Below are 72,089 nucleotides of genomic sequence, written 5' to 3'. Positions count from 1 at the left end.
TTTGTGCCATCCCGGACATTTTTTGTATACGTCAGGAACAATTTTCTAATGTACACGATTAACAGTTTTTAAAATGCATGATTTTGATATATATATATTCATACACATTCTACCGGTATACAACTAAAACATTTTTTTCAAACACATGTTTTTGGCAATTTTTCAGATAGATATTGAATATTTTTCAAATACATGTTGAAACATTTTTTATGATAAAAACATATTTTAAAACTATGCCACCATTTTTGTGGATTGTATATACGTTTTAAAAAATATCATGAACTTATTTGTGAAATGCATGAACATTTGGTAAATGTAATATACATTTTTTTGAATGGAACAAAGCATTTTTTAATTATAAAAATATTTTTTCCACTGTTTAATTTCTTTTAAATTTCACATTCTTTTTGAAACATTTAACATTTGGCAATGTCACAAGCTTTTTTTAATTGCTATCAACATTGTTTTGAACTTAACTACTAACAATTGTTTTACACTACCTTTTGATTTTATATTTTGGAATATGTGTATTTACAATATTTTTAAAAATAAGAACGATAGGGGAAAAATATAAAATTAGGGAAAACACAAAGTCTTAAAGGTACCTAGGTCGGCTCATTTATAGCAATGTCTGATGCGAGCGCACAATTGGGTCTCGCACGAAGTAAGGCTACAGCCGCCTTCGTCGGAAGTGAATTTTTGGTCCCCTCACCTCCGACTGCCATGAGAAGTGGGGGAGCTTGCATCTTGAAGAGTTCTACCTTCTTCGTCATCATCTAGTAATCATCGTATTTTGTTTGAATAAATTTACTCTTGTTCTTTTAGCGGTGCAATGAGGTTAGAGAGTTTTTTGTCCTCGCATATCTGATTATTCAGATTTGATGAGTGTATGTTAATGTGTCAAACCTTTTTTGTTGGTTTGATTCTTTGTGAAGTTGAAATCTTTCATTGACATCATGCTGATGATATTGTGATATGACGTCCTGCATCATTCCCAGCCTAAGTATGTTCATCGATTAAGACTTCCCATCTTTTTGGATAGGTGACTCAAGGCGCTATAAAAAAATCATTGTTGGTAATGTTCGTTCGGGTGAAAGCGTGACAACATCGTTGCCGTAGTCCAACTGCAGCTTCTTTAGCTTGGTCTTTGCGGTATTTCTTTTAGCAGAGATTGATACAGTGAACAAAGTGTTTTCAAGATATTTTATTGTAATTCTTAATAAAAGGATGTACTTTGTATTTTCTGGATCCTAGATCCAAATCAGTATACTTTTAATTTTTATGAGTACGAATAAAATTATATGTGTTTCTTTAAAAAAAATAGGAGCCCCGATTTAGCGACCTACGCGCTGGCCCGGCCCATGTGCGGGCCGTGACGCCCTCTGTTTTTTATTTCCTTTTTTAATGTTTTCTTATTTCTCTTCTTTCAATTTATTTAAGGTTTCAAAAAAATTCCAAATTCCAAATGTCGTGAATTTGAAAAATGTTTGCGAACTCAATAAATTTCATGATTTATAAACTGTTCAGAAAATCATAAAATGTTTGTGGATTCAAAAGTGTTCCTCATTTAAAAAACTGTACGCATATTCAAAAAAATGTTCGCAATTTCAAAAGTGAATGGTGAATTAAAAAATGTTCATTATTTTGGAAAAATGTAAGCGAATTATAATTAAATCATTTCGTTCCAAAATATATTCACCAATATTCGAAAAATATTTGCGATTTTAAAATTTTGCTCCCAATATTTTTAAAGCATCGCCGAGTCAGAAAATGTTCACGAATTTGAAAAAAACTCCATGCATTTCAGAAAATGTCCGTCAACATATATTTTTTAATAAATTTAATTTTCTTCTCAAATTCCTAAAAATGTACGTCTATTCAGTAAAAAATGTTCGCCGATTGAAAAACAAATCACAAGTTTCCAAAAATGTTCATAATGTATAAAATGCTTCTGAATTCAAAAAATATTCACGATTTCTAAAAATCTTGACATATTTTTCAATGATGTTGGTGAATTTGTCGGATGATTATGATTTCACAAAATGTTATGGTGGGAGGCGCGCGGGGTCGGTGACTCCATTTTGGTGTGTAGGTCGCCACCTAGCGCATACCTCACACCCTTCGCTCCTCCATTGTATGGGATATCACATTTCTTTTTTAACCCACTGGCCTAGATTTTTATTTTACATTTTCCTTTTTTCTGTTTTTATTTTTCCTTTTCTTCTATTTGTATTTCTTTTCATGTTTGTTTTTGTTTTTGTTTTCTTTTCCTTTTTTTTCTTTTTTCGTTTTCTTTTCCCACTGCTTTTTTCCTTTTCCTTTTTGCGAACATCTTTCAAATCCGTGAACATGTTTTGAAATGTTAAACATTTTTTTAAAATCAAGAACATTGTTTGAAATTGTTAATATTTTTCATATTAACAAACAGCGTTCACAAATCCTCTGAGCGTTCTTGAATTGTGGATATTTTTATAATTCAGTAATATTTCTGAAATTGCGAAAACAATTTGAATTGTTGAACAGTTTAATTTTAATCACTAACATTTACTGAAATTTGGGATCAAATTCTGGAATTCTTGAACTTCCTTTGAGGACTATATTTTTAAATGCATGAACATGTTTTCAATTTCATGAACATTTTCTGTCTCAGCGAACTTTCTTTTAAATTAGGCAAGAAATTCATTTTCTTCATTTTTTTGAATGTTTTTGAACATTTTTAAAAACTTTACGAGTACTTTTTGAATTGGCAAATAATTTTTCAAAATCATGAATATTTTTTGAACACGTGAACATTTTTTTATTTGGCCAAATATTGTCTGATGAAATCATGAACCTTTTGAATATGCGAACATTTGTTTTCAAAATTACGAACATTTTTTTGCATCCACGAAACATTATGGTTTCCCGATTATTTTTCAAAATCATGACTATTTAATTCAGGAACACTTTATTATTCCTCGAACATTTAGTTTTCAAAATTTGTAAGTTTTGAAAGCTTGAATATTTTTTAAATTCCATATTAATTTAAAGAAGAATAAACCAAAATAGAAAAGTGAAAAGAAAAAGAAAAACGGAATGGAAAAAACGGGGGGCCTCACGCCCTGCAGATGGCCGACTTATGGGGGTGGGGGTTGAGGTGGGCACTTACTCCCTATTCAGCGCGTAGGACGTTGACGCTGAATAAGGTCTCCCCTCTGACCTTATACGATGAATGACATGCAAGCCACGTGGCAGTGTATGCGATAGTGTACCACCATACTTCCTCCGTCGTGGTTTAGTAGCTCCCTTATATTCTGAGTCATTTTTTGACCATGAGTTTGACAAATAAAATAGGAATTATACATCTAAAAAATAATATCAATATAAACTATATTCAAATACATATCGAACATTTTTTTTTACATGCATTAGGACTTTGCTAGCCAAATATATGATCAAACTTTGACTGAAACCATCATAGAGACTAATAGACAAGAACGGAGGTAGGAGTACTCATATCTTACGGCTCCGGTATTTACTTCCTACAATAAACTATTCACTCACGTAGCTCGTGAATTCAATACACATCGACAGTAAAACAGAGTGCTCAAAGGCCAAGCACAGGATAAGATCGATTAGGGTGACACATGCCTCACTTTGCTTTCCTGACTCTGCAAATAACGTATCTTGATTGCCAATCTCCAGCTTAAACAAAGGGCGACTTGTATCTCCCATTCTTCATCTCTCCTCTTCCTCGTTCTCAGAGCTAAGACAGCTGGTGCGTATATTAAAAAACACGGCAATACTCTATTTTTCAATTAGAAAGCTACAGGTAGCTTGAGCACATCGAACGCAACGCATGAAGGAGCGTTGATTATTTCTTCTTTTTTTGTTTTGATTGAAGATGCATGAGTGGACAGCCTTGCTACATGTGGCCACTTACACCGTTGAGCACCAAATTATCAGTCCTGAACAACTGAATCATGTGAGCTTTTTATCTTGATCTCTCCAATCACGGATCGACAACCATCGGTAGTTCATTATCTATGCTTCTAATTACATCTAAGTCACTAGCTAATTAACTAGCTTACGCATTTGTCAAGTTCCTCGAATCTGTCTATTAAGATACTAAAGTCCCCAGATTCGGAGCCTCCTTGTGCGTCGAGGAATGTGGGGGTGGCTATGGGGCATGCCGGGAAAGGTGCGTGTCGCTAATGAGAGTAACACACATCTATATAGCCTTAATGGGTCGGTTAGTTTTCCAAGATATGCGAAGGTTCTAGATGGTTTTGCCTAGTTTTTTTTTAATGTTTTATCAACCGTTTTAATAGTTTTTCTTTCTTTTTTTCATGTTTGTTTTTTATTATTTATTATTTTTACTTTTTTGCTCACATTTTTAGTTTTCCTTTTTGCCGTATTTTAATTCATGAACATTTAAAATACAGTGAATATTTTTATAAATTCATGAAGATTTTTTTAATTCATGCATATTTTTAAGTTCAAATACATTTTAAATTTGCAAACCTTTTTCACATTTGTGAACATTGTTTGAAATACACAAATATTTTAAAAAATTCATGAATATTCTATTAAAATGTCACGGGTATTTTAACAACATTCTTGAAATCCAAGAGTTTTTTTCAAAAATCTATGAACATTTTATATTAACGATCTTTTTAAAATAAAGCATAATCTAAGATTTTTCTGAGCGAGCAAAGAAAAAAAGCTAAGCGAGCTACGGGAGTAGGAACCCGAGCTAACTCAACGATGACTTCATGGGTCGGTCCATGTGAGTGTTATAGCAACAACTCCATGTTTCAACATGGAATAAGAGCTCCCAAAAGGCTCACACAACGGTTGTGTGTTGTTACTGGGGTTGAAACGTGTAAGGACACCACAACAACACAACGAATAACTTCACTCAACTCTCAAAAAATACTATCTTCAATAGAAGCCCAACACGATATAAAAAAATGAAAAATACATCACCATAACACACTTAAAATCTAAGCCAACGCGGATAAAACAAAATCAAAACATACGACCACAATAACCCGCTAGAGAAAATAGAGTAACCCTGCGAGTGAAGAACGGTGCGGCAAAGCGGATGTTAGCCTTTAGTATAACAATGATGTCCCATCAACTTCTCCTCTCACATTCTGCCAATATCCTATTTGAGGTACATGGCAAAAGAAGACGTTTTCCAATAAGAGAGGAATGCCCTCGGCTTCCACATCGAATGATGCACACAACCTTTTATTGATTATTGTAAAGTTCAAAATCTGACCCTATAAGGATTCAATAAATAAATAGCCACATATGGCTGCCCAGGGCCAAAGAAAAAGATGTAGGAAAAAAAGCCCTGTGGATCACTAATTCTACTAATAGGCCACCAACCAAATTGTTTGAATAAATCCCAAAAGACCATCTCCCATCAGTTACAACCAAAGATTGTGGCGCCCTGTCCTCCTCCTTGAGAGGTAATGACCATATATGGATCCAACTAATGGCCTTTAAGACAACCTGCAATTTTGTTTGGAACTTTTGTTCTGCTAAACACAGAATCACTACGGGTCTTCCAAAGTAAAGCAAAAATTCCCACGCTGACCTAAGCCTTCAACTTGGGACGTCCTCGCCCCCAACCATATTTCAAACATATTTGTACTATTTATGGATAGAGGTAGATTAAAAGATATACCGATCACCATAATATCTTGAAACTGGGCAATGTAGGAATAGATGTTGAATCGACTCCTCGTTACCACTGAAGCAACACTTAGTGCATCCATGCTTGTTTCTTTTTTAAGGTTATCTTTTTGTTAGGATGACCTTCTCGTCTAAGCACGTGATTTCTTTACTTTGAATGGATCTTTAATTTTCCAAACGTACTTGTGGTGAAAATGTTATCCATCATTGGTGAGGTACAAAAACATGGATTTGACTGCAAAGACGTTGGAATGAGTCAACTTCCAATGGAATGTGTCTGGTTCATGCGAGAGGTTGACCACAGTAAGCATTTCAACAAGATTTAGCCGGTATGTCCATTTGTCCTGAACCGACTGTCTTCGGAATAGGGGGTTTTTAGATTTCTGCCCTTAACTGAAACCCACTACTCAGAATTACTCCTAATTTTGAAGTATGCTCAAATGTGCCCCTTAGCCATTAGTACCCCATATAGAAATGCATCTCGTTTTTGTCTCGTCAAAGGGCTTTGACCATTGATACATACCCAATGTATCTATAATTTTTTTATTGTTCCATGCTATTATATTATCAACCTTGGATGTTTTATATGCATTATTATGTTGTTTTATATCATTTTTTGCACTAACTTATAAACCTAGTGCCCAGTGCCAGTTGCTGCTTTTTTTTCTTGTTTTTGTCTTTACAGAAAATCAATACCAAACGGAGTCCAAATGGAACGAAACTTTTTGACAATTTTTCTTGGGCCCCAAGACACCCTGGAAGCTTCGGGAGGAGGCTAGAGCCACGAGGTGGCCGCAAGCTCGGAGGGTGCGCCCTATGGGGGGGGCCCAAGCTTGTGGGACCCCCCGTGGCACTTCCAACCCAATTTTTCTTCTATAAATACCCAAATGTTCCCCGTAGACCAGAGGCACACCAAAAATACTTTTCCGCCACCGAAAGCTTCTGTCCTCGTGAGATCCCATCTGCGGACCTCTTTCGGTATTTCGCCGGAGGGGGATTCGATCACGGAGGGCTTCTACATCAACCTTATTGCCCTTCCGATGATGTGTGAGTAGTTTAACACAGACCTGCGGGTCCATAGCTAGTAGCTAGATGGCTTCTCTCTCTTTGATCTTCAATACAATGTTCTCCTCGATGTTCATGGAGATCTATTTGATGTAATCTTCATTTGTTGAGATCCGATGAATTGTGGGTTTATGATCATATTATCTATGAATATTATTTGAGTCTTCTCTGAACTCTTTTATGCACGATTTATATTGCTTTGTATTTCTCGACGATCTATTGATTTGGTTTGGCCAACTAGATTGATTTTTCTTGCAATGGGAGAGGTGCTTTGTAATGGGTTCAATCTTGTGATGCTCAATCCCAGTGACAGAAAGGGACATGGCACGTATTTCTGTTGTTGCCATTAAGGATAAAAACACGGGTTTGTTCATATTGATTGGATATGTCCCTCTACATCATGTCATCTTGCTTAAGGCATTACTCCGTTCTTGTTAACTTAATACACTGGATGCATGATGGATAGCGGTTGATGTGTGGAGTAATAGTAGTAGATGTAGCCAGGAGTCAGTCTACTTGTCTCAGATGTGATGCCTATATATATGATCATTGCCTTATATCGTCATAACTATACGCTTTTTTGTCAATTGCTCAACAGTAATTTGTTTACCCACCGTATGCTTACTTTCAAGAGAGAAGCCTCTAGTGAAAACTATGGCCCCCGGATCTATCTTTTATCATATTATTTTCAGATCTACAAAATCAAAAATACAAAAATACCTTGCCGCAATTTATTTACTTTTATTTTATTTTGCACTTTTACTTATCTTTTATATCTATCACTATCAGATCTCATCCTTGCAAGTAACCGTGAAGGGATTGACAACCCCTTTATCGTGTTGGGTGCAAGTATTTGTTTGTTTGTGTAGGTGCAATTATTGGAGACTTATGTGCCTCCTACTAGATTGATACATTGGTTCTCAACTGAGGGAAATACTTATCTCTACTTTGCTGCATCACCCTTTCCTCTTCAAGGGAAAAACGAACGTAAGCTCAAGATGTAGCAGGAAGAATCTATGGCGCCATTGCCGGGAGGATCTACATCAAGCCTACCAAGTACCCATCATAAACTCTCATATCTTGCATTTACTTTATTTTCCATTTGCCTCTCATTTTCATCTCCCCCATTTATAAAATGTTTTCAGAAAAATACAAAAATATTTGCCTTTTATTTGCCTTCTTTCCATTCACAAATAGATCTACTCGTAAGCAATCTAGTACCGTTCTTCTTCGAAAAATTTATGTGGGTATTACTACTTGGTATGGATTTGTGCTAGACACTATTACTGGGGTTAATTTCTTGGGTAGTCACCCTATGGATGATTTTAATGCTATGGATAATTTGGTGGGTTCACAACCAATCATGATTAATGAAACAGTATTACCTTGGAACATGTGATGCAAAGGCTAGTTATTATTGATAATAAAATTTCTACCATAGAGCATAGTGAAGATTTGGATAAAAAGATTCATAATCATATTACTCAAATTGGATCAAAAGTAGAAATTACTTTAAAAACACTAAAAGGGAAGGAGCCTATAATTAATGAGAGGTTAGAACGGAGTCCTGCTAGAATTGATAAGTTGGAGGAGATTATTACCAATTTGGGTTCCGCTTTTGCTTCTGCCAAAACTACCCCAAAATTTTCTCTTAATAAAACTACCAAGTTTATTTATGTTCCTAAAAATAAGGGTGGATCATCTAGTAAAGGAAACAAGGATCTTAAGATGATAAGTGTTTGCTCTAGTTTTACCAATATGATTAAGGAACCTACTCTTACAAACGAATTCTTTGATTTACTGTCTAGGAGTGTGATCATTAATAAAACAAATGAAATCCCTAGGCATGGGTATGTTATTGATGGATTGAATACCAAAGATTACAAAACCTAGATCTATGCAATATGCCTAGCTAGGGGTGTAAAATGATAGCGCTTGTTGGGAGGCAACCCAATGAAAAACATTCTTGCTTTTTCTGTTGTTCTTGAATAATATACTATTATGCTTCTGTTATTATGGAGTTTTAGTGTTTTAATTAGTATTTGCACCAAAAAAGACCTTTGGGATGATTTGGAAGATTATTGATTTGATTCTATGAAAAAACCAAAACTTTTGTGTCGAGTAACAGAATTCTTAAAATTTTCTAGAGCGTGATAAAATTCTAAATTTGTTACACAAGATTGGCATACAAATTGCCTATGTTGTCCTAGTATTTCAGAATTTTTGGAGTTACAAAAGTTTGGCTAATGTCCAGATTACTACAGACCGTTCTGTTTTTAACAAATTCTGTTTTCATTGTGTTGTTCACTTATTTTGATGTATTTATGGGTTGTATCGGGGGGTGTGAACCATGGTGAAGTTAGAATACAGTAGATATAATGCAAATATAAAATTGGAATGAGTTTACAACAGTACCTAAAAGTGGTGATTTGCTTTATTATACTAACGGGTCTCATGAGTTTTCTGTTCAGTTTTGTGTTGTGAAGTTCCGATGGGATAAGGAATAAGGAGTGGCCATAGCCTAAGCTTGGGGATGCCCATGGCACCCCAGATAATATTCAAGGACAATCAAGCGTCTAATTGGGGATGCCCCGGATGGCATCCCCTCTTTTGTCTACAATCCATCGGTAAATTACTTGACGCTATATTTTTATTCACTACATGACATGTGTTTTGCTTGGAGCGTCATGTATTATATGAGTCTTTGATTTATTCACTTTTTATTTTCCACAATCATACTTGCTGGACACACCTTTTGAGAGGGACACACATAAATCGTGAATTTATTAGAATACTCTTTGAGCTTCACTTATATCTTTTGAGCTATGTAGTTGCTCTAGTGCTTCACTTATATCATTTAGAGCACAGTGGTGGCTATATTTTAAAGAAATTGATGAACTCCGATGCTTCACTTTTATTATTTTGAGAGTCTTACGAATAGTATGATAATTTTCTTGGGTTGTGAATTTAGTCCTAATATGATGGGTATTCAAGAGGGATATAATAAAAACTTCCATGAAGATCATTGAATATATGAGAAGTTTGATTCCTTGCATTTGTTTTGAGATATAAAGATGGTAATATTAGAGTCATGCTAGTAGTAAATTGTGGATTAGTAATAATATTTGTGTTAAGGTTTGTGATTCCCGAAGCATGCACGTATGGTTTCTCGTTATGCTATGAGATTGGAGCACAATTTATCCTTGATTGTCTTCCTTTGCATGAAGGTCGGGGCGCGCGATGGTTAACTCCTACCAACCTCCCCCTAGGGGCATGCATAGTATTACTTTGCTTCGAGGGATAATTTGCAATAAGTATGTGAGTTCTTTATGACTAATGCTGAGTCCATGGATTATACGCACTCTTACCTTTCCGCATTTTGCTAGCCTCTTCGGTGTCGTGCATTGCCCCTTCTCACCTTGAGTTGTGGTGCAAACTTCGCCGGTGCATCCAAACCCCGTGATATGATACGCTCTATCACACATTAGACACCTTATATCTTCCTCAAAATAGCCACCATACATACCTATTATGGCATTTCCATAGCCATTCCGAGATATACTGCCATGCAACTTCCATTGTTTTGTTTTATTATGACACATATCATTGTCATATTGCTTTGCATGATCTTATAGTTGACATAGTATTTGTGGCTCGGCCGCCGTTCATATTTTTTATACATGTCACGCTAGATCATTGCACATCCTGGCACACCACCGAAGGCATTCATATAGAGTCATATTTTTGTTCTAGTATCGAGTTGTAATTCTTGAGGTGTAAGTAAATAAAAGTGTGGTGATTATAATTTTTAGAGCATTGTCCCATGTGAGGAAAGGATGATGGAGACTATGATTCCCGCACTATCATGGTTCTAAGTCTGACAGTAGAGTGGGGGGTAGGTATGGAGAGGCAAGGTCCTAGCTATGGAGAGGTTGTAAACACAAGAGATGTACGAGTTCAGGCCCTTCTCGGAAGAAGTAAAAGCCCTACGTCTCGGAGCCCGGAGGCGGTCGAGTGGATTATGTGTATATGAATTACAGGGGTGCGAAACCTTCACACTGAGGTGGGGGGTGGCTTATATAGTGCCTGCCAGACCCCTCCGGCCCTTAGTAATGCAGGGTTTAAAGTACATTAAGTCTGGGGCGTTACTGGTAACGCCCCACATAAAGTGTCTTAACTACCATAAAGTCTACTTAATTACAGACCGTTGCAGTACAGAGTGCTTCTTGACCTTCTGGTAGTCGAGTGAGTCTTCATGGTCGAGTCCTTCAAGTCCGTCGAGTGGAGTCCTCGTAGGTCGACTGGAAGGTGATCTCTTCTAAGGGTGTCCTTGGGTAGGGTATTTAGATCAGGTCTATGACCCTACCCTAGGTACATGACTCCATCATTAGCCCCCGAATGGATTGAGGCTTGAGTGAGGAAGGAGTTGATGTTGTTTCCGACTGACTTTTGCATGCTGGTCATGCGTTGTCTTGGACCAGTAATCTCTTTGTTGATAACTAGCCACCTTTCTTCAGTCGACTCGATCCATTCTTTTCTTTCGTCGAGTGACCTTTTGAACTTAACAATTTCCGAGCGACGGATCGCGGGAGATCTTGCGCCTGACAGATTGATCTGCCGTTCGTGGATTTTGTGGGATACGAAATTTGGGGAAGCGCGCGAAGCGGGGCGGACCGCAGCGCTCGGATGGGATAGGGCATAAATGCCTCGATTCTCGTGCCGCCTTTTTCGCCACGTATCGCGTCCGCGCGACTGTTTCGGGATGTGATTGGATCGGCCAGGCCCACCTGTCATCCACTCGGAAGGGATCTTATAAAGGCGCCCGGCGAGGGTCTTTGAATAGTATCTCTGCATTCTCTCTCTGCTCTCCTCGCCTCCGCCCACCGCGCCCGTTCTCGCCTCCGCTCAACCGCTCCTCGCGCATCTCGCCGGCAGCCATGGTGAAGGAGAGGACGGCGGCGCTGGAACGCGCGAAGAAGGCGTCGGCGACGGGGAAGGCGAAAGGGAGGACCACCAGTCGCGGCGGGTCTTCGTCTAGATCTCGTCTGCCGAACGGCTGGGTCCAAGGAGATTGGATCCGGTCGACCATCACGGAGAAGGATCTCCTCGACATGGCCAACGACGGTCTGATCCCCCACGGAGCAGCAAGGCTCCCGGGGAACGAGTGGCAGCCCCAGCCAGAAGAGGGTGAGTGCGTGCTTCTGGCTACCCACGTCGACCGCGGATTTTCTTTGCCACCGAGTGTTTTCTTCCGTGGTTTCTTGAACTTCTTTGGAGCGCAACTCCACCACTTCACCCCGAATTCTATCGCCTACCTTGTCGCATTTGTATCCATGTGTGAGAATTTTCTGGGTTGCCGACCGCACTGGGGCCTGTTCAAGCACATATTCACGTGTCGCTCTCAGACCATGAAGAAGGCAAGCCCAGACGACAACAAAACCAAAGTTGTCCAGATGTGTGGAGGTCTCGGGATCCAGATGAGGAACAAGAGCACCTTCCCAGCTATGACGTTCCCCGAGTCAGTCAGGGGCTGGCAGTCGACCTGGTTCTACTGCCAGAATGAGTCGACGCCGGGGCAGTCGAGTGGACTCCCTCAGTCTACCATGGACCGAGTCAACAAACCCTCCTCTCTGAAGGTGATTCCGAAGGAGAAAGCCGACGTGAAGATGCTGATGGAGCACGTAGTTTAGTTGGTTCGGGAGGGAGTAACGGGTATGGATCTCCTGGAGGTTTTTCTTAGGCGGCGTATCCAGCCTCTTCAGTTCCGGAGCCATTGCATGTGGTTGTACCGAGGGACTGAGGATGAGACTCGGATCAATCCAGAAGCAGTCGACGATGCCACGCTAGAAAGATGGATGGCCGCGGTCACTGGGAACAAGGATAGCCCTCATGGAGCCAGAAGGATCCCTCCACTCGACCATCGTAGCGTTCCAGACAAGGTATGTCCGCTCTACCTCCCATTGTATTCTTGCCATATTTATTTCCGTCTTCTCCGCAAATTGGTCGATTGATCTTTGTCTTGATGTCTAACAGGCCCTCACCAAACTGTACTCGATGCCCAATGGAGCACAGACTCCAACTGAAGAGGGAGAAGCAAGCGGGGGCGAGAGCCAGGAGGAGTGGGACTCGGATGCTGCTGAAGAAGATGATGATGATGATGACGATGAGGAGGAAGAAGAAGAGGAGGAGGAGGAGGTCGCACCATCGTGCTTGGGAAGGCGGTCGAAGCTTGCCCATGACCCTGTGACTGAACGTGGTAAGGGGGTTGCGACTGTCGCACAGTCGACCAAGCGCCCTCGGACCACTTCTCCGATGCCGACTGAAAAGGCTCCGAAGCAGTCCAGGATGGCACCGTCGAAGCCGACCAAGGTCCTGCCGAAGATCAAAGTGCCCATCCCCACCATATCAGGGTAAACATGCTGCTTGAGTCTTCTTGTTTTGTGCGGGCTTTATCTTTGATTGACACTTGAGTTAGCCGACTGATTTTTCGGAATTGTAGTGCTGCTACTTCCGAGACCTCAGCCAGGGCTGACAACCATGAGATGGAGGATGCCTCAACCTCAAAACCTGGTACCACTCTCTTAATTCCGTTTTTAGTCGACTGACTCTTCGTCCCTAATTCTGATTCCTTTCTGTAGCTCTATCCAATGTCGTTATCACTCTTCCTGATGATGATGAGGATGAAGAACCACTGAAGCACAGGAGGAGCAGGAAATCGTCCGCCGGGAGGGTGGCCCAGGATGTGACGGCACCCGAGACTCTGGTCGCGGAGGAGGAGAATACCACTCGACACACCGTGTCCTTCGTGGTGCCGTTGACGAGTGCTCATCCCGCTTCGTCGAGTGCTCATCCCGCTTCGTCGAGTGCCGCACAACCTTCCCTCTTCACGACGCACCACGTCCCAGAGGACCAAGCCAGTGCTGCGAAGGAAGCGATACGCCAAGCAGGGGTCATGATGGAGCAGGTGAAGGCCATCCGGGAAGCAAGTCAAGCGGCTTACGACGCCAGCTCTGCTCTTCAAAGCAATGTTCAGGTCAGTCGACCATCGCTTGTTCTGTTAGGATATGCTATCTGAAAGTCTTTCTTTTCGGAACCCGTAGTAGTCACCCACTGGGTGTGTCGATTGAAACTCCGGTTTAGTGGGGGCACGCTGAGTGCACCCGCTGGTTGTAGTCCCCAAGGCTATGGTCGACTGCTGGCAGTCGGTCATAGGCTTTATAAATTAAGTTCTTCTGTCATTCGACTAAGTCGAATGGATTCCGCAAAACCAGTGGGAGCACGCTGAGTGCACCCACTGGGTGTAGTCCCCGAGACTGTGGTCGACTGCTGGCAGTCGATTACAGTCTTAAGAATACGTCATGTTGTTGTCGTTTTTTTTAGTCGACTAGTCGACTCCATCTTAATAGAACCAGTGGGGGCACGCTGAGTGCACCCACTGGGTGTAGTCCCTGAGACTACGGTCGAATATTTGTATTCGGCTGTAGTCTTAGAAACACATGATTTTTCCTTATCCACTCGGAAGTGAATTATCTTTGACATTTTGTCGATTGATTCTTCGCAGAAATCCTGCAACCTTGCTGCTCGTTACACCGAGCTGGAGAACAAGCACATTCAGCTCGAGCTAGATCTGAAGCTGGTTCAGGAGAATCTGACGAAGGCGAAGGAGGAGACCAAAGGTATGTTCGGTGAGACCTCGACGACTCCTTTTTTCTTTCATTTGTTTCAAAATCTAACCTTGCTGTAACTTGCAGGCAAGGTGAAGGAGGCCCAGAAGAAAAAAGACCTTGAGCTAGCTGGGAAGATCAAGCTTGCTGACGAGAAGTTAGCTTCAGTCACCAAGCTTGAAGAAGAAAATACTAATCTGAAAGCTGCTCTTGCGATTGCCAACAAGGAGGTCAGTCGACTGAAAACTGACAAAGCCATCCTGAACGACAAGGCCAGTCAGTTGACTGGGAAGAAGAATGATCTGGAGGCCTTCCTGAGTGGACTCGCCAAGAAGTTGTTCCTCATGCTCGAAGGTAATCTTTTACACTCGACAATCATTTTCAACAGTGATCTTTCCATTCGACCATTGCCTTGACTCGGTGATTGTCCTTGCAGAATTTTGCCAAAACTTTGAAGAGGAAACTAGCCGGCTGGAACCAAACCTTGACCCCGTCAACTCTCCGGTGAACGATGAAGTTGCCATGAATGTGTTCCGACTTGAGTCTCGCGTTGCAGCTGTCGTGGACTATCTCGCAAGGCTGAAGGTCGCCACTTCTCGCATTGACACAACGCTCTGGCCCGGGGAGACGCTCCAGAACGACCTCGAGTCACTGATGGCTCGACTGAACACGGTTCCTGGTCGAGTGCAGGAGTGGAAAAAGTCCTCTGCTAGGTGCGGCGTAGATGTTGCTCTGTGTCTGGCTCGAGTCCACTGCAAAGATGCGCGAGAAGACAAGTTGGCGGCTCTTCGGGTGGCCAACACCAAGAAACACGACTTCAGGTCCTTCATGGAAACCTTCATCGCTGCTGCCACTCAGATCGCGGACGGAATTGATCTTGATGAGTTTGTTGCACCTTCCAGCCCTCCACAGGAGGGGTAAAAAACTTCTTTGAGCTCGACACTTTAAATTTGCCTCGGTATGCCGAGTGATTTTGTAACCGATAAACCTTAACAGGCTTAGCGCCTGAGCACTTTCGGTTCCTTTAGGTATCGATCTGAACTTGGATTTGATGTTTTAATATGCTTGCTTTTGGCTCGAAATGTCTTTTGCAGGTTTAAAGCAAGACGCTCACTGCAGTCGACTTATTCCTTAATTCACTTAGGCGAGCACTGGGCCGCAGCTAAGCCCCCGAGTGAGAGGTTTCCTCTTCACTCGGTAGGATTTTTATACCTTAGGCGAGCACTGGGCTGCAGCTAAGCCCCCGAGTGAGAGGTTTGCTCTGCACGCGGTAGGATTTTTATACCTTAGGCGAGCACTGGGCTGCAGCTAAGCCCCCGAGTGAGAGATTTGCTCTTCACTCGGTAGGATTTTTATACCTTAGGCGAGCATTGGGCTGCAGCTAAGCCCCTGAGTGAGAGGTTTGCTCTTCACTCGGTAGGATTTTTATACCTTAGGCGAGCACTGGGCTGCAGCTAAGCCCCCGAGTGAGAGGTTTGCTCTTCACTCGGTAGGATTTTCATGTTGTACTTGTGGCGTAGCTCAGAGGAAAGGGTCGCAGTCGACCTGCACCTCGTCCTCCTTACGATCGCACATTGTACTTGTGGCGTAGCTCAGAGGAGAGGGTCGCAGTCGACCTGCACCTCGTCCTCCTTGCTAGCGCACGTTGTATTTGTGGCATAGCTCAGAGGAGAGGGTCGCAGTCGACCTGCACCTCGTCTTCCTTGCTAGCGCATGTTGTATTTGTGGCGTAGCTCAGAGGAGAGGGTCACAGTCGACCTGCACCTCATCCTCCTTGCTAGCGCACGTTGTATTTGTGGCGTAGCTCAGAGGAGAGGGTCGCAGTCGACCTGCACCTCGTCCTCCTTGCTAGCGCATGTTGTATTTGTGGCGTAGCTCAGAGGAGAGGGTCGCAGTCGACCTGCACCTCGTCCTCCTTGCGAGCGCACATTGTACTTGTACTTAGGCGAGTGCTTGGACTGCAGCTAAGCCCCCGAGTGAAAGTCTGGCTTATCACTCGGTAGGATTTTGTTCAAACTTAGGCGAGCACTGGGCTGCAGCTAAGCCCCCGAGTGGAAGTCTGGCTTACCATTCGGTAGGATTTCATTGAAACTTAGGCGAGCACTGGGCTGTAGCTAAGCCTCCGAGTGAAAGTTTGGCTTACCACTCGGTAGGATTTTATTCAAACTTAGGCGAGCACTTGGGCTGCAGCTAAGCCTCCGACTGAAAGTCTGGCTTACCACTCGGTAGGATTTTATTCAAACTTAGGCGAGCACTTGGGCTGCAGCTAAGCCCCCGAGTGGAAGTCTGGCTTACCACTCGGTAGGATTTTATTGAAACTTAGGCGAGCACTGGGCTGCAGCTAAGCCTCCGAGTGGAAGTCTGGCTTACCACTCGGTAGGATTTTATTGAAACTTAGGCGAGTGCTTGGACTGCAGCTAAGCCTCCGAGTGGAAGTCTGGCTTATCACTCGGTAGGATTTTATTGAATCTTAGGCGAAACGGATTCGCAGCTAAGCCCCTGAGTGAGAGGCTGGCTCATCACTCGATAAGGATTTTTTACAAACTTAGGCGAAATGGATTCGCGGCTAAGTCACCCACTGAGGGGGAAATTTTTACTGAACAAAATAAAAGTGACAAAAATCATTGGGGAAAATATGACACTATTATCTTGTAAAACATGGACTACAGAAGTACTTTTATTACAACTCATCCGAGTGATAAACTTAAGTGTAAAATGGGCGGAGTAGTTCCACGTTCCAAGCTCGGGGCTCGTCGATATTGTGTTCGACGTTGTAGAGACGGTACGCCCCATTGTTGAGGACCTTGGTGATGATGAAGGGTCCTTCCCAAGAAGGAGCAAGCTTGTGTTGTTTCTGCTGATCCACTCGGAGAACTAAATCCCCCTCCTGGAAGGCTCGACTCTTCACGTTTCTGGCATGGAAGCGACGCAAGTCTTGTTGGTAGATGGTCGATCGGATCAGAGCCATCTCCCTTTCTTCCTCTAAAAGGTCGACTGCGTCCTGCCGCGCTTGTTCAGCTTCTGCTTTGTTGTAAAGTTCAACTCGAGGAGCATTGTGGAGAAGATCACTCGGCAAGACTGCTTCAGCTCCGTAGACCAAGAAGAATGGAGTTCTTCCGGTCGACCGATTAGGTGTGGTCCGCAGTCCCCAAAGCACCGAGGGAAGTTCGTTGACCCATGCTCCAGCCGCATGTTTGAGATCACGCATCAATCGGGGTTTCAACCCTTTGAGGATTAGGCCATTGGCTCGCTCTGCTTGTCCATTCGACTGCGGATAGGCGACTGAAGCGTAGTCGACTCATGTGCCTTGAGAGTTGCAGAAATCCCTGAATTCCTCTGAGTCAAAGTTCGACCCATTATCTATAATGATGCTGTGCGGGACTCCATATCTGAATATCAGTTCCCTGATGAAGCTAACAGCAGTACCGGCGTCAAGGTTCTTGATGGGTTTAGCCTCAATCCACTTGGTGAACTTGTCGACTGCCACCAGTACATGTGTGAAACCGCTTCGACCTGTTCTCAAGGGGCCGACCATATCCTACCCCCATACTGCAAAGGGCCAGATGAGTGGAATGGTCTTCAGAGCTGACGCAGGCTTGTGTGACATATTTGAGTAGAACTGACATCCTTCGCACTTTTCCACTATTTCCTTTGCCATCTCATTCGCCTTTGGCCAGTAAAATCCGGCTCGGTATGCTTTGGCCACGATGGTCCGAGAGGACGCATGATGACCACAGGTCCCCGAGTGGATATCATCGAGGATGATTCGACCTTCTTCTGGCATTATGCACTTCTGACCCACTCCAGTCGCGCTCTCTCTGTACAACTGTCCTTTGATTACGGTAAAGGCCTTGGATCGACGGACGATCTGCCGAGCCTCTTCCTCATCCTCTGGGAGCTCTTTTCTCAGGATGTACGTGATATATGGAACTGTCCAATCGGGAGTGATCACTAAGACCTCCATAACCAAGTCGACCACAGCTGGGACTTCTACTTCAGTCGGATCCGTGGCACTCTTGGGTTGCGGGGCTTCTTCAGTGAAAGGGTCCTCTTTAACTGACGGAGTATGTATATGCTCCAAGAACAGACCACTCGAAATGGCTTCTCTCTTAGAACCTATCTTTGCTAGATCATCAGCTGCTTGATTTTTCAGTCGGGGTATATGATGGAGCTCTAACCCCTCAAACTTCTTTTCCAGCTTCCTCACTGCATTGCAGTATCCAGTCATGGCTGGGCTTCTCACGTCCCACTCCTTCATCACTTGGTTAACCACTAAATCTGAATCGCCATAGACCATCAGGCGACGGACGCTGAGTGAAATGGCCATGCGCAATCCATATAAGAGGGCCTCGTACTCTGCCTCATTGTTGGAGGAATCAAAGTGAATCTGGAGCACATATCTGAGCTTATCTCCTCTGGGGGAAACCAGGACAACCCCAGCACCAGAACCATTCAACATCTTAGAGCCATCAAAGAACATGGTCCAATGCTCCGAGTGAACCTCAGTCGGCTGCTGTTGTTCAATCCACTCGGCGAGGAAATCTACTATTGCCTAGGACTTAATGGCTTTCTTTGACTCAAACTTGATATCAAGGGGAAGAAGTTCAATCGCCCATTTAGCCACTCGACCAGTTGCATCTCTGTTGTGCAAAATCTCTGAAAGTGGAGCGTCGCTGACGACTGTGATGGAATGATCAGAGAAATAATGAGCAACCTTCTTCGTGGTCATGTATATCCCATACACAAGCTTCTGATAATGAGGGTATCTCTGCTTGGATGGGGTCAAAACTTCAGACAAATAATATACTGGGCGCTGAACTTTGAAGGCTTTCCCTTCTTCTTCCCGCTTGACCGTAAGCACTGTACTGACGACTTGTCCTGTGGCTGCGATATAAAGCAACAGAGGCTCTTTGCTGATTGGAGCAGCAAGCACCGGCTGGGTGGAGAGCAGAGCTTTTAGCTCGGCAAACGCTGCATCAGCTTCTGGAGTCCACTCGAACTTGTCTGCCTTCTTCATCAGTCGGTAAAGAGGCAGTGCCTTTTCACCGAGTCGTGAGATGAATCGACTTAATGCGGCCAAGCATCCAGTAAGCTTCTGGACATCGTGCACTCGCACAGGGCGTTTCATTCGGAGTATAGTGCCGATCTTTTCTGGATTAGCGTCGATTCCTCGTTCGGAAACGAGAAAACCGAGTAACTTGCCACCAGGAACTCCGAATGTGCACTTTGATGGATTGAGCTTGATATCATACCTTCTGAGGTTGGCAAATGTTTCGGCGAGGTCAGTGAGCAGGTCGGAACCTTTTCGTGACTTGACAATGATATCATCCATATACGCTTCCACATTCCGACTGATTTGAGTGAGCAAACACTTCTGAATCATTCGCATAAATGTGGCTCCGGCATTCTTGAGGCCGAATGGCATGGTGATGTAGCAGAAGCACCCGAATGGAGTGATGAAAGCTGTTTTTATCTCATCGGGTCCGTACAGACGGATCTGATGGTACCCGGAATAGGCGTCTAGAAAAGACAATCTCTCGCATCCCGCGGTCGAGTCAACAATTTGATCAATGCGAGGGAGAGGAAAATGATCTTTCGGGCAGGCCCGATTGATGTGCTTGAAATCAATGCACATTCGAAGTGATTTGTCCTTCTTAGGAACCATGACGACATTAGCGAGCCACTCGGAGTGGTATATCTCTCGGATAAATCCTGCCGCCAACAGTCGAGCCACTTCCTCACCAATAGCCTTTCTCTTCTGGACGGCGGACTACCGAAGATGCTCTTTAACTGGTTTAGCTGATGAGTCGACTCTAAGGCGATGCTCAGCCAGTCCCCTGGGAACACCCGGCATGTCAGCTGGCTTCCATGCAAAAATGTCCCAGTTCTCACGGAGGAACTGGATGAGCGCTTCTTCCTATTTCGGGTCGAGTGTTGTGGAGATGTGGGTCGGGGCTGCATTGGGGTCGGTCGGGTGAATGTGGACAGGCTTCGTCTCACCGGACGACTGAAATGCAGATTCTGTGGCGGGCATCTTGGATCGCAGCAAATCACCCGGATCTGCGTTTTGCTTATATTCTTCAAACTCGACCGCTGTCACCTGGGAATCGGCAATCTTTGAGCCCTTCTGAAAACACTCTTCTGCCTTTTTCCGATCACCGGTGACAGTGATCACTCCTTTGGGGCCAGGCATCTTCAGTTTGAGGTAGACGTAGCATGGTCGAGCCATGAACCGTGCGTAAGCTGGTCTCCCCAAAATAGCGTGGTATGCACTCTGAAAATCCACGACCTCAAACCTCAGCTTTTCCTTACAAAAATGTTTGGAATCACCAAACACCACGTCCAGAGCTATTTGGCCAAGTGACTCGGCTTTCTTTCCTGGTATAACTCCGTGAAAGCTCATGTTACTGGTGCTCAGTCGGGACATCGGAATGCCCATTCCCTTCAGTGTGTCTGCATACAACAAGTTCAGTCCGCTACCACCGTCCATCAGCACCTTCGTCAACCGAGTGCCTTCGACAACTGGGTCGACCACCAAAGCTTGCCTCCCAGGGGTGGCAATATGAGTCGGGTGATCAGACTAGTCGAATGTGATGGGCGTTTGGGACCACCTCAGATAACTTGGATTCGCTGGGGCAACCATGATCACCTCACGGTTAATGACCTTCAGTCGGCTCTTGCTTTCCACATCTGCGAAGATCATCAAAGTGGAGTTGACATGTGGATATCCCCCCTCACTATCCTCCTTGTCTTCGGCCTTGTCTAACTCCTTTTCCTTGTCCTTGGACTGTTTCCCTTGGAACTATTGGATCAGCAGTCGACACTGACGAGTGGTATGCTTCGGGTAAATGATATTACCCTCTTCATCTTTCTTCGTGTGGATGTGGCACGGCATATCCATCACGTCGTTTCCCTCTTTATCCTTCACCTTCTTAGGGTTCCAGGATCCTTTTGGTTTCCCTTTGAACTTTCCCTGAGTCACGGCCAGAGCCTCTCCAGGAGCTGCTGGTTCAGCCTTCCGCTTCTGTTTCCGACTGGTGTTTCCCTTCTCCGACTGACTCGGCTTGTACTTGCCGCTTTGGAGTCGGTCTTCTTCTTTGCCGTTGGCATACTTGGTAGCAATCTCCATTATCCGACTCAGGGTCATGTCTCCAGTTCGACCAAACTTCAAACTCAATTCTCTGTTCTTAACACCATCCTTGAAGGCGCAGACTGCCTGATGATCAGACACGTTCTCCACGGTATGATGCAAAGTGATCCATCTCTAAATATACTCTCTGAGATTCTCATTCGTCTTCTGCACACAGACTTGCAACTCTGTCAATCCAGCTGGTCGCTTGCAAGTTCCTTCAAATGTTCTGACGAACACTCGGGACAGATCTTCCCAAGTGTAAATGCTGCTAGGAGGTAACTGATTCAACCACGCTCTGGCAGAACCTTCCAACATGAGGGGCAAATGCTTCATGGCCACCTCGTCATTCCCACCACCAATCTGAACCGCCACTCGGTAGTCCTCAAGCCAAGTTTCAGGCTTAGACTCACCAGTGAACTTGCTTACTCCTATTGCCAACCTGAAATTGGGGGGAATTACCGCGGCTCTGATAGCCCTGCTGAAACATTCTGGACCAGAAACATGCACTCGACTGCTTGTGGGCGCATCTCTGTCGGGCCCGCCCCGATGGGCTCTGTTTCGGTCGACCAAGCCTTGCACGATAATGGATCGCGCATCGAAGCCTGGTTCCCGGGGGTCGACTGGAGCTCTTCGCCCCACACTGAGTTGACGCCTGTCATCTTGCTGCCGAGGAGCGTAAGACCCACCCCTCGGAGGGGGAGTGGGCACTCGACGCCTATTATCACAATCGTGTCGGTCACGGTACTGGTCTCGCCGATTCTCGCGTCCTTCACGCCGCGGAGGCGATCTGGGACTGTGAGCTGACTGAACCGTATTCGCAGCGACGGATCGACTGTGAATTCTGTTGCGCGACTGCGACATGGCTGACTTCTGGTCTCCTGCTGCCCGGAGCAAATCCCTGATCTGCATCAAGCCTCTGCCAGCTTCCGACTGAGAGGGCTGGATGGACTCTGCTATACGGGTTGCAGCTGCTAAATTCTGAATTGGGGTTCGATATACCTGAGTCGGCGGGAAGAGTTGACGTCGATTGGCGTCGGGAACTCGTTGCCGCGCGCGCTCGTCGAGTGCTCGCTGAAGGTTCTCCAGACGAGCGCATTCAGCCAAGTTGGTTAAACGTGCCTCCTCCAAGGCGCGAGCCTCGGGGGTTTCTCCCGCGATGGGAGTATGCAGGGCATCCATATTCCTGCGGCGAAGCTCTTCCCTCTGCAGAGAGTCGAGTGGCTCGGGCTGGTACTCTTCGTGGTCTCGTGCAGGGTCACCTCCACCGCCTGCCCCGCCCCCATGGGCGAAGCCAGGAGGACTGCGAGGTCCGTTAACCATCAAGATTTCCGCCGTCGGATCACTGCTATCGCATTCGGATGCAGTCTCTATGGAGCCAGTCGACAAATCGAACAAGCCGTAAAGGGATTCGTCGGGCTCGATTGCCGCAACTTGGGCGGTGGCCGTCTGGCGAGCCACCGCGTGCTTCACCCACCGCTGGAGCCTCGACGAACCAGAGCGCTTGCGCTGGTGGGAGACCGGGAGGGTGACCGATAGGGGAGTCGACCGATACGGGGTCGACGGTTGTCGCAGCAGAACGCCGCGGACACATGCGCGAAAATGCGTCGCACCGCGGATGGGGAGCGCATCAACGTCGAGTGGAGCCTCCTGGAGCCAAGCGGAGTCGTCGGCGATGAAGGTGAGAGCGCCGAGACGGATCTCGCGGCCCTCGACCAAAACTCCAGTAGCAACCATGATGAAAGTACTCGGAAGAATCGCAACTTCTCCAAAAAATCGCTAAAACACCTGCCCCACGGTGGGCGCCAACTGTCGTGGTTCTAAGTCTGACAGTAGAGTGGGGGTAGGTATGGAGAGGCAAGGTCCTAGCTATGGAGAGGTTGTAAACACAAGAGATGTACGAGTTCAGGCCCTTCTCGGAAGAAGTAAAAGCCCTACATCTCGGAGCCCGGAGGCGGTCGAGTGGATTATGTGTATATGAATTACAGGGGTGCGAACCCTTCACACTGAGGTGGGGGGTGGCTTATATAGTGCCTGCCAGACCCCTCTGGCCCTCAGTAATGCAGGGTTTAAAGTACATTAAGTCTGGGGCGTTACTGGTAACGCCCCACATAAAGTGTCTTAACTACCATAAAGTCTACTTAATTACAGACCGTTGCAGTACAGAGTGCTTCTTGACCTTCTGGTGGTCGAGTGAGTCTTCATGGTCGAGTCCTTCAAGTCCGTCGAGTGGAGTCCTCGTAGGTCGATTGGAAGGTGATCTCTTCTAAGGGTGTCCTTGGGTAGGGTATTTAGATCAGGTCTATGACCCTACCCTAGGTACATGACTCCATCACCCACAAATCAGGATGAGACTCCGGACGAAAAAAAAGAGAGACCAAATGAGCCCCAAAAATGAGGCCGAAGTGCCCAACAAAAAAAGAAATAATAATAGTAAAAAATGTGAGAAAAAGAGAGAAGGGACAATGTTACTATCATTTTCCACACTTATGCTTCAAAGTAGCACCATGTTCTTCATGATAGAGAGTCTCCTATTTTGTCACTTTGATATACTACTAGTGGGGATTTTTCATTATAGAACTTGGCTGGTATATTCCAATGATGGCCTTCCTGAAATGCCCGGGGTCTTCGTGAGCAAGCAAGTTGGATGCACATCCACTTAGTTTCCTTTTGAGCTTTCATACACTTATAGCTCTAGTGCATCCATTGCATGGCAATCCCTACTCCTTGCATTGATATCAATTGATGGGCATCTCCATAGCCTGTTGATTAGCCTCGTCAATGTGAGGCTTTCTTCTTTTTTGCCTTCTCCACACAACCTCCAACATTATTCTATTCCACCCATACTGCTATATCCATGGCTCACACTCATGTATTTCGTGAGAGTTGAAAAAGCTGAAGCGCGTTAAAAAGTATGACCAATTGCTTGGCTGACGCCGGGGTTGTGCATGATAAGTACTTTGTGTTAGGAAGATGGAGCATGACAAGACTACATGATTTTGTAGGGATAACTTTCTTTAGCCATGATATTTTGAAAAGACATGATTACTTTATAGTATGCTTGAAGTATTATTATTTTAATGTCAATATTAAACTTTTGTTTTGAATCTTATGGATTTGAATATTCATGCCACATAAAGAAAGATTACATGATAAACATGTTAGATAGCATTCCACATTAAAAATTCTGTTTTTATCATTTACCTACTCGAGGACGAGCAGGAATTAAGCTTGGGGATGCTTGATACGTCTCCAACATATTTATAATTTTTTATTGTTCCATGCTATTATATTATCAACCTTGCATGTTTTATATGCATTGTTATGCTATTTTACTTCCTCCGTCCCAAAATAACTGTCTCAAGCTGAGTACAACTTTGTATTAAAGTTTGTACAAAGTTAAGACACTTATTTTAGGATGGAGGGAGTATCATTTTTTTGGACTAACTTATTAACCTAGTTCCCAGTGCTAGTTGCTGTTTTTCCTTGTTTTTGTCCTTACAAAAAATCAATACCAAACGGAGTCCAAATGGAACGAAACTTTTTGATGATTTTTCTTGGACCACAAGACACCCTGGAAGCTTCGGGAGGAGGCCAGAAGAGCCACAAGGTGGCCACAAGCTCAGAGGGCGCGCCCCAAGCTTGTGGGCCCCCCATGGAACTTCCAACCCTAATTTTTCTTCTATAAATACCCACACATGCCCGTAGACCAGAGGGCAAACCAAAAATACTTTTCCGCAGCCGCAAGCTTCTGTCCCCGGGAGATCCCTGTTGGGGAATGTAGTAATTTCAAAAAAATTCTTACGCACACACAAGATCATGGTGATGCATAGCAACGAGAGGGGAGAGTGTTGTCCACGTATCCTCGTAGACCGTAAGCGGAAGCGTTATGACAACGCGGTTGATGTAGTCGTACGTCTTCACGATCCGACCGATCCAAGCACCGAACATACGGCACCTCCGAGTTCAGCACACATTCAGCTCGATGTCGATCCCCAGACTCCGATCCAGCAGGGTGTCGGGGATGAGTTCCGTCAGCACGACGGCGTGGTGACGATGATGATGTTCTACCGATGCAGGGCTTCACCTAAGCACCGCAACGATATGACCGAGGTGGAATATGATGGAGGGGGCACCGCACACGGCTAAGGAACGATCACGAATATCAACTTGTGTGTCTATGGGGTGCGCCCTGCCCCCGTATATAAAGGAGCCAAGGGGGAGGAGGTGGCCGGCCAAGGAGGGGCGCGCCAAGGGGAGTCCTACTCCCACCGGGAGTAGGACTCCTTCTTTCCTAGTCCAACTAGGAGAAGGGGGAAAGGAGGGGAGTGGAGAAGGAAGTTTGAGGGGGGCCGCGCCCCAAACCCCTTGTCCAATTCGGACTGGGCTTGGGAGGGGCGCGCGCCACATCCTGGCTCCTTCCCACTAAGGCCCATTAAGGCCCAATACTCTTCCCCGTATTCCCGTAACTCCCAGGTACTCCGAAAAATACCCGAATCACTCGGAACCTTTCCGATGTCCAAATATAGTCGTCCAATATATCGATCTTTACGTCTCGACCATTTCGAGACTCCTCGTCATGTCCCTGATCTCATCCGGGATTCTGAACTCCTTCGGTACATCAAAACTGATAAACTCATAATAAAACTGTCATTGAAACCTTAAGCGTGCGGACCCTACGGGTTCGAGAACTATGTAGACATGATCGAGACATGAAGGAAATATTCCCTAAAGGCAATAATAAAGTTATTATTTATTTCCTCATATCATGATAAATGTTTATTATTAATGCTAGAATTGTATTAACCGGAAACATGATACATGTGTGAATACATAGACAAACCTATAGTCACTAGTATGCCTCTACTTGACTAGCTCATTAATCAAAGATGGTTATGTTTCCTAACCATAGACATGTGTTGTCATTTGATTAGTGGGATCACATCATTAGAAGAATGATGTGATTGAAATGACCCATTCCGTTAGCCTAGCACTTGATCGTTTAGTATACTGCTATTGCTTTCTTCATGACTTATACATGTTCCTATAACTATGAGAATTATACAACTCCCGTTTACTGGAGGAACACTTTGGGTACTACCAAACGTCACAACGTAACTGGGTGATTATAAAGGAGTACTACAGGTGTCTCCAAAGGTACATGTTGAGTTGGCGTATTTCGAGATTAGGTTTTGTCACTCCGATAGTCGGAGAGGTATCTCTCGGCCCTCTCGGTAATGCACATCATTATAAGCCTTGCAAGCAATGTGGCCAATGAGTTGGTTACGAGATGATGCATTACAGAACGAGTAAAGAGACTTGCCAGTAACGAGATTAAACTAGGTATTGGATACCGACGATCAAATCTTGGGCAAGTAACATACCGATGACAAAGGGAACAACGTATTTTGTTATGCGGTTTGACCGAGAAAGATCTTCATAGAATATGTAGGAACCAATATGGGCATCTAGGTCCCGCTATTGGTTATTGATCGAGAATAGTTCTAGGTCATGTCTATATAGTTCTCGAACCCGTAGGGTCCGCACGCTTAACGTTACGATGACAGTTATATTATGAGTTTATAAGTTTTGATGTACCGAAGTTCTTTCGGAGTCCCGGATGTGATCACGGACATGACGAGGAGTCTCGAAATGGTCGAGACATAAAGATTGATATATTGGACGACTATATTCGGACACCGGAATTGTTCCGGGTGGTTTCGGAGAAAACCGGAGTGCCGGAGGGGTTACCGGAACCCCCCGGGGAAGTATTGGGCCTTAGTGGGCCTGAGGGGAGAGAGAGGGCAGCAGCCCAAGAGGTGGTGCGCCCCCTCCCATGGGGAGTCCGGATTGGACTAGGGGAGGGGGGCGCGGCCCCTCTTTCCCTCTCCCTCTCCCCCTCTTTCCTTCCCCCTTCCTCCTTCCTAGTTGGACTAGGAAAGGGGAGTCCGACTCCCACTAGGAGGAGGACTCCCCCCTCCTTGGCGCGCCCCAAGGGCCGGCCGGCCTCCCCCCTTGCTCCTTTATATACGGGGGCGGGGGGGGGGGCACCCCAAAGACACACAAGTTGATCTACGGATCGTTCCTTAGCCGTGTGCGGTGCCCCCCTCCACCATATTCCACCTCGGTCATATCGTCGCGGAGTTTAGGCGAAGCCCTGCGCCGGTAGAGCATCATCATCGTCACCAGGCCGTCGTGCTGACGGAACTCATCTCCGGAGCTTTGCTGGATCGGAGCACGGAGATCGTCATCGAGCTGAACGTGTGCTGAACTCGGAGGCCCCGTACGTTCGGTGCTTGGATCGGTCGGATCGTGAAGACGTACGACTACATCAACCGCGTTGTGCTAACGCTTCCGATTACGGTCTACGAGGGTACGTGGACGAACACTCTCCCCTCTCGTTGCTATGCCATCACCATGATCTTGCGTGTTCATAGGAAATTTTTTGAAATTACTATGTTCCCCAACAGTGGCATCCGAGCCTAGGTTTTATGCGTTGATGTTATATGCACGAGTAGAACACAAGTGAGTTGTGGGCAATACAAGTCATACTGCTTCGCAGCATGTCATACTTTGGTTCGGCGGTATTGTGAGATGAAGCGGCCCGGACCGACATTACGCGTACGCTTACGCGAGACTGGTTTCACCGTTACGAGCACTCGTGCTTAAAGGTGGCTGGCGGCTGTCTGTCTCTCTCACTTTAGCTAAATCGAGTGTGGCTACGCCCGGTCCTTGCGAAGGTTAAAACAGCACCAACTTGACGAACTATCGTTGTGGTTTTTGATGCGTATGTAAGAACGGTTCTTGCTAAGCCCGTAGCAGCCACGTAAAATTTGCAACAACAAAGTAGAGGACGTCTAACTTGTTTTTGCAGGGCATGTTGTGATGTGATATGGTCAAGACGTGATGCTATATTTTATTGTATGAGATGATCATGTTTTGTAACCGAAGTTATCGGCAACTGGCAGGAGCCATATGGTTGTCGCTTTATTGTATGAAATGCAAACGCCCTGTAATTGCTTTACTTTATCACTAAGCGGTAGCGATAGTCGTAGTAGCAATAGACGGCGTAACGACAACGATGCTACGATGGAGATCAAGGTGTCGCGCCGGTGACAATGGTGATCACGATGGTGCTTCGAAGATGGAGATCACAAGCACAAGATGATGATGACCATATCATATCACTTAAATTGATTGCATGTGAGGTTTATCCTTTATGCATCTTATCTTGCTTTGATTGAGGGTAGCATTTTAAGATGATCTCTCACTTAATAATCAAGAAGTGTTCTCCCTGAGTATGCACCGTTGCGAAAGTTCTTCGTGCTGAGACACCACGTGATGATCGGGTGTGATAGGCTCTACGTTCAAATACAACGGGTGCAAAACAGTTGCACACGCGGAATACTAGGTCATACTTTACGAGCCTAGCATATACAGATATGGCCTTGGAACACGGAGACCGAAAGGTCGAGCGTGAATCATATAGTAGATATGATCAACATAGTGATGTTCACCATTGAAACTACTCCATCTCACATGATGATCGGACATGGTTTAGTTGATTTGGATCACGTGATCACTTAGATGACTAGAGAGATGTCTGTCTAAGTGGGAGTTCTTAAGTAATATGATTAATTGAACTTAAATTTATCATGAACTTAGTACCTGATAGTATTTTGCTTGTCTATGTTTGTTTGTAGTTAGATGGCTCGTGCTGTTGTTCTGTTGAATTTTAATGCGTTCCTTGAGAAAGCAAAGTTGAAATATGATGGTAGCAATTACACGGACTGGGTCCGTAACCTAAGGATTATCCTCATTGCTACACAGAAAAGTTATGTCCTGGAAGCACCGTTGGGTGCCAGGCCTGCTGCTGATGCAACTGACGACGTTAAGAACGTCTGGCAGAGCAAAGCTGATGACTACTCAATAGTTCAGTGTGCCATGCTTTACGGCTTAGAACCGGGTCTTCAACGACTTTTTGAACGTCATGGAGCATATGAGATGTTCCAGGAGTTGAAGTTAATATTTCAAGCAAATGCCCGGATTGAGAGATATGAAGTCTCCAGTAAGTTCTATAGCTGCAAGATGGAGGAGAATAGTTCTGTCAGTGAACACATACTCAAAATGTCTGGGTATAATAATCACTTGATTCAACTGGGAGTTAATCTTCCTGATGATAGTGTCATTGACAGAATTCTCCAATCACTGCCACCAAGCTACAAGAGCTTCGTGATGAACTATAATATGCAAGGGATGAACAAGACTATTCCCGAGCTCTTCGCAATGCTAAAAGCTGTGGAGGTAGAAATCAAGAAGGAGCATCAGGTGTTGATGGTTAACAAGACCACCAGTTTCAAGAAAAAGGGCAAAGGGAAGAAGAAGGGGAACTTCAAAAAGAACGGCAAGCAAGTTGCTGCTCAAGAGAAGAAACCCAAGTCTGGACCTAAGCTTGAAACTGAGTGCTTCTACTGCAAGCAGACTGGACACTGGAAGCGGAACTGCCCCAAGTATTTGGCGGATAAGGATGGCAAAGTGAACAAAGGTATATGTGATATACATGTTATTGATGTGTACCTTAGTAATGCTCGCAGTAGCACCTGGGTATTTGATACTGGTTCTGTTGCTAATATTTGCAACTCGAAACAGGGACTACGGATTAAGCGAAGATTGGCTAAGGACGAGGTGACGATGCGCGTGGGAAATGGTTCCAAAGTTGATGTGATCACGGTCGGCACGCTACCTCTACATCTACCATTAGGATTAGTTTTAGACCTAAATAATTGTTATTTGGTGCCAGCGTTGAGCATGAACATTATATCTGGATCTTGTTTGATGCGAGACGGTTATTCATTTAAATCAGAGAATAATGGTTGTTCTATTTATATGAGTAATATCTTTTATGGTCATGCACCCTTGAAGAGTGGTCTATTCTTATTGAATCTCGATAGTAGTGATACACATGTTCATAGTGTGGAAACCAAAAGATGCAGAGTTGATAACAATAGTGCAACTTATTTGTGGCACTGCCGTTTGGGTCATATCGGTGTAAAGCGCATGAAGAAACTCCATACTGATGGGCTTTTGGAATCACTTGATTATGAATCACTTGGTACTTGCGAACCGTGCCTCATGGGCAAGATGACTAAAACGCCGTTCTCCGGAACTATGGAGCGGGCAACTGATTTGTTGGAAATCATACATACTGATGTTTGTGGTCCAATGAATGTTGAGGCTCGCGGCGGGTATCGTTATTTTCTCATCTTCACAGATGATTTGAGCAGATATGGGTATATCTACTTAATGAAACACAAGTCTGGAACATTTGAAAAGTTCAAAGAATTTCAGAGTGAAGTGGAAAATCCTCGTAACAAGAAAATAAAGATTCTACGATCTGATCGTGGAGGAGAATATTTGAGTTACGAGTTTGGTCTGCACTTGAAACAATGCGGAATAGTTTCGCAACTCACGCCACCCGGAACACCACAACGAAATGGTGTGTCCAAACGTCATAATCGTACTTTACTAGATATGGTGCGATCTATGATGTCTCTTACTGATTTACCGCTATCGTTTTGGGGTTATGCTTTAGAGACGGCCGCATTCACGTTAAATAGGGCACCATCAAAATCCGTTAAGACAACGCCTTATGAACTGTGGTTTGGCAAGAAACCAAAGTTGTCGTTTCTTAAAGTTTGGGGCTGCGATGCTTATGTGAAGAAACTTCAACCAGATAAGCTCGAACCCAAATCGGAGAAATGTGTCTTCATAGGATACCTAAAAGAGACTATTGGGTACACCTTCTATCACAGATCTGAGGGCAAGATTTTTGTTGCTAAAATCGGATCCTTTCTAGAGAAGGAGTTTCTCTCGAAAGAAGTGAGTGGGAGGAAAGTAGAACTTGATGAGATAACTGTATCTACTCCATTATTGGAAAGTAGTTCATCACAAGAACCGGTTCCTGTGACAACTACACCAATTAGTGAGGAAGCTAATGATATTGATCATGAAACTTCAGATCAAGTTTCTACTGAACCTCATAGGTCTACCAGAGTAAGATCCGCACCAGACTGGTACGGTAATCCTATTCTGGAAGTCATGTTACTTGACCATGATGAACCTACGAACTATGAGGAAGCCCAGATTCCGCAAAATGGCTAGAGGCCATGAAATCTGAGATGGGATCCATGTATGAAAACAAAGTATGGACTTTGGTTGACTTGCCCGATGATCGGCAAGCCATTGAAAATAAATGGATCTTTAAGAAGAAGACTGACGCTGATGGTAATGTAACTGTCTATATAGCTCGACTTGTTGCGAAAGGTTTTCGACAAGTTCAAGGAGTTGACTACGATGAGACTTTCTCACCCGTAGCGATGCTTAAGTCTGTCCGAATCATGTTAGCTATTGCTGCATTTCATTATTATGAAATTTGGAAAATGGATGTCAAAACTGCATTCTTGAATGGATTTCTGGAAGAAGAGTTGTATATGATGCAGCCAGAAGGTTTTGTGGATCCAAAAGGTGCTAACAAAGTGTGCAAGCTCCAACGTTCCATTTATGGACTGGTGCAAGCATCTCGGAGTTGGAATAAACGCTTTGATAGTGTGATCAAAGCATATGGTTTTTTACAGACTTTTGGAGAAGCCTGTATTTACAAGAAAGTGAGTGGGAGCTCTGTAGCATTTCTGATATTATATGTAGATGACATATTATTAATTGGAAATGATATAGAATTTCTGGATAGCATAAAGGGATACTTGAATAAAAGTTTTTCAATGAAAGACCTCGGTGAAGCTGCTTACATATTGGGCATTAAGATCTATAGAGATAGATCAAGACGCTTAATAGGACTTTCACAAAGCACATACCTTGACAAAATTTTGAAAAAGTTCAAAATGGATCAGGCAAAGAAAGGTTTCTTGCCTGTGCTACAAGGTGTGAAGTTGAGTCAAACTCAATGCCCGACCACAGCAGAAGATAGAGAGAAAATGAAAGATGTTCCCTATGCTTCAGCCATAGGCTCTATCATTTATGCAATGCTGTGTACCAGACCTGACGTATGCTTAGCAATAAGCTTGGCAGGAAGGTACCAAAGTAATCCAGGAGTGGATCACTGGACAGCGGTCAAGAACATCCTGAAATACCTGAAAAGGACTAAGGATATGTTTCTCGTATATGGAGGTGACAAAGAGCTAGTCGTAAATGGTTACGTCGATGCAAGCTTTGACACTGATCCGGACGATTCTAAATCGCAAACTGGATACATGTTTTTATTAAATGGTGGAGTTGTAAGTTGGTGTAGTTCTAAACAAAGCGTCGTGGCGGGATCTACATGTGAAGCGGAGTACATAGCTGCTTCTGAAGCAGCAAATGAAGGAGTCTGGATGAAGGAGTTCATTTCCGATCTAGGTGTCATACCTAGTGCATCGGGACCAATGAAGATATTCTCTGACAATACTGGTGCAATTGCCTTGGCAAAGGAATCCATATTTCACAAGAGGACCAAGCACATCAAGAGACGCTTCAATTCCATTCGGGACCAAGTCCAAGTGGGAGACATAGAGATTTGCAAGATACATACGGATCTGAATGTTGCAGACCCGTTGACTAAGCCTCTCTCACGAGCAAAACATGATCAGCACCAAGACTCCATGGGTGTTAGAATCATTACAATGTAATCTAGATTATTGACTCTAGTGCAAGTGGGAGACTGAAGGAAATATGCCCTAGAGGCAATAATAAAGTTATTATTTATTTCCTCATATCATGATAAATGTTTCTTATTCATGCTAGAATTGTATTAACCGGAAACATGATACATGTGTGAATACATAGACAAACCTATAGTCACTAGTATGCCTCTACTTGACTAGCTCATTAATCAAAGATGGTTATGTTTCCTAACCATAGACATGTGTTGTCATTTGATTAGTGGGATCACATCATTAGAAGAATGATGTGATTGAAATGACCCATTCCGTTAGCCTAGCACTTGATCGTTTAGTATACTGCTATTGCTTTCTTCATGACTTATACATGTTCCTGTAACTATGAGAATTATGCAACTCCCGTTTACCGGAGGAACACTTTGGGTACTACCAAACGTCACAACGTAACTGGGTGATTATAAAGGAGTACTACAGGTGTCTCCAAAGGTACATGTTGAGTTGGCGTATTTCGAGATTAGGTTTTGTCACTCCGATAGTCGGAGAGGTATCTCTGGGCCCTCTCGGTAATGCACATCATTATAAGCCTTGCAAGCAATGTGGCCAATGAGTTGGTTACGAGATGATGCATTACAGAACGAGTAAAGAGACTTGCCGGTAATGAGATTGAACTAGGTATTGGATACCGACGATCCAATCTCGGGCAAGTAACATACCGATGACAAAGGGAACAACGTATGTTGTTATGCGGTTTGACCGATAAAGATCTTCGTAGAATATGTAGGAACCAATATGGGCATCCAGGTCCCGCTATTGGTTATTGACCGAGAATAGTTCTAGGTCATGTCTACATAGTTCTCGAACCCGTAGGGTCCGCACGCTTAACGTTACGATGACAGTTATATTATGAGTTTATAAGTTTTGATGTATCGAAGTTTGTTTGGAGTCTCGGATGTGATCACGGACATGACGAGGAGTCTCGAAATGATCGAGACATAAAGATTTATACATTGGACGACTATATTCGGACACCGGAATTGTTCCGGGTGATTTCGGAGAAAACCGGAGTGTCGGAGGGGTTACCGGAACCCCCCGGGGAAGTATTGGGCCTTAGTGGGCCTGAGGGGAGAGAGAGGGCAGCATCCCAGGAGGTGGCGCGCCCCCTCCCATGGGGAGTCCGAATTGGACTAGGGGAGGGGGGCGCGGTCCCTCTTTCCCTCTCCCTCTCCCCCTCTTTCCTTCCCCCTTCCTCCTTCCTAGTTGGACTAGGAAAGGGGAGTCCTACTCCCACTAGGAGGAGGACTCCCCCCTCCTTGGCGGGCCCCAAGGGCCGGTCAGCCTCCCCCCTTGCTCCTTTATATACGGGGGCGGGGGGGGGGGCACCCCAAAGACACACAAGTTGATCTACGGATCGTTCTTTAGCCGTGTGCGGTGCCCCCCTCCACCATATTCCACCTCGGTCATATCGTCGCGGAGTTTAGGCGAAGCCCTGCGCCGGTAGAGCATCATCATCGTCACCACGCCGTCGTGCTGACGGAACTCATCTCCGGAGCTTTGCTAGATCGGAGCATGGAGATCGTCATCGAGCTGAACGTGTGCTAAACTCGGAGGCCCCGTACGTTCGGTGCTTGGATCGGTCGGATCGTGAAGACGTACGACTACATCAACCGCGTTATGCTAACGCTTCCGCTTACGGTCTACGAGGGTACATGGACGAACACTCTCCCCTCTCGTTGCTATGCCATCACCATGATCTTGCGTGTTCGTAGGATTTTTTTTGAAATTACTACGTTCCCCAACAAGACACGTTTCCGGTCAATAACCAATAGCGGAACCTGGATGCTCATATTGGCTCCTACATATTCTACGAAGATCTTTATCGGTCAAACCGCATAACAACATACGTTGTTCCCTTTGTCATCGGTATGTTACTTGCCCGAGATTCGATCGTCGATATCTCAATACCTAGTTCAATCTCGTTACGGCAAGTCTCTTTACTCGTTATGTAATGCATCATTCCGTAACTAACTCATTAGCTACATTGCTTGCAAGGCTTATAGTGATGTGAATTACCGAGAGGGCCCAGAGATACCTCTCCGACAATCGGGGTGACAAAACCTAATCTCGAAATACGCCAACTCAACATGTACCTTTGGAGACACCTGTAGAGCTCCTTTATAATCACCCAGTTACGTTGTGACGTTTGGTAGCACACAAAGTGTTCCTCCGGTAAACGGGAGTTGCATAATCTCATAGTTACAGGAACATGTATAAGTCATGAAGAAAGAAATAGCAACATACTAAACGATCAAGTGCTAGGCTAACGGAATGGGTCATGTCAATCACATCATTCTCCTAATGATGTGATCCCGTTAATCAAATGACAACACATGTCTATGGTTAGGAAACATAACCATCTTTGATTAATGAGCTAGTCAAGTAGAGGCATACTAGTGACGTTATGTTTGTCTATGTATTCACACATGTATCATATTTCCGGTTAATACAATTCTAGCATGAATAATAAACATTTATCATGATATGAGGAAATAAATAATAACTTTATTATTGCCTCTAGGGCATATTTCCTTCAGTCTCCCACTTGCACTAGAGTCAATAATCTAGTTCACATCACCATGTGATTTAACACCAATATTCACATCTGTATGTGATTAACACCCATAGTTCACATCGTCATGTGACCAACACCCAAAGGGTTTACTAGAGTTAATAATCTAGCTCACATCGCTATGTGATTAACACCCAAAGAGTACAAAGGTATGATCATGTTTTGTTCATGAGAGAAATTTAGTCAACGAGTCTGTCACATACAAAGCCGTATGTATTTTGCAAATATTCTATGTCCTCAATGCTCTGCATGGAGCTACTCTAGCTTAATTGCTCCCACTTTCAATATGTATCCAGATTGAGACTTAGAGTCATCTGGATAAGTGTAAAAGTTTGCACCGATGTAACTTTTACAACGAACTCTTTTATCACCTCCATAATCGAGAAACATCTCCTTAGTCCTCACTAAGGATATTCTTGATCGCTGTCCAGTGATCTACTATTAGATCAAAATTGTATTCCTTTGCCAAACTCAGAGCAAGGTATACAATATGTCTGGATCACAGCATAGCATACTTTATAGAACCTATGACTGAGGCATAGGGAATGACTTTTCATTCTCTTTCTATTTTCTGCCATGGTCGGGTCTTGAGTCTTACTCAACTTCACACCTTGCAACACAGGCAAGAACTCCTTCTTTGACTATTCCATTTTGAACTATTTCAAAAATTTATCAAGGTATGTATTCATTGAAAAATCTTATCAAGCATCTTGATCTATCTATGTAGATCTTGATGCTCAATGTGTAAGCAGCTTCACCGAGGTCTTTCTTTGAAAAACTCTTATTCAAGTATCCTTTCATGCTATCCAGAATTTCTATATCATTCCCAATCAACAATATGTCATCCACATATAATATTAGAAATGCTACAGAGCTCCCACTCACTTTCTTGTAAATACAGGCTTCTCAAAAAGTCTGTATAAAACCATATGCTTTGATCAACTCATCAAAGCGTATATTCCAACTCCGAGAGGCTTGCACCAGTCCATAAATGGATCGCTGGAGCTTTGCACACTTTGTTAGCACCTTTAGGATTGACAAAACCTTCTGGTTGCATCATATACAACTCTTCTTGAATAAATCCATTAAGGAATGCAGTTTTGAAATCCTTTTGCCAGATTTCATAAAATGTGGCAATTGCTAACATGATTCGGACAGACTTAAGCATCGCTATAGTTGAGAAAATCTCATTGTAGTCAACACTTTGAACTTGTTGAAAACCTTTTTGCGACAAGTCGAGCTTTGTAGATAGTAACACTACTATCAGCATTTATCTTCCTCTTGAAGATCCATTTATACAATATGGCTTGCCGATCATCGGGAAAATCCACCAAAGTCCACACTTTGTTCTCATACATGGATCCCATCTCAGATTTCATGGCCTCAAGCCATTTCGCGGAATCTGGGCTCATCATTGCTTCCTCATAGTTCGTAGGTTTATCATGGTCTAGTAACATGACTTCCAGAACAGGATTACCGTACCACTCTGGTGCAGACTGTACTTTTGGAAGACCTACGAGGTTTTTGTAGTAACTTGATCTGAAGTTTCATGATCATCATCATTAGCTTCCTCACTAATTGGTGTAGGAATCACTGGAACTGATTTCTGTGATGAACTACTTTCCAATTCGGGAGAAGGTACAAATTACCTTATCAAGCTCTTACTTTCCTCCCACTCACTTCTTTCGAGAGAAACTCCTTCTCTAGAAAGGATCCATTCTTAGCAACGAATGTTTTGCCTTCTGATCTGTGATAGAAGGAGTACCCAACAGTTTCCTTTGGGTATTCTATGAAGACGCACTTCTCCGATTTGGGTTCGAGCTTATCAGGTTGAAAAACTTTTTTCATATAAGCATCGCAACTCCAAACTTTAAGAAACAACAGCTTAGGTTTACTGTTAAACCATAGTTCATACGGTGTCGTCTCAACGGATTTAGATGGTGCCCTATTAAACGTGAATGCAGCTGTCTCTAATGCATAACCCCAAAACGATAGTGGTAAACTGATAAGAGATATCATAGATCGCACCATATCTAGTAAAGTACGATTACGACATTCGGACACACCATTACATTGTGGTGTTCCAGGTGGCGTGAGTTGTGAAACTATTTCACATTGTTTCAAATGAAGACCAAACTCGTAACTCAAATATTTGTCTCCACGATCAGATTGTAGAAACTTTATTTTTCTTGTTACGATGATTTTCAACTTCACTCTGAAATTCTTTGAACTTTTCAAATGTTTCAGTCTTGTGCTTCATTAAGTAGATATACTCATATCTGCTCAAATCATCTTTGTGAAGGTCAGAAAATAACGATACCTGCCACGAGCATCAATACCCATTGGATCGCATACATCGGTATGTATTATTTCCAACAAGTCAGTAGCTTGTTCTATTGTTCTGAAGAACGGAGTTTTAGTCATCTTGCCCAAAAGGCACGGTTCGCAAGCATCAAATGATTCATAACCAAGTGATTCCAAAAATCCATCTTTTGGAGTTACTTCATGCGCTTTACACCGATATGACCCAAACGGCAGTGCCACAAATAAGTTGCACTATCATTATAAACTTTGCATCTTTTGGCATCAATATTATGAATATGTGTATCACTACGATCGAGATCCAACAAACTATTTTCATTGGGTGTATGACCATTTGAAGGTTTTATTCATGTAAACAGAACAACAATATTCTCTGATTTTAAATGAATAACCGTATTGCAATAAACATGATCAAATCATATTCATGCTCAATGCAAACGCCAAATAACATTTATTTAGGTTTAACACTAATCCCGAAAGTATAGGGAGTGTGCGATGATGATCATATCAATCTTGGAACCACTTCCAACATACATCATCACTTCACCCTCAATTAGTCTCTGTTTATTCTGTATCTCCTGTTTCGAGTTACTAATTTTTAGCAACCGAACAAGTATCAAATACTCAGGGGCTACTATAAACACTAGTAAGGTACACATCAATAACCTGTATATCAAATATACCCTTGTTCACTTTGCCATCCTTCTTATCCACCAAATATTCAGGGTATTTCCGTTTCCAGTGACCATTTCCTTTGCAGTGTAAGCACTCAGTTTCAGGCTTTGGTTCAGCTTTGGGCTTCTTCGTGGGAGTGACAACTTGCTTTTCATTCTAGTTGAAGTTCCCTTTCTTTCCCTTTGCCCTTTTCTTGAAACTAGTGATCTTGTCAACCATCAACACTTGATGCTCTTTCTTGATTTCTACCTTCGTCGATTTCAACATCACGAAGAGCTTGGGAATCATTTTCGTCATCCCTTGCATACTATAGTTCATCACAAAGTTCTACTAACTTGGTGATGGTGACTAGAGAATTATGTCAATCACTATCTTATCTGGAAGATTAACTCCCATTTGATTCAAGCGATTGTAGTACCCAAACAATCTGAGGACATGCTCACTAGTTGAGCGATTCTCCTCCATCTTTTAGCCATAGAACTTGTTGGAGACTTCATATCTCTCAACTCGGGTATTTCCTTGAAATATTAACTTCAATACCTGGAACATCTTATATGGTCCATGACGTTCAAAACGTCTTTGAAGTCCTGATTCTAAGCCGTTAAGCATGGTGCACTAAACTATCAAGTAGTTATCATATTGAGCTAGCCAGACGTTCATAATGTCTGCATCTGCTCCTGCAATAGGTCTGTCACCTAGCGGTGCAGTAAGGACATAATTCTTCTGTGCAGCAATGAGGATAAACCTCAGATCGCGGATCCAATCCGCATCATTGCTACTAACATTTTTCAACACAATTTTCTCTAGGAACATATCAAAATAAACATACGAAAGCAACAACGCGAGCTATTGATCTACAACATAATTTGCAAAATACTACCAGGACTAAGTTCATGATAAATTTAAGTTCAATTAATCATATTACTTAAGAACTCCCACTTAGACAGACATCTCTCTAGTCATCTAAGTGATCACGTGATCCAAATCAACTAAACCATGTCCGATCATCACGTGAGATGGAGTAGTTTTAAATGGTGAACATCACTATGTTGATCATATCTACTATATGATTCACGCTCGACCTTTCGGTCTCCATGTTCCGAGGCCATATCTGTATATGCTAGGCTCGTCAAGTTTAACCTGAGTATTCCGCGTGTGCAACTGTTTTGCACCCGTTGTGTTTGAACGTAGAGCCTATCACACCCGATCATCACATGGTGTCTCAGCACGAAGAACTTTCGCAACGGTGCATACTCAGGGAGAACACTTCTTGATAATTTAGTGAGAAATCATCTTAAAATGCTACCGTCAATCAAAGCAAGATAAGATGCATAAAGGATAAACATCACATGTAATCAACATAAGTGATATGATATGGCCATCATCATCTTGTGCTTGTGATCTCCATCTCCGAAGCACCGTCGTGATCACCATCGTCACCGGTGCGACACCTTGATCTCCATCGTAGCATCATTATCATTACGCCATCTATTGCTTCTACGACTATCGCTACCGCTTAGTGATAAAGTAAAGCAATTACAGGGCATTTACATTTCATACAATAAAGCGACAACCATATGGCTCCTGCCAGTTGCCGATAACTTCGGTTACAAAACATGATCATCTCATACAATAAAATATAGCATCACGTATTGACCATATCACATCACAACATGCCCTGCAAAAATAAGTTAGACGTCCTCTACTTTGTTGTTGCAAATTTTACGTGGCTGCTACGGGCTGAGCAAGAACTGTTCTTACCTACGCATCAAAACCACAACGATAGTTCGTCAAGTTAGTGCTGTTTTAACCTTTGCAAGGACCGGGCGTAACCACACTCGGTTCAACTAAAGTGAGAGAGACAGACACCCGCCAGTCACCTTTAAGCAACGAGTGCTCGTAACGGTGAAACCAGTCTCGCATAAGCGTACGCGTAATGTCGGTCCAAGCCGCTTCATCCAACAATACCGCTGAACCAAAGTATGACATGCTGGTAAGCAGTATGACTTGTATCACCCACAACTCACTTGTTTTCTACTCGTGCATATAACATCAACGCATAAAACCTAAGCTCGGATGCCACTGTTGGGGAACGTAGTAATTTCAAAATATTTCCTACGCACACGCAAGATCATGGTGATGCATAGCAACGAGAGGGGAGAGTGTTGTCCACGTACCCTCGTAGACCATAAGCGGAAGCGTTATGACAACGCGGTTGATGTAGTCATACGTCTTCACGATCCGACCGATCCAAGCACCGAACGTACGACACCTCCGAGTTCAGCACACGTTCAGCTCGATGACGATCCCCGGACTCCGATCCAGCAGGGTGTCGGGGATGAGTTCCGTCAGCACGACGGCGTGGTGACGATGATGATGTTCTACCGACGCAGGGCTTCGCCTAAGCACCTCAACGATATGACCGAGGTGGAATATGGTGGAGGGGGGCACCGCACACGGCTAAGGAACTATCACGAAGATCAACTTGTGTGTCTATGGGGTGTCCCCCTGCCCCCGTATATAAAGGAGCCAAGGGGGAGGGGTCGCCGGCCAAGGAGGGGCGCGCCAAGGGGAGTCCTACTCCCACCGGGAGTAGGACTCCTTTCCTAGTCCAACTAGGAGAAGGGGGGAAAGGAGGGGAGTGGAGAAGGAAGGGAGAGGGGGGCCGCGCCCCAAACCCCTTGTCCAATTCGGACTGGGCTTGGGAGGGGCGCGCGCCACCTCCTGGCTCCTTCCCACTAAGGCCCATTAAGGCCCAATACTCTTCCCCGTATTCCCGTAACTCCCCGGTACTCCAAAAAATACCCGAATCACTCGGAACCTTTCCGATGTCCAAATATAGTCGTCCAATATATCGATCTTTACGTCTCGACCATTTCGAGACTCCTCGTCATGTCCCCGATCTCATCCGGGACTCCGAACTCCTTCGGTACATCAAAACTCATAAACTCATAATAAAACTGTCATCAAAACCTTAAGCGTGCGGACCCTACGGGTTCGAGAACTATGTAGACATGACCGAGACACGTTTCCGGTCAATAACCAATAGCGGAACCTGGATGCTCATATTGGCTCCTACATATTCTATGAAGATCTTTATCGGTCAAACCGCATAACAACATACGTTGTTCCCTTTGTCATCGGTATGTTACTTGCCCGAGATTCGATCATCGGTATCTCAATACCTAGTTCAATTTCGTTACCGGCAAGTCTCTTTACTCGTTAAGTAATGCATCATTCTGTAACTAACTCATTAGCTACATTGCTTGCAAGGCTTATAGTGATGTGCATTACTGAGAGGGCCCAGAGATACCTCTTCGACAATCAGAGTGACAAAACCTGATCTCGAAATATGCCAACTCAACATGTACCTTTGGAGACACCTGTAGAGCACCTTTATAATCACCCAGTTACGTTGTGACGTTTGGTAGCACACAAAGTGTTCCTCCGGTAAACGGGAGTTGCATAATCTCATAGTTACAGGAACATGTATAAGTCATGAAGAAAGCAATAGCAACATACTAAACGATCAAGTGCTAGGCTAACGGAATGGGTCATGTCAATCACATCATTCTCCTAATGATGTGATCCCGTTAATCAAATGACAACACATGTCTATGGTTAGGAAACATAACCATCTTTGATTAATGAGCTAGTCAAGTAGAGGCATACTAGTGATGTTATGTTTGTCTATGTATTCACACATGTATCATGTTTCCGGTTAATACAATTCTAGCATGAATAATAAAAATTTATCATGATATGAGGAAATAAATAATAACTTTATTATTGCCTCTAGGGCATATTTCCTTCAATCCCATATGGGGACCTTTTCCGGTACTCCGCCATAGGGGGATTCGATCATGGAGGGCTTCTACATCAACCTTGTTACCCTTCCGATGATGTGTGAGTAGTTTACCACAGACCTACGGGTCCATAGCTAGTAGCTAGATGGCTTCTTCTCTCTCTTTTATATTCAATACAATGTTCTCCTCGATGTTCTTGGAGATTTATTCGATGTAATGTTCTTTTACGGTGCGTTTTTGAGATTCAATGAACTGTGAGTTTATGATCATATTATCTATGAATATTATTTGAGTCTTCTCCGAACTCTTTTATGCATGTTTTATAAGCTTTGTATTTCTCTCTGATCTATTGATTTGGTTTGACCAACTAGTTTGATTTTTCTTGCAATGAAAGAGGTGCTTTGTAATGGGTTCAATCTTGCGGTGCTCAATCCCGGTAAGAGAAAGGGACATAACACATATTTGTATTGTTTTCCTTAAGGATAAAAAGATGGAGTTTGTTCATATTGATTGGATCTATCCCTCTACATCATGTCATCTTGCTTAAGGCATTACTCCAATCTTCTTAACTTAATACACTAGATGCATGCTGGATAGCGGTCGATGTGTGGAGTGATAGTAGTAGATGCAGGCAGGAGTCGGTCTACTTGTCTCGGACGTGATGCCTATATACATGATCATTGCCTTGGATATCGTCATAACTATGCGCTTTTCTATCAATTGCTCAACAGTAATTTGTTTACCCATCGTATGCTTTCTTTAAAGAGAGAAGCCTCTAGTGAAAACTATGGCCCCCAGGTATATCTTTTATCATATTATTTTTAGATCTACAAAATCAAAAACACAAAAATACCTTGTTGCAATTTATTTACTTTTATTTTATTTTGCACTTTTACTTATCTTTTATATCTATCACTATCAGATCTCATCCTTGCAAGTAAGCATGAAGGGATTGACAAGCACTTTATCGCGTTGGGTGCAAGTATTTGTTTGTTTGTGTAGGTGCAATTATTGGAGACTTGTGTGTTCCTCCTACTGGATTGATACCTTGGTTCTCAACTGAGGGAAATACTTATCTCTACTTTTTTGCATCATCCTTTCCTCTTCAAGGGAAAAACCAACGCAAGCTCAAGAAGTAGCAACCGTCCAGTAGACATTTTCTGGAAATTGTTGTCGTTGCCTCCTTATGTCATTGACATGTGTGACCCACTCTTAAAAAAGAAAAAGAAAAAACTCTTTCTCACACCCCCTCTCACACTTACAGGTGGAACCCAACTAAAAAGGAAAAAAAGGAAACTAAACATCCCTATGTCACTTATGAGTGGGCCCCCTCATCCATATAAAATAAGCAAATCTCTTTCTGTCTCACACCTCCGTTTCTTTCAGTTACATGTGGGGACAAACTAGAGAAAAGAGAAAAGGAAAAGAAAACTCTCTTTGTCCATGTCACCTCTCTCTCTCTCTCCCTACCTCACCACGACAACTCTCTCAAATCCGGCGAGAGTGGGGAATGTGCGCTACCTCCGCTGCTAGCTTCCCCTAACACTATACTGAGCCTATAGACCTACCTCCACCATCCTTGTTCACTCTCCCGCCTTTTAGCCCTCTCCCGCCAGAACTAGAGAGCACCCCGGCGCCGTAATCTGTCAGGCACATGGCCGTCGACAACCCCAAGCGTCGCCACCTCGCCAGGAAGCTCTTACGAGATGCACTCATCCCAATAGCCTACTAATTCGATCGGAGACGTCTAGTACAAAGCTCCACGACGCATCTTCCCTGCCTTTGGCCTTGGACTGCACCTTCGATTCGACTCCGTTGAACCACCCGGTTGATTCCTATCACGCCCGAGCATCCTGATGTACCACAGAAGACATGCGTGTCCTTGGTAGCAAGCCCCAAGACCTTTGGTTGTCTGTCGCGCGTGCTCCGCACCCTGCCATGACCGCCATGGTTAAAGTCCTAGCTCTGATATTCCTCGAGCACCAGCGGCATTGCCATCGTGCTCCTAGTGAGCTCTTCAATTTCACATACCCTAGTATTTTTTTCTCTCCTTCTTGCATGGCACCCCCCACTTGCGTCGCCCTGAGCCACCGCAGGAATGGTCGCCATCCTTAGACGCGAGTGAGCCGTGGCTATCACCCGGTTCCCTTAGTCAGCATCCCTACGGCCTCTCAGCGTGCCTCCACCGCGGGATTTGGTTGCCACAAGCAAATTAAGTTTGAACGGTCTTAAATTAACACAATTTACTTTAGATAATGATAAGACAATGCCATGTGGGCCATATATCAAGTTTGACCGGTCCTTATCTAGTTTTCTTTTTTAGTGGTGATCCACCTATGAGTGCGTGAAGGAGAGAGGGAGAGCGAAAGAGTATTTTTGTTTTATTTTTTTGGAGTGGGTCCCACATGTCAATGACATGAGGAGGCGGGGGCAACAGTGTCCAGAAATGTCTTGTGGACGGTCAAAGCCATTTGACCGGATGGAAACAACACGGAAGGGCATTTCTATGAGGGGAACTAACGGCAAAGGGGCAAATTTGAGCACACTTTGAAATTAGGGGTAAAGCTGAGTAGTGTGTTTGAGTTAAGGGTGGAAATGTAAAAGCCCTAATATTTGACAATACCTGGTCCATCGCAGAGGCGCTAGAGACATGTTTGTGCACAATATGATAGAGGCACGGGTATTGCATGGCTAATGACTTTCCCCCTATCCATGTATCTTCCCTGAACCTAGTAGTAAGGCCATTGCCTATCACAAAAGTCCATGTGCGATTTTTTTTAAATAGACCCCATGAGGTCTTTCCAGACAATCTAGTCAGTTAGTTTTGCCTGAACCTCAAAGTGGGTTTTCGAATGAAGGTACTTATTCCTAAGTTATTCTTGCCAAAGCTCTTCCTCAGTAAGTATCTTGTATAGCCATTTGCTAAACTTACACTTATTTTTAATCTTGAGGTCTTCTACCCGTGGGCCTCCTTGATCTTTTGGACCTCAAATTGCATCCAACCTAGCTAGACGCGCTTATGTTTATCTGACTGCCAGAAAAATTTAGATCTATGTCATTCCAATCTTTCCTTACCCCTTCAGTTATTTCAAAGAAAGATAACTAGGTAAACTTCTGTGAGTAACATTGATTAGGGTAAGCCTTACCCCATAGGAGTCAAGCTTGCCTATCCAACAACCAAGCTTTTTCTCAAAGTGGTCTTCAATAGATTTATATTTCTAATTTAAAAGTTTACGAAAATGCATTGGAATGCCAATGTATCTAAAAGGGAAAGATCTAGATTTACAATGCGACAATTTCTTGTATTGGTTATCTTCTTTTGCGTATCCAAAGCAAAATAGCTCGCTCTTGTGGAAGTTAATCTTGAGCCCAGATAACTACTCCAAGAAACAAAGGATAAGTCTCTTTTTCATTTTCAATGTTGTGTTTCATGAAGATAAATTATCATTGCCTCAGTGACCTAGGCCCAAGTAAAGTGCTCCAACAATTTGGCTAACAAGAGATGCCTTCTGCAACTTGGTGGTGAGTAAACTCCGAGAAGTGCATGACCGTGATTGACATCCGCATATACCTATTCGTTATCGCTGCCATGCTAGAGCGGGGAGCAGCTCTCTCCGCTCGGGGATCATCATTGTCATATCAAGTGAAGCGAGTTGGTTGCATTGGTGTACTAACATTGACTAGATTATGACACATTTGCATTGTGTAGTCTTGCTTCTCATCTTGTTTTCTTTATTGAATGTCACGAGTATTACAACATTATCACCCCATCAGAATCTGCCAATCTGGATCCTTGATGTTGCCTTAGTTTGTGTGTTGTCTTCGGCCCGATTGACGGATTTGGGGAGCGCCAAGGCATAAGGGCATCCCCAACGGCAATCGTAAAACAAACATCCTCAAATGTGTGCAGATGCATTTGCACGTGTCCGTGGTCAACCGATCGGGCCGAATCCCACTTGGGCTCCTGCCCCTAGCCGTGCCCCCCTTCCTTGTATAAGTGCGGGAGGAAGGAAGGGGGAGGAGGCGCCCCCCTTTCCTTTCTCTCATGAGGATGGAAAGGCAAGAGGGGCCAGCCCTACCTCTTTCCTACCCCTAGGGTCGGCCAGCCAAGGAGAGGGGCGCACCAGCCCCTTGTGGGCTGGTGTATGCCTCCCCTTGGCCCATTAGGCCCATAGACCTCCCGGGGGTTCCCGGAACCCCTTCCGGTGATCGATGACTACCCGGTACTTCCCAAAACACTTCCGGTGTCCAAATAGTATCGTCCTATATATCAATCTTTACCTCCGAACCATTCCGGAGCTCCTCGTCATGTTTGTGATCTCATCGAGGACTCCAAACAACATAGGGTCACCAAATCACATAACTCATATAATACTATATCATCAACGAACGTTAAGCGTGCGGACCCTATGTAGACATGACCGAGACACCTCTCTGGTCAATAACCAATAGCGGAAAGTGGATGCCCATATTGGTTCCTACATATTCTACGAAGATCTTTATCGGTCGAACCTTATGACAACATACATAATTCCCTTTGTCCATCGGTATGTTACTTGCCCGAGATTCAATCATGGGTATCTTCATACCTAGTTCAATCTCGTTACCGGCAAGTCTCTTTACTCATTCCACAAATACGTCATCTTGTAACTAACTCCTTAGTCACTTTTCTTGCAAGGCTTCTTATGATGTGTATTACCGAGAGGGCCTAGAGATACCTCTGTGATACTTGGAGTGACAAATCCTAATGTTGATCCATGCCAACTCAACATACACCTTCGGAGATACTTGTAGAGCATATTTATGATCACCCAGTTACGTTGTGATGTTTGATAGCACATAAGGTATTCCTTTGGTATCCGGGAGTTGCATGATCTCATAGTCGAAGGAATATGTATTTGACATTAAGAAAGCAATAGCAATAAACTGATTGATCATATGCTAAGCTAACAGATGGGTCTTGTCCATCACATCATTCTTCTAATTATGTGATCTCGTTATCAAGTGACAACACATGTCTATGGTTAGGAAACCTTAACCATCTTTGATCAACGAGCTACTCTAGTAAAGGCTTACTAGGGACACGGGATTTGTTTATGTATTCACACATGTATTTAAGTTTCCGATCAATACAATTCTAGCATGAATAATAAACCTTTATCATGAATAAGGAAATATATAATAACAACTTTATTATTGCCTCTAGGGCATATTTCCTTCAGGACGACCTCCGCAACCATCAGGGGGCCGCCCATGCCGCGACGCGATGTTGGTTGTTGCCACCCCATGTCGAGGCGAGCCGAAACCTGCAACATCTCGTTGCTCCGATGTCCTTCGAGTGACTAGAAGTGGATGCCACTAAGCTTGATGCCGATGGGGGGTGGGGGTGGGGGAGGGTGGTGCCCCCACCCCACAAGACGAACGATGCAGTGAACCTTCCTGCGTGCAGGCCACCGCTCGCGCGATAGATGACAAACGTATGCCGTCGACCGCCATATGTCCAACCTAAACATATGATTACTCCAACATCTAGAGCCTACCGATTGTCCATGGGCCGACACGGCATAGGGTGGTCATGGGTTGGCACTTGTCATCCATGTCTTTAGCTCGGGTAGTATAATTGATAGAGGCTAAGGTGTCTTGTCTTTCGATGAGATGATGGATATCGCTTTGGTGGAAGTCGACTTTGACGATCCGACTACGAACGTGCGAGGACGTCGCGCCTTAGCAATCGCTAAACCAACTCCGAGAGGTTATTGACCATGCCGGAGCACGATCAACCTGACCACGAGGGTCTGTTTCCTGCGAGCAAACGAAGAACAAGCAAGAAACTGAGATTGCAATCTGGATATTGTGAATATAAGATGAAAGCTTTATTGATCAAGGTGGGGTTCTGTGACGCCTTTGTCTGGTCGTTGAACACAAACGAAGTACGCGAAGTTGCAGCTATGGCGAACTTTTAATCTAAACAAAACCCAAAGTCTAAACGGTGCCCTAAGGGCTGTATATATGGAGGAAGAGGGGGTGAATTTCGTGGCCCTTGGTGGAGGGGTCCGAAACTAACCCTATCTCTTGTTTCCCCACACATACGGACTCTAAAAATAGCCTATACTTATGTATTTCGAAATTACATGGGCCTGGCCGAATAATAAGGTGACGCAGCACCTAGAATAGCCTCTGGACGAAATTTATGAAGTGGCATCTTGTATATTTTGTCCAAGGCTTCATGCACTCATTATGGTGGCTTCAAAGTCCTGAAATCATCACTTGTAACTCCGTTCTTGTTCCCCTTGCACATGCCATCATCTCCATGCTTGTTCTTGCTCCAATGTTCATCCTTCTCCAAGCTAGGCCCTTCATTTGTAAGCAAAACAAATGTATCCGATTTAGGCAGCATCATATTCTCATGAACATTAGAATCATTACCAAGAAACAAAAGTACCTGGTAATTTAGTTGGCGTGCGCGAGCTCTAGTAATTGGTCCAGTATGTATAGCAGCAGGGGCTATGGGTGTAACAATGGTATTGATGTCCTCATCATCCTCCCCTTCTTGAAATGAAGTCGTCCTCGACGGAAGCTCATCTTCCTCACCCAAATAAGGCTTCAAATCTGCAATGTTAAAAGTGGGACAAACCCCAAAATCTGCAGGCAGCTCAAGTTCATATGCATTATCATTTATTTTCTCTCACACCTTAAAAGGTCCGTCAGCACGTGGAATTAGCTTTGATTTGCGCAAATCAGAAAATCTATCCTTACGCAAATGTAACCAAACAAGATCTCCAGGTGCAAACACAACATGTTTTCTACCCTTATCTCCAGCAAGTTTATATTTAGCATTCATACGCTCAATGTTTTCCTTAGTTAACTCATGCATTTTTAAAATCAATTCAGCACGTTCTTTAGCATCAAAATTAACCTTCTCCGAAGATGGAAGAGGCAACAAATCAATAGGTGCATGAGGTAGGAAACCATACACAACTTCAAAAGGGCACATCTTAGTAGTAGAATGCAATGAACGATTATAAGCAAATTCAATATGAGGCAAGCATTCCTCCCACATTTTATTATTATTCTTCAAAACAGCCCTAAGCATAGTAGACAATGTTCTATTGACTACTTCAGTTTGTCCATCAGTTTGGGGGTGACAAGTAGTACTAAAAAGCAGTTTAGTCCCCAACTTAGCCCATAAACATCTCCAAAAGTGGCTAAGAAATTTAGTATCACGATCTGAAACAATTGTATTTGGCACACCATGCAAGCGAATAATTTCACGAAAGAACAAATCAGCAACATTAACAGCATCATTGCTTTTTATGACATGGTATAAAGTGTGCCATTTTGGAGAATCTATCCACGACAACAAATATGCTATCCCTCCCCTTCTTTGTTCTAGGTAAACCTAAAACAAAGTCCATAGATATATCCTCCCAAGGAACACTAGGTACAGGCAAAGGCATATATAAACCATGAGGATTGAGTCGTGACTTAGCTTTTTGACATGTAGTGCAACGAGCAATAAAACGCTCAACATCCCGTCTCATTTTTGGCCAAAAGAAATGTGTAGCAAGTACGTCCTCCGTCTTCTTCACGCCAAAGTGTCCCATTAGTCCTCCTCCATGCGCCTCCTGCAACAACAAAAGACGAACGGAGCTAGCTGGAATGCATAGCTTGTTAGCACGGAACACAAATCCATCATTAACGACGAACTTGTTCCATGTTCTTCCTTCTTTACAATTCTGCAATACATCTTTAAAATTAGCATCATGCACATATTGATCTTTGATGGTCTCCAAACCAAATATTTTGAAGTCAAGTTGTGAAAGCATAGTATAACGACGAGACAATGCATCAGCAATAACATTTTCTTTACCCTTCTTGTGTTTAATGACATAAGGAAAAGTCTCAATGAATTCAACCCATTTAGCATGTCTACGATTCAGTTTAGCTTGACTTTTAATATGTTTCAAAGATTCATGATCAGAATGTATAACAAATTCTTTGGGCCATAAATAATGTTGCCATGTTTCTAAAGTCCGAACAAGAGCATATAATTCTTTATCATAAGTAGAATAATTCAGACTAGGCCCACTCAATTTTTCAGAAAAGTATGCAACAGGTTTGCCATCTTGTAATAACACACCTCCTAATCCAATTCCACTAGCATCACATTCAAGCTCAAAAGTCTTATTAAAATCAGGAAGTTGGAGTAAAGGAGCATGTGTCAACTTATCTTTCAATACCGTGAAGGCTTCTTCCTGTGCGGTACCCCAAACAAAAGGCACATCCTTCTTTGTAAGCTCATTGAGAGATGCAGCAATGGTGCTGAAATCTCTCACAAAACGCCTATAGAATCCAGCGAGGCCAAGAAAACTCCTCACTTGTGTGACCGTTTTGGGCTGCGGCCAACTCTCAATAGCTTCAATCTTGGCTTTATCAACTTCAATTCCCTGTGGAGTAACAACATAACCAAGAAAAGACACTCGGTCGGTGCAAAAGGTGCACTTCCCAAGGTTACCAAACAAACGTGCATCACGTAGAGCAATAAAAACAGCACGTAAATGTTCCAAATGTTCTTCCAAAGATCTGCTATAAATCAATATGTCATCAAAGTAAACTACCACAAATCGTCCAATGAAAGCACGTAAAACTTCGTTTATTAATCTCATGAAAGTACTAGGTGCATTAGTTAACCCAAAAGGCATGACTAACCACTCATATAAACCAAACTTAGTTTTAAATGTTGTTTTCCATTCATCTCCCAATTTCATACGAATTTGATGGTATCCACTACGCAAATCAACTTTGGAGAATATTGTAGAGCCACTCAATTCATCAAGCATATCATCTAGCCTAGGAATAGGATGATGATAACGAATAGTAATATTATTAATGCCTCTACAATCAACACACATACGTGATGTACCATCCTTTTTCGGCACTAGAATAATAGGAACAGCACAAGGACTAAGTGATTCGCGTATATAACCTTTGTCGAGCAGCTCTTGTACTTGACGCATAATCTCCTTCGTCTCCTCTGGATTGGTACGGTATGGCGCACGGTTTGGCAGTGAAGCACCGGGAATTAAGTCAATCTGATGCTCAATCCCTCGAATAGGCGGTAATCCCGGTGGCACATCTTGTGGAAAGACGTCGGCGAACTCCTGCAAAATGTTAGTGACAGCAGGAGGCAAAGAGGAAGGCACGTCCTCGAATGAAAATAATGCCTCTTTGCACACAAAAGCATAACACACAGATTTGCTGAAATCTAGCTCATCAATATCAGATTTGGTGGCAAATAAACATGCACTTTTCAATTTTATTTCAGAAGCAACACTAGATGGTTTATTATTAGGCTTCATTTGTTGCTCAAATTCTTTTGCCACAATCTGATTTTCGCTCTTATTCTTCTCCTGTTTTGCTTTATTAGCTCTATTAATATCATCTTTCAAAATAGAATCAGGAGTCATAGGAAGCAAAGTAATATTTTTATCCTTATGAACAAGAGTATACTGATTGTTTCTACCATGGTGTACAGAATTTTTATCAAATTGCCATGGTCTACCAAGTAATAAGGAACATGCTTGCATAGGTACCACATCACAATCAACATATGTAGAGATACTAAAATGCACACGAACAGTACGTGTTACCTTAACCTTGCCACTGTTGTTGAACCATTGGATGTTGTAAGGATGTGGATGTGGTCTTGTGGTGAGAGAAAGCTTCTCCACCATCTCCATGCTAGCCAAGTTGTTGCAGCTCCCTCCATCTATGATGACGCGCACAGAACGTTCCTTCACAACTCCCTTGGTATGGAACAAATTATGCCTCTGATTTTGCTCAGCTTGTGTGACCTGCACACTCAAAACACGTTGAGCAACTAAACATTCATACCTGTCAGCGTCTTCAGGAGCCATGTATTGCGTCTCATGATCAGAATCATCTCCACCGTGTTCTTCACGTGTAATAAGAGCCAACGTCTCCTCATCATAGTCACTAGCGGACTCATACCCACCATCCTCAGTAGCAATCATCACACGCTGAGATTTGCATTCTCTCGCATAATGACCTCTTCCCTTACAACGATGACAAATAATATCTCTTGTGTGCCCAGTTGATGCCATGGAAGAAGAAGAGCTCTGTGTAGGCCCGGCAGGTGCGCTCTTGGCAGATAGTGGAGGTTGTGCCTGCTTTCTTGTATCACGGCTGGAGGTAGCAGCTGATGGAGGTGCTGGTGTAGTGGAAGTAGAGGATGCACGCGGTGTCCATGATGAAAGTCGACCTGCAGAAAAGTTAGTTCGCGCCAATGCTTGTCGATCCTGCACTTCATGTTCAGCTTTACAAGCAAGATGGAATTAACGAGTGATATTAGTATACTCCTTATACTCTAAAATGGTCTGAATCTCTCTATTTAATCCACCTATAAAACGTGCAAGCATAGATTCATTCTCCTCAACAATACCACATCTAATCATGCCAGTTTGTAATTCCTGATAATATTCTTCTACAGAATTTTTTCCTTGTCTTAAACGCTGCAATTTTTGAAGCAATTCACGTTGATAATATGGTGGAACCCAATGAGTACGCATAGCAGTTTTCAAAGCAGCCCAATTAGTTGGAATAGGATATAATCTACAATGTTCAGACCACCATACACATGCAAAACTAGTGAAAGCACAAACAACAGCAGCAACCCATCTCTCCTCGGGATATTGTAAACATGTAAAACGTTGTTCAGTTTCTAACTCCCAAGTAAGATATATATCAGGAACATATCTACCCTCAAATGGTGGAATATTCAATTTCAGTTTCGGAATATGGTCATTATCTCGTACCTGAGGTGGTAGTGCAGGCCTACCGTTGCGAATATATACCTGAGGTCGACCTGCTGGTGGTGGTGCTGGTGGCTGCACGTAGTTCTGATTTTGATCAACCTCATCCTCATAATATTCCTCCACCTCTGCAGTAACAGCAGGAGCTACAGAAGCACCAACAGCAGTAGCAGCGGCACCAGAATTTTGTCCTGGCTCAATAGGAACATGCTGTGCTCGTCCATACTGATTCGGAAGGGGGCGTTGTTGTAGTTGTTGTTGTTGGAGAGGTGCGATAGGTGCAGCCGGCGGTGGTTGTGAAAAACGCGCGAGCAATTCACTAAACTTGCTATCAAGCTTTGTTTCGAATGTCTTCTCAATGCCATCTATCTTCTCCATGGCCTCGTTAAATCTGTTTAGCACATCTTGCACCTGTCCACTCATCATTTGCTGAAATTTATCATGTAGCTGTTTGTTCGTCAGGTTCTCCCAATCAGTCTCATCGGCTTGTGATCCTACCATGGTTAGCAGCAAATAGAAACACACAAGAATATGATCCTACAGACTACTAAGAAGTGGTGGTGGTGTATCACAAACCCGTCAAGCAAATCTCAAATTCTTACCAGTTCTTACCCTGCAGCAGGTGGTGATCGGCAACCGTTGTAGTCAAAACTCTCAAAGCTTGGATAGAGCGATTACCAGGGAGAGTCAAACGCACGACGTAGATGTATGTGGAGCTGGGAAGGCTTATAATATGGTAGCAAAAAGGGTCAGCAATAATCAATTCAGAGATGCAAAATTGAATAAACGCTCAACGACGGTACTGTGCTGGTCCTAGGCTAGACCGTGCTAGAGACGCGAGCCTAGAACACTAACAAAATCACGGCGCGGCACGTAATCAAGGGAGCAGCACACTCCGAATTTTTTTTCTCTTTTTTTCACTTTTTTTCCTTTCTTTTTTTTTCTCCGCAACAATTTTTTTTTCGAAAAAGTCTACAAATGGTCTAAAAACTGCCTAGCCAGAATTTTCCAGACTTAGTTTTTTTTTGAAAATGGAACTATTTTTCTTCTACGGGTAGCACGACAATTCGGGAGTCCTACTCTGTCACGACTCAGAGTATCGCGTGATCTGGAACTCAGAAATAAAGGAACAAATACTGGACTCGGATTAGGACTGGTGGCGGAGATGAATCTGATGGAACTCGGACTGGTGATGATGGTATATGATGAGAAAATATGGCAGCGGTGGTGGTATATGGATACAGACTGGTGGTGGTATCTGGATACGATTGGTGATGGTATATGGATACGGATCGGTGGCGTATAAGCGGTGGTGGTAGATGGAAGGAGCGATGATGATAGTGCGGCGGCGGCGTGATAACTTATGACCAGAACTCGAAACTCTAAAAGACTAGACACTAAGACCAGCAACTTGACACGACGATGCAACCGCAAATTCAACAAAGCAAAATACTGAAAAGACTATGCAAAGGCTCAGACTGGTTCGGATATGATGACCTAACCCTAATTTTTTTTGTGGCTTTTTCGTGGACTGTAGGTATGAAGAACAGACTCGATCTAAACTACGAAAAACTGTAAAATCTCACCGAGCAACCTGGAAATCTGATACCACTTGATAGAGGCTAAGGTGTCCCGTCTTTCGATGAGATGATGGATATCGCTTTGGTGGAAGTCGACTTTGACGATCCGACTACGAACGTGCGAGGACGTCGCGCCTTAGCAATCGCTAAACCAACTCCGAGAGGTTATTGACCATGCCGGAGCACGATCAACCTGACCATGAGGGTCTGTTTCCTGCGAGCAAACGAAGAACAAGTAAGAAACTGAGATTGCAATCTGGATATTGCGAATATAAGATGAAAGCTTTATTGATCAAGGTGGGGTTCTGTGACGCCTTTGTCTGGTCGTTGAACACAAACGAAGTACGCGAAGTTGCAGCTATGGCGAACTTTTAATCTAAAAAAAACCCAAAGTCTAAACGGTGCCCTAAGGGTTGTATATATGGAGGAAGAGGGGGTGAATTTCGTGGCCCTTGGTGGAGGGGTCCGAAACTAACCCTATCTCTTGTTTCCCCACACATACGGACTCTAAAAATAGCCTATACTTATGTATTTCGAAATTACATGGGCCTGGCCCAATAATAAGGTGACGCAGCACCTAGAATAGCCTCTGGACGAAATTTATGAAGTGGCATCTTGTATATTTTGTCCAAGGCTTCATGCACTCATTATGGTGACTTCAAAGTCCTGAAATCATCACTTGTAACTCCGTTCTTGTTCCCCTTGCACATGCCATCATTTTCATGCTTGTTCTTGCTCCAATGTTCATCCTTCTCCAAGATAGGCCATTTATTTGTAAGCAAAACAAATGTATCCAATTTAGGCAGCATCATATTCTCATGAACATTAGAATCATTACCAAGAAACGAAAGTACCTGGTAATTTAGTTGGCGTGCGCGAGCTCTAGTAATTGGTCCAGTATGTATAGCAGCAGGGGCTGTGGGTGTAACAATGGTATTGATGTCCTCATCAATAATGAAGGAAATCGAACAGGGAGACAAAACTGAAAGTTGAATGCCATGTGCCAAACGGTGACATGGGGAAATCATTTTTACATGTGGCAATTTTAGTTTGTAGATCATGGCAATTTTAGTATTTTGATGATGGCAACTCCAGTACTTTGACCATGAAAATTATTTTTTGTATGAACCATGGCGATTTTACGTGCATGTATCATGGCAATTTTAGTTTATGGTTCATGGCAAGTCTAGTTTCTTAATTCTCCGTTTTATAAATGTCAAAATTACTTTTAAATGTAGAAGAAAATAGCTGAAACATATCATGGCAACTTCAGTGTAAACATCATGGTAATTCATATGCAATAGACATGGCAACTTTTAATCCAAATTTTTTTTCATCAAAACATATCAACATGGGATCTAGTTTCGAAGATCTCATCGCGAGGGATTTAATGGTGAAAACGGATTTTCAATCGGATTTTTCGTTTAAGAGATAAAACATTTTAAAAACTGGAAATTCAAAAAGATTCCTGCATGCATGCATGCGATGACGTGACAATCTGTTTACATTAGAGACGTGTGATGCGTCTCCCTTCCTGCCACATGTGTGGCAGTTAGCGCGACCGTATAGGTTATCCGGTCAAGATTAGTTTTTCCTTAAATCAAGATTAGCTAGTTCCTTCACCCGCAAAAAAATTAGCTAGTTGCTTGTTGCGGAGATTTAAAAGCCTCGTTTGACGTAGCTAGTCACTTGGCACACGGACGGAAATTGTTTAAAGATCCGGCGAACAGGAAGGGATTCAAAACTTGAAACCTCTTGGAGTCTTTCCCTGTCAGTTGAGTGCAGTTATCGTCTTCCCGGCTCCCAAAGCAAAGCCTCCGATGTCAACGGTTTGCCGTACTGCTGTCATTACGAAGCCGACGGTATCCTGCACGGACGCTGCTCCCCTTACCGCAACACGGTACACCCCTCCCCCCCTCTCTCTCTCTCTCCTCTCACACACAGAGCTCCCTTGCCATCGGATCCTGCAAGCAAGGCACAGGGCGAGAGCGACAGCCCAGCCTCCACGGGGGCCCCGCATCACGTGCCCGTCCAGCAAGCCAGCCTCTAGCGGATCGCCAAGCGTCTGCCGCCGCGCCGGTGCGCCACGTGTCCACCTCGCCCCCCATCGCGACAGGCGAGAGGATGGGGTGCCAAAGCGGCCTGCCCCCACGGAAATGAGTGCGCAGGGAGAGTTACTGGAATGCCCCTCCTCGCCGAGCCAGATCGAGCTTCGTGCATGACCTAGTTATTTTCCGCGCGCCGACGTCACGCGAGGGAGGGCTGCCAGTCGGATGAACGGGTTGTTGCACTGAGGCCGTCCATTCGGAGTGTTCCCGGTATGATCACCAGTGCAAAAGTGGGTTTCACGGAAGTGGAACGCCATGGAATCGTCGCCCGTAATAATTGCCGGTGGGCTCACAGCTCGAGCTACCGATAAAGAGAAAGGGCAGAAAAGTATCTCGTCACGGAACAAGGCAAACATGGCTTAGGTCCGATCTTAAGCTAGCAATTTCGTACTACTAGAACTATTCTTAGTTTTTTTCCCACTACGAACAGGATTTTTTATTGCTAGTATATGAAGCAACAGTTGTATGATTTGAACCATCGAAAGAATAATTGAGCCATTTGAGAATTGTTTTTCACAAGTCACTTTGCATTCAATTATAGAACAATATTTTTGTTTCAATGGTCACTTAACCCTTACTCCCCCGTCCGGTGAAAATTGTACAAATAGAAAATTTAAGATAAATTATAAACTGAATTAAAAAATGCATTGAAAACATGCAAGCTACCATCTCTCACCTCTTTAATTACCCAACCCCGAATGAGCTAAGTGCATCTAGAAATTAAGAAGACCATGTGTAGAATGTTATTGGTGTTGATTATCATGTGATCAGAGAGAAATATTTTTTCTACGTTAAAGTGCATTAGAAAGATAGAAGTACACTCTTTTGTGAACAAATGTTAAAGCCAAACGTATACTCTTCACCGAATGGATGGAGTAAATCTCAAGCAAAATCCTTTCACCCTTCGGTGGAGGATCAAATAATTTGCTATACTTATTCATGGTTTTCTAGTTTCTGTTCAAAAAAGAATGTGTTAAGAGGAAGTCATCATATACCTTTTTTAAATTAAGTAATCGCTCTCTTGTTTCCTCCCCTAATCCTAGGCGGCTAGGGCAAACTCTCCCCTTCATGCTTCACCGATGAGCTCGTGGATTCGACTGCCTTTTGCCTGCCGCTCCGGCGGCCAGTGGCGGGGAGGGGAATCCCGGTGCCCCCGCGCCGGTTAGTAGTCTAGGTTAGGGTTTTTTAGTCCTCAGGGCGCGGCGCTCGGGCAGATGGCAACGCTTCTTCTTCGATTTTGTCTTCCGGACTTCGATCCTCCTCGAGTTCATCCGTCTGGATATAGTCGACGGAGCTCCGGCGTAGATTCTTGCCGTCTCCTTGGGGTGGTGAGGTTAGGATTTCTATTCATGTAGCGAGATTTGGTGTCAGGTGTTTCAGATCTATGCAAGGGTTCAACTACGACAACTGTGGCTCCATGGTGTTTGTCCTTAGGGGCACGTAAACAAAGACTTCCCGACTATCATCGATAAGGTCAAGCCGGCTCCAGTAAGGGAGCGGCGATAGCGGCGCGCCAGTGGCTCGTTCTGGCGACAGTAGTAGTCGTGCGACGGATTCGGAATCTCGATGTCATTTTCATTATGTTTGAGATGCTTTGTATTTCCGATGATCTTTTACAATAGATCTGATCATTTTCGCACAATAAAGAATGTGTCAAGACATTTGATTCATTTTATGTACATATGGTGCCGTATTTTACTTTTACTTTTTGCTTTTAGCGGTGCGTGCGGCATCAGCTAGCGAGACCAGAAACTTTTGGATGATTTTTCTTTGTTTTGTTCATTATTTTCTTTATAGTGGAACCCAATCTATTTCTTGGATCGAATGAAAAAAAATAGATCGATGCGAACGAAAGAGTCCCTAAAACTTTCAAATTCTTCCAAACTAATGGCGAAAAATTGAGCCATCTCAGCTATATGGATCGCATGTACTTTCTTTGTCTCATATTAAGTGTGACTCAAATGGATGTATCTAACACTAAAATACATCGAGATACATCTGAATCATAATTTGTGATTCAAATATCCGTACATAAGTGCTTTCATGACATAATGAAACCATCTTTATTTTGCCAACTTGACCACACGTGATACTATGCACCGGCATGTGGCAAAGTACATATAACATGTGTTGAATTATTTTTAACAATGTACAATCGAAGTTGCGGTCACCCCTACGAGCTCCTTCAGGATACTGAGTCGGCACATCTTGAGATTGCCGAAGTCACCGCAGGTGCATCGTAGTCAACGGGAACGTCTCTTCCCATCGAATGAATATCACAGAAAGAACTGAAATAAATCCAAGAAAATGTGTGGACCGGTGTCGAGTCTAGGACTTGAACCTTGATGAATTGGTTCTACCACAAGAACCTAACAATCTTAGCTAGACTCATGTCGCGTTTGATTATTTTGTTGGTTGCTTCCACAATGCCAGTTTTATTAGATGAGGATCAATTATTTCAGTAAAAATTTCGGTGCGATTTAATGGGCAGTTGTTGGAGCCTTTTCATCCTTCGCATGGGCTTAGGCAAGGAGATCCTTTATCGTCGTACTTATTTCTCTTTGTGGTTGAAGTGCTTTCTTTGCTTTTTAATGATGCTTCGGCCAGAGGGGTGATTCAAGATTTCCGGTTGAACAGATATGCCCCATGTCTCTCATTTATTATTTGCTGACGATAGCCTTCTGTTTTTAAGGGCTCTGTGGAGCAAGTTTTGGCAGTCAAAGGTATTTTGACAGCTTATGAGGAGGGTACAGGACAATTGTTAAGCCCAGAAAAATGTTCCATTTTATTTGGAGAAAAATGCTCTCTGGAAGATCAGGTGTCCATATTCGTTATCCTCCAGACTCAAGTGAAGGTTTTGACGATAAATATCTGGGTTTACCAGTGCCAAAAGGGCGTATGAAGGCGGGTAAATTTCAATCTACAAAAGATAAAGTTATTAAGAGGGGAGCAGACTGGGTTGAAAAATATGCTTCCAGTGGGGTCAAGGAAATCCAGATCAAATCTATTATGCAGGCCATTCCAGTCTATGCCATGGGTATTTTTAAATTTCATGTGTCCCTCTGTGATGAGTTATCACAAATTATCCGGAATTTCTGGTGGGGTGATGAGGGGAATAGAAGAACTCTTTGGTTGGCTTGGGACAAGTTGACAAGACCAAAAGGTGAAGGTGGTATGGGCTTTCGGGATCTTAGGCTATTTAATCAAGCACTTCTAGCCAAACAAGCGTTGCGTTTACTGGTTTTTCCGGACTCGTTGTGTGCTAAGGTGATGAAAGCAAAATATTATCCGCATGCACATATTATTGATATTGTCTTCCCTCAATCAACATCACTGCCGTGGCGAGGTATTATGCATGGTCTCGAGTTACTGAAAAGGGGTGTAATATGGAGAGTTGTTGATGGGGCTAGTATAAACATATGGAGAGATAATTGGATTCCTAGGGAGTCTGGCCTGAAGATTATTGGCAAGGAAAACAAAACAAGGATCAAATGGGTGTCCGAGTTATTCAGGACAGATACTAGAGAGCCGGGATGAGCATTTGATCAAGCACATATTTTACCCACATGATGCATAGGAAATTTTAAAGTTGCGAACTCTAAACTTGGGTAAGGGATATCTTATTGCATGGCATCATGAGAAAAGTGGCATGTTTTCAGTCAAGAATGCGTTTAGGCTTTCTCAAAATCTCATGGACTTGAAGGTTAATCTGGGGAATTCTAGTGTAGCAGCTAATGGGAAAGGAGGATCTGGAATATTATTTGGAAAGCTAATGTCCCTCAGAAGATCAGAATATTTTCTTGGTGGGTGGCTTCTAAAAGTTTGGCAGTTCAAGTTAACAGGGCTAAACATCATCAAGCTATTTTGAGAACATGTACAATTTGTGGTGTTGAAGATGAATGCACTTTTCATGCGTTGGTGAGTTGCCCAAAGGCGCGTGCTCTTCGTTTGGCTTTGAGAAGGTGTGGAATTTGCCGGCCAGAGTGCTTTTTAAAAATATTGGGTCAGATTGGTTTCTTATTTTACTGGATCAATTAAGTCCGGCAACACGTGAGCAAACTATATTCATGTTGTGGAGAGCTTGTCATTTGATGAATGATTTGATTTTCACTAAAGGTAAAGAATCCATCACAACCTTTGTGAATTTTGTACATAATTACTGGGCTTACTTTTCGTCTTGCCACACAAAAGCGTAGGGAGGGATAATTAAAAAAAGGCAAGGAACTGGAGGAGTGCATTCGGGTTACGAATATTGTGGAGAGGAAGCAGGCTAGTTGGCAACCTCCCAACGCGGAGTTTTTCAAGATTAACATCGATGCAAGCTTTGTGGAGGCAATCAACGCTGCGAGTGTGGGGATGGTTGTCAGAAACCATGTTGGAGAGGTAGTAATTTCCTCTTGGGATTATATTAGAGCCTGCTATAGCATTGAAGAAGCGGAACTTCGAGCGGCAATCTCCGGATTATATATCGGTATCACCATTCACAAACTCATTATTTTAGAAATTGATTGTTCTTTTGTGGTTGGTGCTCTAGGAAAAGACAGTTTTGACAGATCTCTCCTTGTTGACCTCAAGAAGGAATCATTGAGTATTTCAAAGATGCCGGCGAATGTAAAGATTTCCAAGATTAGCAGGGAAGCTAATATGGTGGCGCACGAGATAGCTAAGTTTAGTTTTAATAATAGGTGTGACGGTGTTCTTATTAATAGTGTTCCGGCCTGTGTGGCAGATGCTGTAATGAATGATTGTATAAACATTCTAATTTAATTAATATATGGGTGGGTTTCCAAAAAAATATTTCAGTGCACAATATGGATAAAGTGATATGAGGTGCCAAGGTAAGACACGTCTATATAAGAAAAATAATAATTGTACTGGCGTATGTTATTTTGAAATGCCATAATTGATGGGTATGGTTACTGTCGATTTTTCTCTCTCCAGAATATAGATATACTGGGCAACCATGATTGTGATTATTGAGATTATGTATTTGTTGAATTAGCAGATGTGAAAGCACAAGTGCTCCCTGGGTGATTTTGGTAATTTATGTCAACATATCTCTTGTTGTACTAATACTTTTACCTAGTATGTTTCAGATAAGTTCAACAATGGAGTGGCATGGACTAGAGGATATGGAACCCCTTCAAGACGCTAAGGACAAAGGATTGGCTCAAGCTCAAAGCACAAGACTCTACATTTTCTATTTTAGTGATCCAAGATCACATTGAGTCTATAGAAAAAGCCAATACTATCAAGGAGGGATGAGGTGTTGCTTAATGAGGCTCTTGCTCAAAATGCTTAGTGATATGCTCCAAAGCCCTCAACTACTTTCTCATATCCACTTATGACCCAAAACTAAAGTCGAACTTGGCCCCACCGATTCTTTCTATCCGGCGCCACCGAGTTCAGATGTCATAGCCACTGCCACAAAACCCTAATCAAGTCGGTCTCACTGATAGGGATCTCGGTCTCACTGAGATGGGATTGTAATCTCTCTGTATATATCCATTACCAAAATTAGTCCCACCGATTTTGTGTAATCGGTCCTACCGATATTACAATGCAAACTCTTTGTTCCTCTTCGTAACATTTCGGTACAACCGAGATGAGTGAATCGGTCCCACCGAGTTTGCCTGACCAACTCTCTGGTTAGCTTATTACCAAAATCGGTTCCACCGAGTTTGTGTAATCGGTCTCACCGATATTACGTTATGCCCTAACCCTAACCACATCGGTCCCACCGAGTTGACATGTCGGTCCCACCAAAAATCCTAACGGTCACATTATTTGCTGAATCGGTCCGACCGAGTTTCACGATTCGGTCCCACCGAGTTTGGTAAGTTGTGTGTAACGGTTAGATTTTGTGTGGAGGCTATATATACCCCTCCAGCCACTCTTCATTCATGGAGAGAGCCATCAGAACGTGCCTACACTTCAAGCATACATTTTTTGAGAGAGAACCACCTACACTTGTGTTGAGGTCAAGATATTCCATTCCTACCATATGAATCTTGATCTCTATCCTTCCCCAAGTTGCTTTCCACTCAAATCTTCTTTCCACCAAATCCAAATCCTGTGAGAGAGAGTTGAGTGTTGGGGAGACTATCATTTGAAGCACAAGAGCAAGGAGTTTATCATCAATACACCATTTGTTACTTCTTGGAGAGTGGTGTCTCCTAGATTGGCTAGGTGTCACTTGGGAGCCTCCGACAAGATTGTGAAGTTGAACCAAGGAGTTTGTAAGGGCAAGGAGATTGCCTACTTTGTGAAGATCTACCCTAGTGAGGCAAGTCCTTCATGGGCAACGAGCATGGTGGGATAGACAAGGTTGCTTCTTCATGGACCCTTCGTGGGTGGAGCCCTCCATGGACTCACGCAGCCGTTACCCTTCATGGGTTGAAGTCTCCATCAATGTGGATGTATGATAGCACCACCTATCGGAACCACGACAAAAACATCCGTGTCTCCAATTGCGTTTGCACACTCCAATCCCATCCCTTTACATTCTTGCAAGTTGCATGCTGTACTTTCCGCTGCTCACATACTCTTTGCATGCTTGCTTGTTATGTATTGTGAATGTTAAACTTGTGCCAAAACTCCACTTAAACTTAAAGAGATTAAAAAACTGCAACTTTTCTCACTTAGTGTCTAATCATCCCCCCCTCTAGACACCTCTTCTCGATCCTTTCAATTGGTATCAGAGCTTTGGTCTCCATTGCTTTGGTTTAAACACCATTGAAGGAAGATGGATGAGTCTACTTTGGGGAGTCTTAGACATAGAGTGCCTACTTGATGGAGAGTACTTTTCTGAGTGGAAAAATGAGATGCTTGTGATTTTCAATGAATATCATTTGAACAAGTACATTGCTAGCCCGTGTGCACCTAATGTTGATCCTATGCACCCTACCCTTGACGAGTCAATTGACACGATTCACAATCTTAGAACTGTTAATCTTATCACTAGAGGCTTGCCTAGAAACTTGATTGGATGTTTGCCTACTCTTGAGTGTGCCTAAACCATATGGAAATTTCTTGAGGAACGTTTTCCAAATTATTCCTTGAAAAATCTAGATGAAATTCTCCATAAGTCTATTGCCTTGAGTAAGATGAATTCCAATGATCCTATGTTTGGTGATTGTCTATTTGATCTTACAAATCTTATGCGTACCAAAGGAGATGTTGGGATCATTAGCGATATTATTTCCGAAGCTACTAGAATTCATAAAGAAGATCATTGTCAAACTCACTCTAATGAATCACCCTCTCTAGGAATTGATCCACCACATGACGATGTTGAACATGGATACTATGATGAGGATGATGATAGTGACCTTGATCTTGATGATGCAATGAGACAATTTGGTCTTATGGCAAATCTTCGGGGATATATGGCAGGAGGAAAGGAATGGGTTCTTGATAGTGGATGTACCGATCACATGGCCGGAGATAAAGATATGTTTTGTGAGCTTCCTGAAAATGACGACCCTCGAAAGTATGTCACTTTTGGTGAGAACTCAAAGGGTAAGGTGGTTGGCCTCGGTAAGGTGGCCATCTCACATGATAGCTCCATTCAAAATGTCATGCTCGTTGAATCTCTTGGCTACAATTTACTTTCAGTATCTAGACTTGCTGATTTTGGTTTCAATGTCCTATTCACTGAAGTAGATTGCCAAGTGTTTCGTAGAGATAATCATAAAATGGTATTTACCGGTATACGTAGAGGTGATCTTTACATTGTTGATTTCACTAAAAAGGCTCAACCTAGAACTTGCTTTATTGCTAAATCCTCTAAAGGCTTGTTGTGGCATAGACGACTAGGTCATGTGGGCATGCGAAACCTTGACAAGCTTATTAAAGGAAATCATATCCTTGGTGTTAACGATGTCATATTTGATAAGGATAGACTTTGCAGCGCTTGTCAAGCAGGTAAACAAGTTGGAGGAAGGCATCTCGTGAAGAACATCATGACCACAAGGAGGCCACTCGAGCTACTTCACATGGATCTTTTTGGTCCTAGCGCCTACAAAAGCCTTGGTGGAAATTCTTTTGGTCTAGTTATAGTTGATGATTTTTCAAGATTTACGTGGGTGTTCTTTCTTGATGATAAATCGCAGGTCCAAAAGATCTTCAAAAACTTCGCTAGGAAGGCCCAAAATCAATTTGAAGTGAAGATCAAGAAGGTTCGCAGTGACAACGGAACGGAGTTCAAGAACGCAAATGTGGACACCTTTCTTGACGAAGAAGGGATTTCACATGAGTTCTCGGCTATGTACACACCTCAGGAAAATGGAGTTGTTGAGAGGAAGAACCGGACACTCATCGAGATGGCGAGAACAATGCTTGATGAGTACAAGACGCCGAAGCACTTTTGGGCGGAAGCGGTTGAGACAGCTTGTCACGCAACAAATCGCTTGTATCTTCACAAGCTACTCGGCAAGACGGCATACGAGCTCCTCACCGGTAACAAACACCAAGTTGGATACTTTCGAGTATTCGGCTCAAAGTGCCACATTCTTGATAAGCATCGTCATTCTAAATTTGCTCCTAAGTCTCATGAAGGTTTCCCACTTGGTTATGGCTCAAACTCTCACACTTACTGTGTCTACAACAATTTCACCCGAAAGGTTGAAGAGACGGTAGATGTGAAGTGATGAATCTAACGGCTCGCAAGTAGAGCAATTGCCAATTGATGTAGGAGACAAAGACCCCTCGGAAGCAATCCAAGACTTGTTTATTGGCAAGATTCGTCCAACGGAGGTGAAGGAGAGTACCTCGTCCATCCAAGTGGAAGCTTCCACCTCACGACAAGGTGAACCAAGAGTTGATACAGAAGCATCCACAAGTGGGACACACCAAGATGAATAAAACGAGGAAGTACACCAAGATGAACATCAACAACCTCCTTCTCCACCACGACAAGAGAACGACAACGTCAACAATGAAGAAGGCCAAGAAGAATAACAAGATGAAGAAGATGTTCCACCTAGATCCAAGCAAAAGCTTCCACGAGTGTGAGCAAGAGTTGCTAAAGACCATCCCGTCGAGCAAATCTACAATGATATCCAAACCGGGAGAATCACTCGCTCTAAAAACTCGTTTAGCCAACTTTTGTGAACACTATTCATTCATCTCTAGCATTGAACCTATGAAGGTTGAAGAAGCTTTGGAAGATCCAGATTGGATAAACACCATGCATGAAGATCTGCACAACTTTGAGAGAAATCAAGTTTGGACATTGGTTGAGAAGCCCGACAACAACCACAACATCATCGGTACCAAATGGGTGTTTCGCAGCAAGCAAGACGAAGATGGACAAGTAGTTCGCAACAAAGCACGTCTCGTCGCCCAAGGCTACACCCAAGTCGAAGGTATGGACTATGGTGAGACATACACCCCCGTTGCTAGACTTGAGTCCATTCGCATCTTACTTGCCTATGCTAATCACCATGATATCACCTTGTACTAAATGGACATTAAAAGTTTTTTTCTAAATGGTGTAATAGAGGAGGAAGTTTATGTGAAGCAACCTCCGAGCTTTGTCAATCCTAAGAAACCTAATCATGTTTACAAACTTCACAAAGCTCTTTATGGTCTTAAACAAGCTCCTAGAGCATGGTATAAATGCTTGACCAAGTTCCTTATTGAAAAAGGCTTTGAAATTGGAAAAATTGATTCTACTCTTTTTACTAAAAGGGTTAATGGAGATCTATTTGTGTGCCAAATCTATGTTGATGATATTATATTTGGTTCAACTAAGCCTCACTTTAGTGAGAAGTTTGGAAAGCTAATGTCGGAGAAGTTTGAGATGTCTATGATGAGTGAACTGAAATTCTTTCTTGGTTTGCAAATCAAGCAAACTAAGGAAGGTACCTTTGTCTCTCAAACAAAGTACACCAATGACTTATTCAAGAAGTTCGATATGCAAGAATGCAAAGGTATGACTACACCCATGCCTACTAGTGGACATGTTGATTTGACCAAAGATGGTGAACCGGTTGATCAAAAGGTTTATCGCTCTATGATTGGTTCATTGTTATATCTATGTGCTTCACGTCCCGATATTATGCTAAGTGTGTGCATGTGTGCACGATATCAAGCCGCTCCTAAAGAATGTCATCTTAAGGCCGTGAAAAGGATAGTGAGATACTTAATCCATACACAAAATTTTGGCATTTGGTATCCAAAGAGGCCTCTTTTAATCTTGTTGGCTACTCCGACTCGGACTATTCCGGTGACAAGGTTGATAGAAAGTCCACTTCGGGTACTTGTCAATTTCTTGGTAGATCTCTTGTGTCTTGGTCTTCCAAGAAACAAAACTCGGTATCCTTATCCACCGTCGAAGTGGAATACATTGCCGCTGGTTCATGTTGTGCTCAATTACTTTGGATGACCCAAACTATTAAAGATTATGGGATATATGTGAAACATGTTCCATTACTTTGTGACAATGAAAGTGCTATCAAGATTGCTCACAATCCCGTGCAACACTCTTGAACTAAGCATATTGAAGTTCGTCATCATTTTATTCGAGATCATGTTGCCAAAGGGGACATTAATCTTAAGCATGTTCGCACCGATAAACAATTAGCGGATATATTCACTAAACCACTTGATGAGAAAGTGTTTTGCAGGTTAATAGGTGAATTGAACATCATTGATGCTTCAAACTTGGAGTAGGAACTCCATTTTGATACATGCAAGGCATGAGCCTATGACTAATCCTTGATATTTTTCTCTTGTGATGACTATCTTATGTCTTGGATATATTTGCACCGTGCATGTTATCTAACCCGTGTAGGTAATTGGATGACTCTAAATCTATGAGATTGCAACTCACTCACATCTTGAGCAATCTCTACATCACCAAGTCTCTACCCAACGGTGGTTGAAGACAAGGAAGCACGAAACCCTTCTAAAATATCCTTTGACAAATTCTATTTTTAACTTTATGCTTGTCATTTTGGATACACAAGTGCTCTACCTTGCAAAACTAACCCATGTAGGTTGATGGACTCACATTCCAAGTGGTGCTCCCAACTCTTGATGAGATACATCAACCTTGAGCAATCCACACTAGTTCAACTACATGATCACGATCAACAACAACACCCAAGGTATGTTATTCCATCTTAGAGAAGATTTACTCCAAGTCATGAGTCAAAGCAACTCAACAAGATGTGAACACATCAAGATGCTTAAACGAAAAATGGTAACCCCATTTTGAGCTTAAACGATGAGTATGACCTATCATCAAGTGATCTCACTTGACTCCTAAGTCAATATACTCTAACATAGGTGACTTTGTCGCTGACCAATTCTAGATGAAGTTCTCTCGTGTTTATTTTTTTGTTTGTTTCTGTGCTCTTGCATTTGTCTCATGCATAGCTGTTTCCCCTTAAAAAAACTTCATCTAGATTTCATTTCTTTTTCTGTTCTGCATTCCCCGCATCCAATTCATTGCAAACCCTTCAGTTAATTCCTTGCAAATCCTTGTGAGATCTTACTTGTCTAGTGAGCTGAGGTGACAAGTGTTTTCTCTGTGATGAACTCGATCACACCGGTATATTGTCTTCAGTCCAACCGAAACCTTTCGGTGCAACCGAAGCATAAAACTCGGTGTCACCGATTTCACTACAGGAAAGACAGCTTGCCACTTGTTTCTGCATTCTTCTTGATCCAGCTCCACTCAATGATTCTTGTCCTCTTCCAGCATCACATTCAACTTGCTACTTTGTTCTGTGACTCAAGGACCAAACCCATTCGTGACAAAAATCCAGAAGAACCCTTCTTGGAAATTGATGTCAAAGGGGGGAGAGAGAGAGATCACATTAGAGCTTAATCATATCTATAGGGGGAGAGAATACTCAAAGGGAGAGAGAGAGTAATCATCAAGGACCCCAGATGCTTGGTGTTGAAGAGGAGAGAAGTCACATGTCTTCAAGAGGGGAAAGACATGTTCATATTTGTTTGTTTGCATTAGCTCTGTTTATTTTCTTTGAGCTTTGATTTTCTGTTCCCTATCTTCTCCCAGTATCCCATGCTAGATTCAGGGGGAGCAAGACATCTAAGGGAAGGAAATCCTTAAATTCATTGCACATCTTTACCTTTAGGGACATGTCTATGTTCAATGTGGTACTTAGTACTCAGTCTACATGTCATCCTAGTCTTGGTTCTCTTGTGGTTTCTTTTGTTTGCTCTGGCTAGTAGGTGCATCTGTGTTATCTAACCTTGTTTACGCAGGTTCATTCCATCCTAAGCCAACTCAAGAGCACAAGGTAAGTATATGCATCACAGTCATGTGTATGAGGATCTCTTGCTGATGTACATACTGTTTGCAAGAAGAACTCATGAGCATGAAGGTACATTTCCCATATTCACATCTTTTTCTCTGATGTATATAGCCAATATACATGTAACACATTGTTTACTCTGTCATGCTTATGCATTCACATGCTCCTATATTCCATATTTACATGATTGCATACATGTAGGGGGAGCCTATGCATGTTACATGTCTTTCCAAAGCTTTACTTGTCATTCTCTATATCTTTACCTAAGGCTTTGATGTATGTTGTCATCAATTACCAAAAAGGGGGAGATTGAAAGCACAAGTGCTCCCTGCGTGATTTTCGTAATTTATGTCAATATATATCTTGTTATACTAATACTTTTACCTAGTATGTTTCAGATAAGTTCAACAATGGAGTGGCATGGACTCGAGGATATGGAACCCCTTCAAGACGCTAAGGACAAAGGACTGGCTCAAGCTCAAAGCACAAGACTCTACATTTTCTATTTTAGTGATCCAAGATCACATTGAGTCTATAGGAAAAGCCAATACTATCAAGGAGGGATGAGGTGTTGCTTAATGAGGCTCTTGCTCAAAATGCTTAGTGATATGCTCCAAAGCCCTCAACAACTTTCTCATATCCACTTATGACCCAAACCAAAAGTCCAACTCGGCCCCACCAATTCTTTCTATTCGGCGCCACCGAGTCCAGATGTCATAGCCACTGCCACAAAACCCTAATCAAGTTGGTCTCACCGATAGGGATCTCGGTCTCACAGAGATGGGATTGTAATCTCTCTATATATATCCATTACCAAAATCGGTCCCATCGATTTTGTGTAATCGGTCCCACCAAGATTACAATGCAAACTCTCTATTCCTCTTTGTAACATTTTGGTCCAACCGAGATGAGCGAATCGGTCCCACCGAGTTTGCCTGACCAACTCTCTGGTTAGCTTATTAACAAAATCGGTTCCACCGAGTTTGTGTAATCGGTCTCACCGAGATTACGTTATGCCCTAACCCTAACCACATCGGTCCCACCGAGTTGACATGTCGGTCCCAGCGAAAATCCTAACGGTCACATTATTTGGTAAATCGGTCCGACCGAGTTTCACGATTCGGTCCCACCGAGTTTGGTAAGTTGTGTGTAATGGTTAGATTTTGTGTGGAGGCTATATATACCCCTCCACCCACTCTTCATTCATGGAGAGAGCCATCAGAACATGCCTACACTTCCATCATACATTTTCTAAGAGAGAACCACCTACACTTGTGTTGAGGTCAAGGTATTCCATTCCTACCATATGAATCTTGATCTCTAGCCTTCCCCAAGTTGCTTTCCACTCAAATCTTCTTTCCACCAAATCCAAATCCTGTGAGAGAGAGTTGAGTGTTGGGGAGACTATCATTTGAAGCACAAGAGCAATAAGTTCACCATCAACACACCATTTATTACTTCTTGGAGAGTGGTGTCTCCTAGATTGGCTAGGTGTCACTTGGGAGCCTCCGACAAGATTGTGGAGTTGAACCAAGGAGTTTGTAAGGTAAGGAGATCGCCTACTTCGTGAAGATCAACCCTAGTGAGGCAAGTCCTTCGTGGGCGATGACCATGGTGGGATAAACAAGGTTGCTTCTTCGTGGACCCTTCGTGGGTGGAGCCCTCCGTGGACTCGTGTGGCCGTTACCCTTTGTGGGTTGAAGTCTCCATCAACGTCGATGTACGATAGAACCACTTATCGGAACCACGACAAAAACATCCGTGTCTCCAATTGCATTTGCACACTCCAATCCCATCCCTTTACATTCTTGCAAGTTGCATGCTTTACTTTCCGCTGCTCACATACTCTTTGCATGCTTGCTTGTTATGTATTGTGAATGTTAAACTTGTGCCAAAACTCCACATAAACTTAAAGAGATTAAAAAACTGCAACTTTTCTCACTTTGTGTCTAATCACGCCCCTCTAGACACCTCTTCTCGATCCTTTCAAGATGATAGCCTGATAATGAATTAGCAGTACAAATAAAAGAGCCTAACAAACAGAAGCACTTCATTACAACAAAACTGAATACAGAACTAAGTGTTGAGAATAGCAGTGGATAACACCCCTTAAAACCTTATTCTGCACACCCGAGCCTTATTCTGATAACACCCGGATCATCGCAAGTGCGGAAAAAACAGCCCCACCGCACCTTCTTCACCTCTCCCCACTCCCTGCACACCTTCTTCCCCTGCCCCCAACCAACTCGCCGCCGCACCCAGCTTTTCACCTTCTGGACGACGCGCCAGCCACCAGCTCCGACCCGCCGGCTACCTCCCCCGCCGCTCTGATCTCCCCTCCACTCCCCCACCTCCTAGGTGCCCCGCCGCCTCCCCTCGGCCTAGGCAGCTTCTCACCTTCAGGACGACGCGCCAGCAATCAGCGCCGCCCCGTCGGCTACCTCCCTCGCCGCTCTGATCTCTCCCTCCACTTGCCCCACCACCTCCCAGGTACCATGCCGCCTCCACCCCCCGGCCCAGTAGCCCGCGTGGTTGCCGGCGTAGATCTAGGCGCGCCACCCCCAAGCGCCCCATGCGGCTGCCGACGCGGATCCGCCCCCGCTGCCCGCCATGGCCTACTTAACTCATCCCATAC

The sequence above is a fragment of the Triticum dicoccoides genome, chromosome 1B (genome assembly GCF_002162155.2).
Source record: "Triticum dicoccoides isolate Atlit2015 ecotype Zavitan chromosome 1B, WEW_v2.0, whole genome shotgun sequence".
Lineage (NCBI taxonomy): Eukaryota > Viridiplantae > Streptophyta > Magnoliopsida > Poales > Poaceae > Triticum > Triticum dicoccoides.
The sequence above is the reverse complement of the archived record's forward strand: the minus strand, read 5'-3'. Positions refer to the sequence as shown.